This window comes from Nesoenas mayeri, assembly GCF_963082525.1.
Source record: "Nesoenas mayeri genome assembly, chromosome: 5".
Lineage (NCBI taxonomy): Eukaryota > Metazoa > Chordata > Aves > Columbiformes > Columbidae > Nesoenas > Nesoenas mayeri.
The window spans coordinates 23,864,211-23,935,592 of NC_137548.1; the positions used below are offsets into that span (position 1 = coordinate 23,864,211).

The 71,382-nt window shown below is 47.8% G+C and overlaps 2 protein-coding genes across 2 annotated transcripts; both read left to right on the forward strand.

The window, feature by feature from the left end:
• Positions 1-1,539: 1,539 nt before the first annotated feature.
• Positions 1,540-17,909, forward strand: SNW1 (SNW domain containing 1). The gene is made up of 14 exons (XM_080346205.1): positions 1,540-1,639; positions 2,692-2,845; positions 4,116-4,277; positions 9,159-9,254; positions 9,347-9,453; positions 10,294-10,398; positions 10,494-10,563; positions 11,239-11,304; positions 12,543-12,659; positions 13,012-13,153; positions 14,862-14,958; positions 15,784-15,901; positions 16,911-17,074; positions 17,150-17,909. The coding sequence occupies exons 1-14, from the start codon at positions 1,626-1,628 to the stop codon at positions 17,352-17,354; spliced, it is 1,617 nt and encodes a 538-aa protein (XP_080202331.1). The 5' UTR covers positions 1,540-1,625; the 3' UTR covers positions 17,355-17,909.
• Positions 17,910-22,350: 4,441 nt separating this feature from the next.
• On the forward strand, positions 22,351-37,391 carry ALKBH1 (alkB homolog 1, histone H2A dioxygenase; the record flags this gene model as incomplete). Its single annotated transcript, XM_080346206.1, is given in 7 exon segments — positions 22,351-22,410; positions 22,416-22,628; positions 25,384-25,492; positions 29,988-30,150; positions 33,631-33,721; positions 34,870-35,063; positions 35,620-37,391. Coding segments are annotated over 7 exon segments (1,254 nt in total). The 3' UTR covers positions 36,044-37,391.
• Between the last annotated feature and the right edge of the window lie 33,991 nt (positions 37,392-71,382).

Below are 71,382 nucleotides of genomic sequence, written 5' to 3' on the forward strand. Positions count from 1 at the left end.
TTCTACCCCTTTCTTCTCTGTCTAGCTTGTTTTGCTTCCAGATGAACCATACCTAATAAAATGGGACTCTTATCACTTTGACTCACTAGATGCTAACATAATGATAGCAGTTACTAATTAATAACTAAATTTCAGTGTTTATTATATGGTGACATATACTACCACTTCAATACAAATATTAATAGCAACCTACCCACGTGAATCTCCATCCAGCTCCCATCTACTACAACTCCTTGACAAATATTTTTCATTATTCCACCTTTTGATTATACTCTAAAGAGTGCATCTCTTGTTGTGATTTAATATGTAACATATGGATTCCCATTAAACACAGAGAGTACAACTCCTGGCATTTAATGTGGGAGCTTTTATTTTAAATCAGTATATTTTTACACTACTTTCAATCTCTCTTCTTTCTTTCTCTCTCATGTCCCAATTCAATATCTAAGTCTCAGATATCAGAGTAAGAAATTTTATTCCAATCTATTTGCTCTATATTTTCGGCTTTTTAACTGGACACCTACAGCTAGATGCACCATAAAGTTACTGAACTTGTTGTAAACTAACAGATGTCAGAAAAAGAAAGAGAGAAGGAAGGAGGGAAGGAGGGAAGGAGGGAAGGAAGGAAGGGAGGGAGGGAGGGAGGAAGGGAGGGAAGGAAGGGAGGAAGGGAGGAAGGGAGGGAAGGAGGGAGGGAGGGAAGGAGGAGGGAGGGAAGGAAGGGAGGAAGGGAGGGAGGGAGTGAAGGAGGGAGGGAGGGAGAGAGAAAGGAGGGAGGGAGGGAGGGAGGAAGAGAGGAAGGAAGGGAGGAAGGGAGGGAGGGAGGGAGGAAGAAAGAAAGAGAGAAGAGAGAGAGGAAGAGAGAGAGGAAGAGAGAGAGGAAGAAAGAAAGAGAGAAAAGAGAGAAAAGAGAGAAAGGGAGAAAGGGAGAAAGAAAGGGAGAAAGAAAGAGAGAGAGAGAGAAAGAGAGAGAGAGAAAGAGAGAAAGAAAGAGAGAAAGAAAGAAAGAGAGAAAGAAAGAGAGAGAAAGAGAGAAAGAAAGAGAGAAAGAAAGAAAGAGAGAAAGAGAGAAAGAAAGAGAGAAAGAGAGAAAGAGAGAAAGAGAGAAAGAGAGAGAAGAGAAAGAGAGAAAGAGAGAAAGAGAGAAAGAGAGAAAGAGAGAAAGAGAGAAAGAAAGAGAGAAAGAGAGAAAGAGAGAAAGAAAGAGAGAAAGAGAGAAAGAAAGAAAGAGAGAAAGAGAGAGAGAAAGAGAGAAAGAGAGAAAGAGAGAAAGAGAGAAAGAGAGAAAGAAAGAGAGAAAGAGAGAAAGAAGGAAAGAAGGAAAGAAGGAAAGAAGGAAAGAAGGAAAGAAGGAAAGAAAGAAAGAAAGAAAGAAAGAAAGAAAGAAAGAAAGAAAGAAAGAAAGAAAGAAAGAAAGAAAGAAAGAAAGAAAGTGTATTTGTCCCGTTTCTGTCGCAGCTGTGCCCAAGGGACCTTCACGGCTCCGGTCACCCAGACTACGGTTCCCATCACACACTGCGGGGGTGGCGCATGCGCAACTGCTGCCCCGCCCGCCCCCGCCTGCCCCCGCCTGCCCCTCCCCTGCCCCGCGGCCTGGCGCCGGGGAAGACGACGGAGGCGGCAAGATGGCGCTTACCAGGTGCGTTTGGCCAGCCTTAGCTAGTCTGGATGGGTGGCTGTGCTCCCTGGCTTGCCTGCGGCTTCCCAGCCGTCTTGCGAGGCTCCGGCCGACAAGAGAGGCCGCGCTAGGGAGCGCGCTGCGAGGCCGCGGCCTCTCCTGTGCGCTGGGCCCGCCGGCCGGGGAGGAGGCCAGGCCGCGGCCTGAGGGAGGGCGGCGAGGGCCGAGTCGGGGCTGGGCGGGCCGGACCACCTGGCTTGTGCTGCTTTGTCGTGCCCGGGCGTGAGGGGTGTTTGGCGCTGCCTGTGGGTCAGGGCTCTGCCTCCGTGGTGTGTGTTCTGCGGGCAGGAGGAGCTGCTGTGCCTCGGCGGGGTGGCCAGGGGTCTCCCCCGTGAGCGAGGGCGAAGGGTGTTTGTGGTGAGCCGCTGCATCTCTCGCACGCCCCGGGGGTGCAGCTTCGGCGGTCTGCCCTGCAAGGCCAGCTCTCTCGGAGGGGAACGCGGCCTTAGACAACACGGAGAAGGGCCCCGCAGTCTAGACGAGGTGGAAAATGGGAAGTCAAGAAATTATGTTTCGACTAATTGGTCTTGGCCAGGAGGTATCTGGAGTTACGGAAGGAGCTTGTTGACAGATCTTTTTTGTAGGCGTTTGCCTTGAGAGAAAGGAAGCGCAAGTCTTTGGGACTAAGGGCTTGTTTTCTTTTTCTGCTCCGTAGTGGTGGGGAGAATACACAGTGCTGTGTGACATTTTTGTCAAAGAATGGGCATTGTTACACACTTGCATTCCAACAAGATGTGAATGTGGTTTAATTTAACATCAGATTTTGTAGGGATCTTCTAGAATGTTGAGGAAGCACACATTGTTTTTCCCCCTGTAATCACAGGAGGTATTGCCCACTGGTTTATGAGAACAATACTCAAATTTCATAAATTGTTTCTTAATCTGCATGGAGTGATTGTAGAGAAAATAATAATTTAGTAGTAGACTGAAGCATAAGTGAGTGTCACTGCGTGAAATTATCAGAATTAACTTTTTATGTCTCTCTTTTTTTGGTGGTGACTGTGGGTGTGCAGTTTCTTACCTGCTCCAACCCAGCTGTCTCAAGACCAGCTTGAGCTAGAAGAAAGAGCAAGAGCTCAAAGATCCAGGCAGACTGCTCTAGTCTCATCACGAAGGGAACCTCCCCCATACGGTTACCGGAAAGGATGGATACCACGGGTGCTAGAGGTGGGTATTTAAATTCACATTGTAGTAGTAGTGTCTCTCCTCATGTGTGTGTGGGGGAAGTATATTTTCTGGAGTAGAAATAAAGCTGTTAGTGAGGGAGAAAATTGTTAGAGTTGGAAGGAAACTTAAAAATTTGTCAAAAATTCATTGTTTAAGTATGTTACTGGAAAAAAGGGTTCTGGACAATGATCTGTGTATTTAGCTGTAATCCTTGCCAGTTTAATGTAATTTCATCTGGAAGTGTCAAAAGGTAGAAGGGAAAACACAGATGGATAACTCTGATTACAAAATTGTTTTAGTATAGTTTCTCACTGAGCCACAAAAGATTTTGAAATGGTACTTGATAATAACATCTGAGACCTGCTCTGGTAAGTCAGAAGTCAGTGTTCTTAGGACAAGGCATGCTGTTGAGGTTTTGATACATTAATTCGTGTGTGATCCTGCATTGTCCCCAAATGCCATCCTTTCATGACCTGGTGACAGCCTTGCCTTCATTTATGCTTGAGTTCCATTTTTGTAAAGATGGACCCAACACTACCATGGTGATGCATTAGTGCAAGAGCAGGTGACTTCAGGTAGTAGTTCTGGCCATTCTCTAAAGTAAAACATTTTTATATAGGTTCAGCATTTAATAAAGTGTATGATGTTAAAAATTATACCTTCATTTTAGTTTGATCCCTACATGGTTTATTACTAAAGTTAATATTCTAGTGCTTTTACTTTTTAAGTGGTAGCAAAAGAACTTCTTAAGAAATCAGTTGAAGATTTTCAAGAAGCTTCCAGCATCTCTGGGCCACAAAGTGATATGCATGCCAAAAAGACTGTTAAGGGCTCCTTTCTGCCTCAGAAATAAATGCAGATTGTTGAAGAGCTATAAATGTTTCCAAAGTATAAACTTTGTCCAGTGATTCTGGAATACTATAATTGAAAAAACAAAATCTGTTCTTAATAGATCAAGAGTTATGCAAAAATATGAGGAATGACGTGTTTTGTTCTGCCTAATACTTGAACACTGATTCTGTTGAATGTGGGACATTGAGTGGAAGATTCTTTGCAGAGAATAGTTACTGCAAGATGTCTATGCACTTCAGTATCTTTTCTTTCAGTAAATTCTGTAGTCCCATGTCTCTCTTACCAGGTAAAATAATAAAGTTACTAGAGCATTCTGGCAATGTTTTGTTAAAATCAGTCCATTCTTTCATTCAATTTTCCATGTGTGCAAATGTTATACCATTATTTTTGTGTTTCATTCACTATTTCTTTTGTGTAGGATTTTGGAGATGGGGGTGCTTTCCCGGAAATTCATGTGGCCCAATATCCATTGGATATGGGCCGAAAGAAGAAAATGTCCAATGCTTTGGCTGTGCAGGTGGATGCAGAGGGAAAAATAAAATACGATGCAATTGCTCGACAAGGACAATCAAAGGACAAGGTAAGATTTCTTTAGTATGTAGGCTGACATGTATATTTGGAGAAGTGATATGTACGCATCACATATACTTAAACTCATTGATCTGGTATTAGATAAATGGATTGCCTCCTTGAGCTACAGTCCTGCTTTCTTAAAGTTAGACAGACATGGGCATCACTATGTGATATTCTCCCTTATGTAATGAAAAGGTAAGGCAAAAATGGTGAGAGCCTCTACTCGAAACTTACCTGATAGCTCAGTAGCTTTCATTGGAGAGCTTTCCAGTGAAGGCAAGAAACTAGAAACTGACCTGATCGCAGGCAGTCTCATTTCAGTGTGTAGAGATGGGGGACAAAAACAACAACAACAATCACCACACAAACAAGAAAACACAGTCCAGCTTTCAGAATACTACACCTTTTGTCTTGCTCATTTAGCATTTGAAGCTCATGGCTGTTTTCAGTATTGAGTGATCTCTCAATTTTTTTATTTTTTTTTTTTAATTGTAGCAGAAAGTATTGCCAGTGGTTATACTCCAAAATTGTTGTGTTAAGTTCATTGATGGCAAGATTCTCATCGAGTTCAATGGTAGCCAGCTTCAGTTTCCTGTATACAGTTGCCTTTTTGAAAATGAAAAGATGACACTTTATCTAGAAGTCCTAACTAGTACTGAGGAGACCAATTACTTGGGTCTCTGACATTGACTTTGAGGAGTATCTGCGTCTGTCTTTTTAAACGTAACAGTAGACTTCATTACAACTTGAATTCTTTTAAGCAGGAGTTGGAGACTAAAAAACTGCTAAGCCATGACCAAATGTTTGACCAGCTGCTTGTTACAGCAAGCATCTCCTGTAAAGAATAGGCTAAACCAAAGAAAATCTAAAAAGAGGGTTAACTTCAGAGGGTTTTTTAGTGGAAATATATGAATAGCTGTTTTCAAAATAATTTGACTTGTCCAGCTTTAATTTAGGATGCCTTGAAAAGTTTATTGGTGTGTAAAATGCCTCATGTGTTACTGTTCATAAGGAAGGGAAAAAAACTATCTAAACAGAAAAACAAAAGGTGAACTTTACCTCTCAAACAAAAAATAGGGTGAGAATTCTAAGAATATCAGAGAATCTATCTTTTTTTAACAGATCATTTTGTTGTTGTTTTAAATTGAGTGTCTTTATTTATCAAGAGGAAGGTACTAAAATATTAACTACTCTTACAGAATCTTGTAATGCAAAATATTTGATACTTGATACTAAATAGAAATTTGACTTATCCCAAAGCAGAAAAAGTAATTTGGAGTAGATAAGTAGAAAAGAATTAATAATTGTACTGATAAACACAACAAGAAAAACAAAACCAAAAAAATACCATCAGCACAGTGTAGCTAAACCCTAATTTGTACAACTTGTTAACTACATCCTTGCCTACCTGTAGGATGAGGTTTAACATTCATACAATCGAACTGCTCAGATAGGGATCTAAGTATGTTTGAAAAAGAACTGGTAATGATAGTATGCCTTAGGCAAAAAGTGACTGATCTTTCATTGTGCCTTCTTTGGTTCAGCATCAGGAATATACGTAGAAAGGTAAAGTTAACATTTGTCACATTCAATTAATGAAGATCTGTACCAGCATTCATTCATTCATTTCCATATGGCATCTATAAGGAAGCAGTAATATTCTCATTTTGTGGCTGTACTCACCAGGATGGAAGAAATGAGTGGTTTTTCCAAAAGCGGACTCTATAGAATTGGTATTGGGGTTTCCTAAGCCCAAGCTCTGCCTTCTGGAGCATCTTGGTTCTGATTGCATCCAGCTGGATGTAAATGCTAAGGATAAAAATTAAGTATTGTGGTTCAAGGGTCAGGGTAAAACTGAGGGAAAATGAGATATTTGAAACAATTTCACTACTATTGCTTGGTGTGTTTTGCAGGAGGGAGGAAGCATTAGCAGAGATCTCATAGGGAGCAGTTCTTCAATGATCTGTGTTGAATATTGTGGAATATTTTCTGTAGGAGAGAACTTCTGATAGTACATTGTCAGTAGGATTACATACAGAAGTTTCATTATCCTAAGAGCTGCAGTCATAATTCAAATAATTATTCAATCTTAATACTTAGAGCTAAGAGAAGTAGATACCCAGTAGCCTGCCAGAAATGAGATCGAGTTCCTGATCCTGTTCTATGAGCTACTTGTTTGGTCTGAGTTAAGAAGTAAATTTTGCTTTTGCTACAGCTTATGGATTTTTTTGAAGTTGAATTTAATATTCTGCCTTCCTGTAAAGGCAGCAGTTCCATCACCCAGCCCCTGTATCTTGGTGGCTTGTCAGCAGTTTCTGTTATTGCAGTGGTTCATCTCTCTTGCATCTGTTCCCTTACATATTTAAAAAATAGTTGCTTCAGAGAATTTTCCTTGAAAAATGCTGACATAATGAGATAGTTTGACAAGCCTCCTGTTTGAGGCTGGCAGAAAGTCTGCTAGACACAAAATGCTGGATAATGTTGATGAACCTGGACACATGACCTTATGGATCCGAGGATGGAGTGCCATCTGGTTGTCCAGAAGAAGGATTTCCAGCATTAGCTGTGTGGTTAGCTCTTGTACCTCTATAGATTCTTCCAATGCATTCTCTACTGATGTGACTAAAAGCCAGGCTAAAATAATGCATCAATAATGGATGTATTCTGGTGAGACTAATACCCTCTCGCCTTATTAGGAAAATAAGGACATATAATTGCTTCCTGTGTTTTTATTAAGACAGAAGAGAGAGTGAAATCAAGGAATGGAATTATTAGGTCCATTACTTTTTTCTGGCAAGGCTGATTTTTCTGTGCAGGAGTTGAATTTCTTCTTAGTGGCCCACGGCTGCAGCTTAGATGTTAAAGGAGAAAAAAAATCTTACCTACAGATTTTTCTCAAGATGGTGAACTCAACTGAAACATTCACAAGAGACTAGTTCCATTGTTGAAGGAACTCCTGTCACAGTGATAGAATGAGTTAAGAGAATATGAATATAACTAAAATAATCAAAAGTATGTAACTCATAATGTATTTACATTTGTGGTAGAGCTTGGTTTGAGAGCCTATTGCTATTTTTTTTTCTCTGGTGTGTGTGCCAGGCTTCCAACCAGGTAATTGTAATGGCTTCTAAAATATTATGTGCTTCATATGGAGAAACCGTTCTTTGACAAGGAAGGAATTCATTCTGGAATGCCTGCTGGTAGCTTCTCAATTTACATGTAGGATTGAGGAGTGCTGTACAGGACTGCTCTGGATATATATAATAAATTATGTTCAGGGGAGGGATTTATATATTACAAATGAAGACATTTCTGTCAAGACACTTGCCTCTATCAGGTGTCTGTGAAAGTCTGAGTGTGATTCATGTCTAAATCCTACCATGAGCTACCGTATTTTACACAACTAGTTAGGTAAGATTGTTCTGTTCCTGTTGACACAGGCATGCAGATTTCTAATTACTGCCTGTTAAAGCTCCCCCAGCCAGAGAAGGGATCGTCTAGCTGTACCAAAAATTGAGTGTTTTGTTTCTGCCTAGGAGATTCTGCTTTTCAGTAGCAATCAAAATGAAATATCTGAAACACAGGCTGATGCTTCCTTTTAAACTCCATAGATGAAAAATGGTAGTGAATGGGCATACTTTACATTGCTGTTAAAATAAGGTAAATATGTTGAAAAATAACACTGTGCAGCATATTTTTCTGCCTGCGTATAATGCTTCCAAAAAAGACTCAAATTAGAGCATTCAAGAGTATCAGGTTTTTGCTCAAGACAAAAATTAGGGTATTTTCAGGCTAGTTTAATCCATATTATGGATTTCTTCCACATTAATGCAGCTTGCCACTTGCATGCAATATTTTAGGGTTTAACTAGTTTGTGTAGCTCATTTGTCCCTCAGTGTACTGTGGTTTTAGAGCATCTCTTAGATTTTTTTTTTTTTTTTAGTTCTTTGTTTTCTGGAATACTCTGAGCTCTTTCAGCATACGTTGTTCTTCAGGCAGCAAGATATTTGGACTTAGAGTTAATTACTGTAGAGGAAAAGTGTTCTTCAGATGTTCTTCGTTCAGCATCTGAGAAGCCAGGATATTATTGGTACTAATTCGAAGGATTAAAATTTTAAGAGTGAAGGTTGAGAAGCAGTAAAAAGCTCTTGTATGACAAATTAACGCTGAGGCTAAAGGTCAGTCTCATAGCTGGATGTGTACTTTATGATTAACTTGAAATAATAGTTGTAATGACTTTTAGCCCTTTGAACTAAGACTTTTTAATGCTATTTTGCTGGACAAATGTGAAAAACGGATGTAACGCAATAATTTTTTCTTTGTAGCCATCTAATAATGTTATTTCCCCACATTGAAACATTGAAAATTGGGGTTTAAAGCTAGTCACAGCATGTTGTATGAAGACTGAAGTACCTATGTGAGGGAAAGTGTAAAGAAAATGTTTCTTAAGCATTTATTTTTTCAAGAACATAGCAAATGTAATGACATGAAAAAATCTAGATGCTAAAAACCAGTTTGTATCAAATTCTTAATTAATCATTGAAAACTGAAGTACAAATGTGGATTTTTCTGTCTGGGGAGCCTGAATAAGAAAAACAATAGGAAATGGAAGCAGGAAACTGGTGTCTAATCCGAGGTCTTAGAGTGATTTACGTTATTATATTTAATCAAATTGCTTCTTTTCTTCGATTATTCCATCTGTAAAATGCAGTCTAGAGTATATTCCTTTTCTGTGTGAGTCGTTGAAGGATATGTAATTATAATGCGTTTAGAGTTGTATGGAAGTTTTAATTAGTACCTAAGGTATAATCTAGGCCTGGGACATCTCCTTTGAAATGTGTACATTTATTCATATTTGCCAGCACTAATAAAATACACTGTCTTTCAGATTATTTACAGCAAATACACAGATCTTGTGCCAAAAGAGGTCATGAATGTGGATGATCCTGAACTGCAAAGACCAGATGAGGAGACAATTAGAGAGGTATTATATGCACTGATGTACATAGTTATCAGAGGTGTATTATGTGTCTTGCATTTGTGTTGAGATGCATTTTGTGGTACTTTTATCTTCAGATAACAGAGAAGACAAGAGCAGCCTTGGAGAAATCAGTTTCACAAAAAATTGCAGCAGCCATGCCAGTTCGAGCAGCTGACAAACTAGCTCCTGCACAGTACATTCGGTATGTAGTGCTGGTGGGTGTGCAGGGTGTTGCTACATGTAAAATTGATTAAAATTAGGATATTCCTTTAATTTCTGAGAACATAAATTCCTCTTGAGTTATGTTCTTCGGGAAATAATATGAAACTGGCTTAAGTATTTTGAATTAACCCGCTAACGATAACCTAGTTTGAAGTGTGTTGAAAAATGTCTTAACGTGTCATGAGTTGTGGCACGTTGTGGCGGGGTTATTATTAGAACAACAAAATGTAGCTTTGTCAGGGGGCACTATAAATGATGCTGTCCTGGAAACAGTTTTTACTGGGAGCTTCAACCCAGGACAAGGCATGTAACAAGGTTTTTCCCTTATATAAAATGAGCAACTGGAAAGACTTGTAATTCCCAGGAGGCTGATACTTATTTGTGATGATTTTCTACTGCCACCACAGAAAAATTCCATGGCAGGGTTAGACTTGGCCTGAGGTGAATTCTGCAAAAAAGTTTGTGAAGAGGTTCTTAATAACCGCTAAGTATTCACTAGGAATTCACAGACATAGGCAAAGAGTATTGTGACATGCTTTGTGTACTCTTTTAGTTTGTTTCTTCTGCTTTGGAATGTAGGTTGAAACAGGAGAATATAGCCCTGGGTGGATATATTCTGTCTGGTGTAGTTGATTCTGTGCGTTCTGTCCAGTGTATCCTCTGTGCAGTTACCTCCTCCTGGCATTCACAGTGGAAAAGTTTTAAACTGGTGTGGATAAAGTGAAAATGCAACTAGAGCAGTGAACTGGGTGGAAATGGAGGTGGGAAAGGAGTATCCAGCTGTGTGCAGAGAACTGAGTGCTTTGATTGTTTTATTCAGGTACACACCATCCCAGCAAGGCGTTGCCTTCAACTCTGGAGCAAAGCAGAGAGTTATTCGGATGGTGGAAATGCAGAAGGACCCTATGGAGCCTCCAAGATTCAAGTAACTATTCAAAATTTCTTCATGGCAAATAAAAGATTCTATAGTTTATTTCCATTTACAACATGCTGATTGTATTTGTTTTCTTAATTGTTCAGAATTAACAAGAAGATTCCACGTGGACCACCTTCTCCTCCAGCACCTGTAATGCACTCTCCTAGTAGAAAGGTATGAAATGCCATAGCTGTTCTCAGTTTTGAATTCTAGATAGATTCACAAATTCTACTTTGGTCTAGTTCATTTTTGTGCATCTTTATTGCTCTTTTGATGGGATGTCAAGTGATAAACTTGGTGCCTGGTGCGTCTTTGGGGTTTTTTTTAGGTAGTTCTGAAAGTTCTTTTCTATGTACCTTGTCGGATGTTTAGATTTTTCATATATTTCATGCAAGACTGCAGTGCTGGAGTTGTCCGTGGCATGGAACGAGTTGCTTGAGGCTTTAGCCTTGGTACACTCATACTGCTTTTAGACAATATTGTTAAGCTAATCCTTAGTAACACAAGTTCGTTTGTTACAAGCTTAGCTGCCTTCTGAGAGATGAGTGTGATGGTGGTTCACGTGTTTCTTACAACCTGAACTGCCGTTAGATGTGCATGTTAACAAGCTCCTTGTGAGTCAGTCTGTGTGATGAAAGTTTACAAGGATGGCTGAAAAGCTGTCATGACTTTATTCAGCGTTGGCAAAGGTACATTATTGCCGCTAAGAAGCCTTGTTTTTTTTGTAGCAGTGTGCTGAACTTTGCACTCTAATTTATTTCCATAGTTTCATAGCTGCCTTTGGGAAAGAAAACAGTATTTTCTTTTGCTATAAACCTAAAGATGACTTTGCTTCCTCTCTTAAATCAGATGACTGTGAAAGAGCAGCAAGAGTGGAAAATTCCTCCATGCATTTCAAACTGGAAAAATGCAAAGGTAATTAAGTTGTCACAAATTCACCTTTCTTATGTTGCACTCTGCTGGGAGACTGCTAGGAATGATTTAAGCCTGAATAATACTGGTTTTAAACTTCTAGATATAGGTAAAATGGCTGCTTCCATCATGGAGAACACACAATTGTACAGCTCAGTTTTTTTCTCTTCGGCCTATCTCGGTTGTCAAATTGATGGGAGTATAGAACGGAGAGATAGTATATTACTTCATGGTAGAGATTATGTATTTTGAGTGGAAAAAATAGCATTAGTTAAAATCCCCATAATAGTGGAGTATGTGGAGTCTGAAACCAAAGTCTCTGGAGCCCACAAAGTAAAGCCATTGAAACAAGAAGGGAAGGGTAATTCCCAGAGAACCAAGCATGTTTCTTTTTAGTACTGCGGTCAGAATTTCTGGGAAGTTCTTGTTGCATTATTTTACTAATTCATTTTCATCACTGGTTAGCTTAGCTATTCTTATTTCTGGTTTGAGTAGGTATGTTCTGTCCCTTTGATTTTTATCAGCCAATAACTTTATGTTCAGAGAGAAGGAAGAATCTATAATTTGCTGCAGGAACTGGTCTAATCATTCTCAAACTCACCAAGCTGTTGTTGTGAGGCAGCCTCTTCAAAGGGAGGAAGGAAAAGCTGCATGTTTGGATGTTGTTGTTTTTTTTTCTACCCCAACACAGCTGTATAATTGGGACTGACACTAATTAGTAGATCAAATTTTAGGTTACAGATGCTAAAACCAAAGCAAAAAATTTTGTAGAGCTCTCTAAAAAATCTTAAAATATCATCTATAAATACTTTTAGGTTTCAGCTTTTGAAGGCCAAATTGGCATTTAGTGTATCTTGCTTTTGCTGGCAGCCTTCCACCTTTTTCATTTGGAATCAGCTAACATCTTTAACAGTTTAGGGAAAACAATTTTTAAGCACAAATAGCTTAGGGGCTGGGAAACTTATTAAAAAGAGTGGACCTTATCAGTCAAAAACTGTCATTTGTACTAAGATGTAACTTGAAGGAAAACTGTCATTCAGATTTGGAGAGAGTGGCATTGGAGGGGAGCTTAGTGTTACCTGGTATGAATTTAAAGTATGTATAAAAGGTCCATTGAGGTGTATTAATGATGGGTTGTGAGTTTTGTGTGTGTTTTTGTTTTCTTACACAATAAATATAATAATGTTTTTTGTCACAAATAAGTTAGTGTCTGTGAGTAACTGCCTCTGTTTCCACTATAGGGTTACACCATTCCATTAGACAAGCGTCTGGCTGCAGATGGCAGAGGATTGCAGACTGTTCATATTAACGAAAATTTTGCCAAGCTTGCTGAGGCTCTCTACATAGCTGACAGAAAGGTCAGATGGTTGTTTAAACTGTTTTGTTCCATATGGTTTTATCTTCTTTGTATATTTATTTCCTTGGGAAAATCAACTGTGAATAGGCTATAGCTTTTTGATTTGTCCTGCTTCTTGGCCAAACATAAGACATGAGATTTTATCCACAGTATCTTTGAATCATTGGCTCAGCGTGAGTTAAACTATTGGTGGTCATGGGTCTTGTTTCTCAGCTCTAACTGCTGTGGGTGTTTGGCATTGAACTTCATCTTTGTGGCTTGATTCCTGCCCTGTTTACCAGATAACTCCATGACAAAAGATCTGTTTGCATCCCAGGTGCTAGCTTTCTCTCAACTATGTCTTATGTGTGCAGGCTCGTGAGGCTGTAGAGATGCGTGCCCAGGTGGAGAGGAAGATGGCTCAGAAGGAAAAAGAGAAACATGAAGAAAAGCTCAGAGAAATGGCTCAGAAAGCCAGGGAGAGAAGAGCAGGGATCAAAACCCATGTTGAAAAAGGTACATTCGTATGTTATTAAGATGCTATGTTGGGTTTTATTTTGTTTTGTTTTCCTAGCACAATCTAAAGTCTGGGTTTGGAGAAATAACCCAAGAACTTACAATACCTAAATATGAACTGTAATTTCTAAGCATGATGTCTGTTCTTCATGTCTTTACTCGATAAGCCAGTGAATTTGGTTAATTCACTGGTTTGATGGGATCTGAATTTGAACCTCACAGCAGTATGTCAGGGTATACAGGTTTAGAGCATTGTTGAGAATTTCAGAGTTGTTAACCAATCAGTACAAGTAATGGCTTCTACGGACTGTTCTAATTATTTTTTTATTTTGAAAAGCCCTGTTGCAGATGAAGAGTGATTTCGTTTACGAGAACTAAACCATCTTTAAGTTTTCAAAGATGCAATATTCTGTCTCTTGCATTGTTATAACTGGTCTTGCGGAACTGTAGTTCTTTTGGCCACTAGGCCCAAAAACTGATAATCTAAATCATAACCATTGTGATAATGATTGAAATGACATTTCAAAGATCAAGGTGCTGAACTTACAGAGCAGTTACAGTCTCCCGTTATTACTAAAAGGTGGAGGTTATGGTCATACAATGCCAAATCCTGCAGCTAGGATGGACAAACCTCTCCCACCAGGCTGGGGACTCACTGCCTAGAGAGTCACGTTGTTGAGAAGGACTCGGGAGCCCTAGCGGACCATGTGCTGAACGTAGGCCAGCAGTGTGTCCTGGTGGCAGTAGTGCTAAGGGCATACTAAGCTGCTTCTGCCGGAGTGTTACCAGTGAGTCAAGGGAAGTTATCACTTCCTTTTACTGGTGACCTGTTAGACTGCATCTAGAATACTGCGTCTAGTCATGGGTCCCCAGGTACAAGACAGACATTGATAAATGGGAACAAGTTCAGTGTAAGGCCACCAGAATGGTCAGGGGCTAGAGCATCTGCTCAGTGAGGAGATGCTGAGATAATGAAGCTTGTTCTGCCAGGAGAAGGTAGGCTTTGGGGGGACCTAATGGAAGCTTACCCATACTGACAAGGAGATCAGGGCTCTTCACTAAGCTGTACAGAGGAAGAATAACACCGTGGTCAAAAGTTGAAGAAGGAGGTTCCAGCTACATCCAAGGAGAAAAATTTTCACCATGAGGAAAATAAGCAGTGGGAAGAAGTTGCCCAGGGAGGGTGGCAGTCTCTGCCCGGGGAGGTTTTCCCCAGCCAAGTGTGCAAAGCCTAAGCAACTTGGTTTGAACTCATTCAGCATTGATGCTGCTTTCAGCAGGAGGCTGAGTTAGAGACTCCCTTCCAACCTGAGTGAATCTGTGACAGTGAGTCACAGAGCATTCTTCAAGGTGCTTTGATGCCTGCATGTTTGAACAATATTTTTACACTTAAAATGTGAAAGTATGATACGATGATCTGTAGGTGTTTTACGATATTAATTCCTAGATGAAAAAATATTCTAAGCTCTTGAAAGTTAGAACACGGTTGTTGGATATGCCTGCTTTAACTCTCTCATCAAGGACAGTTGTGGCATAAGAAAGCTGTGGCTTTCCATGTGTTCGGTTTGTTTAAAGTGTAACAGTTTAAGTGGTGCTAAGGGTCACTTCTGTAAAAGAATACTGAATTGAATCACTGTACCAGTGTCTGTGGCATAGTTATTCATTCTTCAAATATTTGTCTTTAATGAGCAATCTTGCGTTTGTTCAGAGGATGGCGAAGCTAGAGAAAGAGACGAAATCAGACACGACCGGCGCAAAGAGAGACAGCATGATAGAAATCTTTCCAGGGCAGCCCCTGACAAAAGGTGAGTCGCAGATGAAAGCTGCTTTATTCCTGCACTGGCACTGCCTTCCCCACTGGGAAAACTGTTACACTGGGTTTCTTCCTTTTGCTTGATGCAAGTGTCTGAATTTTACCTTGTGGAGATAGTGGTTTACATCGGAACCTGGTGTTCACGGTTCATTCATTGCATGAAATGGCATTACTGTGTTGACAGACTGCAGTACACTCTTCTAAATTTAGACTTTTCCAGATGAATGGAGGAATGGGGGGTTGTTGGTTTTGGGTGGGTTTTTCTTTAGCACAACTTCTGTATATTCAGATTTAATGAACATGCTGACAGCAGAGGTTGAAACCTTGATCCTCTAATCTCAGTGAGACCAGAATATTTAGTGGCTTTGTTTCTGGAAGCTGTTCATTTGAAGTAAGCTTGGATCTATAAGTGTAGGCTGAAATGTCTTGTTTGCCCAAGCCAGTGAGATTTCTGCGCACCAGTGGTTTCTGGAGACTGAAAATCTCTAATATCTTAAAACTAGATTGCTCAGCCTTCCTAGAATATAATTACGCTAGTTCTTGCAAAAAATAAATATGACATTTTAGACCAAGTCAGCTTGATGTAAATTTGAGATAGTAGAAAGCAAATTTAAATGTCATGCCCAGGTGAACATAACTTTCCCAAATGTTTCCTTTGCCAGGAGACAAATTTCAAATGTTACCTAGTGAGGAAGGGCAATAGTCAAAATCAGGTTCCTGAAGCAAATAGTTAGTAACTAGTACAGGATCAGGTTGCAGTTGAGTATGGCAGGAATATGGTTTATTGACCTAATAAAACTTAACACTTTTAATTCAGGTCAAAGCTGCAGAGAAATGAAAACAGAGATATCAGTGAAGTTATTGCCCTAGGGGTACCCAACCCCAGGCCATCCAATGAAGTCCAGTATGACCAGAGGCTGTTCAACCAGAGCAAGGTAAAAATACCTTTTCACAGCTGTGCAGCTTTCTGTGAGAACATGCTCATCCTTCTGCAGGGGTTATGGCTGGAATACTAAAGGGATCCTGTTCTCATGGACCGTGTAGATGCACTCTGAAAGGGGTCTCTACATAACTGGCAGGGAAACTATTGATCTCCTTTATCCATAGCTGGTGCAACAAAAAGGGAATATCCTGAATGTATAACTGGATTAAAGTGGTTTTCTTGCTTTTTTTCTCACTGGGGAGTGGGGAGAAAGCAGCTATTTTGCCTTCAAGCTGCAGTGACCTCATTTTCTTCTTTTGGACAAATGTACTGACTGAATAAGGAAAACCTGCTCTGAGAGAGAAGCAAGTAAAAACTTCCCATTACTGTTATTGCTCATGTTAAAAATCCTTCAGAAGATATAGTTAACAGCAACATTTATTTTCCCTGAACTTTATGCTATTCAGAGATTAAAATTAGATTAGGCTTCAGAAAGTCCCTGAATAGTTTGTCAATCATTCTTTTTCACATCTCCAGTGAAAGACTTGCAGGCAGAAGGGAAAGCTGATGAATCAAAAGTGAACAAGCAGGCACCACTTCTACTTTCACAGTTTACATAAGCCTCTGTGATTTGGATCAGTCAGCTTAAATAATGTTTTCCAGAAATTCTGAATAATATACATTTCTGTATGGCTGTACTTGGCTATTATAGACAGCTGGACTGAAATGATCCATTACTCTGAAAAATGAATGTCCTGTAATCCTTCCTGCTGCTTGCTGGAAGAGCAGAAGTGGACTTGACAGAGGCTTGTAATAATTGTCTGATGTTCTCTGGACTTAATGCCAGACCCAAAACCACTCATATCCTAATGAAATGCTTGAACTCATTTGAAATCAATGGTAAATCACACAATGCCATCTTTGTGTATGTGTGTGACACCATCAGTATATCTTGATGTTAAAATAAATTAGCTGATTTTTTCCATGCTCATTTGTATTACACTGCTGTTTGTTCTTCACAGGGTATGGACAGTGGCTTTGCTGGAGGAGAGGATGAAATTTATAATGTTTATGACCAACCTTGGAGAAGTGGTAAGGATATGGCCCAAAACATCTACAGGCCAAGTAAAAATGTGGATAAGGACATCTATGGTGATGATTTAGAGGCTCGAATAAAGACCAACAGGTAAGGAAATAAAGAGATATTCTTAATTGATACTCCAAAGTGACAGTCAACTGAGTATCACCTCTCCTCTTGCAGGTTTGTTCCTGACAAAGAGTTTTCTAACTCTGATCGTAACACCAGGGGGAGGGGCAGAGATGGACCAGTTCAATTTGAAGAGGATCCATTTGGTTTGGACAAGTTTCTGGAAGAAGCTAAGCAACACGGTGGTTCTAAACGGCCATCAGATAGCAGCCGCCCTAAAGAACACGAGCATGATTCGAAAAAGAGGAGGAAGGACTGAATGCCTCTGCTCCTTGAGTAGTGGAGAAATGGACTACAAGCTTGGACTTCATGCAAAAGGCATTTTTAATATCAGAGGTATATAGGGGGATGGCATAATACAGCAGTTCACAGCTCTCATGTCGTGTGGATATATGTACACACACTAATCCTACATAGGACAGCTACCCCTGGAGAGTGATGGAATGGAGACCACTTTGAGACATTTCACAAGGGAATTGTTCTTTAGCAAGTGCTCTGACTTTGCTGATTCTCTATTGGCCAGCATCTCAGGGTAAGAATGTAGCCCCTTCCTACAGCTTTAGGTTTTGTAGGTAGCTAAAGTTTTATTTCATCTGTTAAAAGCTTTTCTGCTGTATATAATTACTGTCTTACCCTGTAATGGATGCTAGAGAGTTTGACTCAGTCTTTCTTTAGTGTGGCTATACAACTTACTTGAACAAGGAGGGGAAACAGCTCGATTCTGTTTTAAAACAAATATTCATAGTTTCTCAGTAATCTTTATTTTAGTTTCTTTACATTTAGTGAAATAAAGCCTCCTTCCACCGCTCACTCACTTGGATTCTTTCTTTGACTGCGCCTTCGATAGGACTGCTGTCGGAGAGCGAGCTGAAAAAGAATGGAAATTAGTCAGTTAAGCAAGAAGGCTTGATATTTTTCATTTCTTGATCTTCTAAAACATTCATGTGGAAAGGAGCAGATGGGTTTATAACTGGTTCAGTTTCATGAGCTGCAACAACACTTGCAAAGTTCCTGATGGGAAAGTAGAACAGAATTTGCACAGCAACTGCTAGTTCTATCAGCAAAACCAGGGTGTTTCAAAAATATGGACCCAATTTCAAAGCAGTATAACTCATGATGGCAACATGTTACAATTACACAAAAATTTACAAATGGTTTGAGTTAAAGCTTTAATAAATCAATTTTGTAAAATTTTTAATAAATGCTGCTGTACGGACACCATCAAGAGGATAGTGGAATTTGACCCAAAAGCCTCTCAAAGTGTCTCTTCCACTGAGGTCACTGCTGCTGTGATTCTGTTTGAGGTCATCCACATCAGTTGCTAATGGTGGAAGAAAAGCACGGTTGTCGACATAGCCCCACAAGAAGTCACAGGGTCCATAAAACTGGGTCCATCTTTTTTGAAACACCCAGTACATCTTAAAAGCTTGTGTTTTCAAGTGGAACTAATAGAAGTTAACTGTCTAAACCTAGCCTAGAGCAAAGCAGGAGGAGTGTTCTTGTATTTTGCTTTTAGAGAAGCTTGTATTTTTGAAGAAATGAAGCAAGGTAACTACTGCCTGCCTTCTGCTTTTTATTTCGCTATAAAGAAGCCTCTTGCTATTGCACCTCTTGTTAATATCCTCCAAGTCCAGACAGTTTAGTGAACATGGCTATCTTGCAGCTTAAAGAATAAAAAGCAGCAAAATAACTTCCAAGAAATGGCCACTAAATGCTCATCTATGCTATTCTTAATACTTATTTTTATAATTGTATATAGATAACATCCTAGTTATTTCCAACCCAAATTATGAGGGATCAGCCAGTTCCCTGGCTTGTCAGAGTTTAAGACTGAAGTCATCAAACCACTCCATTTTTGTACCACAGTTGTAACTATCAGGTCAGCTCTTAGAAACATGGCCTGAAGTAACCACAACCAATGAAGACTTCTGTAGTAGTATGAACTGTGTCAAGCAAAATACTTTATCCAATCAACATGCTGCATCCCTGAAGTCTCTCGTCCCTTCATTTTACTGTTACCATCTCCTAGCATTGAAAGTCTCAAAACAAACTATTTGTCAGAATGACAATGAAGAATTATTCAAAGACATGAACTGATCATGTCCGTAAAACCAGCCTGGTTTTTGCTTATGGTTTCACTCTGTACTACTAGGTCTGAGTAGCTAGGTGAGTCAGAACACATGTAAGTAAGTCTACAAAAAAATGCCCTTAGTAATCTGCCCCTAATTAGTGAACATACTAGACGCAAGTCTCTGATGATTTTGACAGGAGACCCATTAATTTATTAACAGCTCTGGGCAGCCATGGGAGTCAATATCCTTTTTTCATTCTATCTGTCAACACCACTATAAAGTAAGTGTTTGGAAGGTGGTGGGCTGGCCATTTCTTTGCTGGCTGTAGTTGCTGCAGCAAAGCCATATGAGACAGTTGTTTGACCAGTCAATAGCAGACACCTTTGTATGGGTGCTATGGCAAAGGTTTTAAACTGATTGTGTACACTGTCTCTTGATATGATGTCCTCTGATGCCCTGAGATTGCCAAATAGTGTCACATTTTTCCCTTTACTAACATTTAAAATGTTAGTGATAGCAAGTAAAAAAAGCTACACTAAAGCTAAAGTTATGTTAAACAGATGAAAGCAGGCAGCTGATCTTTCCCACACGCAATGCCAGCTAACGATAAATGTTCAGTGAAGTCTGAAGCTTAGCTTTACATTCTTTGTCATCTTCCCCCTGCCACCCAGTATCCAAATTAAATACTGGAATCCTCCTGCAAAAACCTGTATTACAAATACTAACTAGTTGCATGGCAGCTCCTGAACAGTTTTAGCGCGTTCATATTCCTTTAGCTTAGCGCAGTAGAAGGTTTTGATCTCTGGTATGTGATCTCTGTGGTTTCTATGGATATGTGATATCAGAACCTAATGAGTCGAGAGAAGGGAATAAACAAAAGTGTTAATTATTTTAAAAACACTAAAAGCACGCTAAGTGGCAAAATGCTTAATCACACTTGGAACAAGTATGGCAATATTTTGATGTTACTGTATCCAACCAGAGGCAGAATAAAGCGCTCAACTCATTACATTACTTCATTAAAGGAATTAGCACATTACCTTGGCACCTTCAAGTATGTGGGAGTCCTTCTGAAGCACATTCTGAACATCTTGTGGAGTTGAGAATTTAATCCAGCAATAACGTCTGTGAAAGCCTGTATCTTTGTCCTAGTTACCAATTTAAAAAAGAATAAATACTGTAGGAAATGTTCACATAGGCTGTTAAAAACTTTCTATGGATATTCAATTTAAGGATTCAGAAATTGTCAGAGAAATCAGTACACTTGCTGTTTCAGAAGACTTTTTCACACTTTAAGACATTTACATTTAAGACACTGACAGTATGCGAGGGCCTAGCAGACACTGTTCTGCACCCCTTTCAATTTGAGCCCAGCAATCATAAAATTTAAGATTTTAAGTTATAGCTGAAGACTGGAATAATGCATAGCTAGTTGTTTCAAACTGCAGTAGTTATCTATGATTAAGCCAGTCACAACAGAACTGACATTTAAATGGCTGCCTGATTTGAAAATAAGCCTGCCCAAGAACTTGAAAAGCATTCAGCAAGACAAAGCTGCTGCTTAAGATACTAAGAAAGCAGGCTGCAAGTCAAGATGACAAGCACTAACTGCTCTGAAAATAAAGTTGCTTTCAATAATTATTTGCCAGTCAGAAAAGACAGTTGTCAATAAAAGAGGAGACACTGCAGAAGAGCCAAGTCTACCAAAGTGCCTTTTATCTCAAGCTTTACATCAGAGTTCACAACAGCTCTGCCACTGAATTCACTCATCATGACTGGCAGCATTTCCAAACGCTGGTGAAACTAATCCACAGGGTATTGTAGTCACACTGCCAGGCTTCGGTATCCCAGTGAGATCTTAATGTGGGTGTCTTACACTGCTGGCAGATTTCTGTACTCTGGCAGCATTAAGCATAGTGAACACTCCTAAAGTAATCAGCAAATCAAAACATACACACGTGCCTCAATTCAGCTTTAATGAGTGACAAAGGCAGCTTTACGGTAAGCTGCCAGCCTTCGCACAGAAGCAATGCATTCTGCTCCGGGCCTGAGGAGCAGAGCGTGGCAGGCAGACACCTAAGCTTCAGTGTTCAGAAACAGACTACTTCAAACTATTTTTCTCCATCTCCAAACTAGTCTGATAGCAAAACTATCAGTTCACTAAGTGAAGTTAACACTAAGCTTCATTTAACAGCCCATTACTCCACACGGAGAAACACAGGCAAGTAGGAGAGCCTCTGCTACTTCAGCAATGACCTGCAACTTATCCATAACTGAGCGGAAAAGGAACACGTTTTGACTGTTCAGCTCTTAAGAAACTGCACTAAATACTATTATCCCTGATCTACATGCTCAGAAGATAAATAATCTAAATGGCAGAGCCGTGAACAGCTGACAGCTTGGGAGCACCCTGAGGAGGCTGCGGTTCCTGTACCTGCCCCTCGCTCCGGATGGGGAATGAACCCACAGCAGGGAATACCTGAGCGTTCATACCCACACCTCCAGGTTTTTTAGGCCAGTGAGACCAGGCACGTAAACACTTTATTCTTTGTCAGAAGAAAGCTAACACCATGACAGAGAGCTCAAGGCACTTCTAGTTTAATCGTCCAAGAACAACAGTGTCAACGTGATCTGAGGGACACACTTTGTAAAGCTCTTTCAAGGCCAACAGGAACCACTAAGCTCCAGCGAGGCCTACGGCTCACAGACAAGCGGTGTGAGCTTGTGGAGAACACCGAAAATCTGAGTACAAGAAGCTTCTAGAAAACATCTCCGAGGGAGCGGGGGCGCAGGGTTCGGGCAGCTCTCAGCAGCACAGCGACCCGGCCGGGCCCGGCGGGCGCCAGCCGGCGGCTCCTCACCGCCTTACCGCGCTACTCCAAGAGCCTGCAGGTACTCACGAATGGCAGCTGGCACCTCTGCACTGCCCCGAACTGGGAGAAGTACTCCTTCAGCTCCTCTGCGGGGGAAACACACCGGTTACACGGGCCCAGCGCCCCCACGCAGCCACAACCGCCCTGGCCCGACCCCGCAGCCTGAACAGGCGCACGCGGCGGGGCCGGCGGGGCGGCCGCCGCCTCCCCTTGTGCCGCCCGGCCCAGGGCAATCCCCAGCGCCGGTGGGGATGAGGGGAACGGCATGGACTCACTGCTCGACACGGTCCAGGGAACCTCAGCCACGAAGATGTCGAAGGCCCGCCTGGAGCGACGCCCCAGCGCCCGCACTGCGCTGGTCGCCGCCATCTTGGAGCGGCGGCGGGAGGGGCGGCCCCGCCCCGGCAGCGCGCGCCGCAGCACCGCCCGCGCGACCTGCGCCGCCTGCCCGAGATGGCGGCCGGGGCGGCAGCGGCGCTGACCCGGGAGGGCGGGGAGGACGCATTCCGCCGGCTGTTCCGCTTGTACCGGCAGCGCGACGCGTCGGACTTGCGGGGTGTGGTGGACTTTTCCGTGCCGGGGAGCCAGGTAACGCTGGGCTCCTCCTGCCCTCGCCGCACGGCGCGCCGCGGGGTGCGAGCGCGGCGCTGCTGCAGCCTGGGCTCCTCACCTGCTGCAGCCTGGGCTCCTCACCTGCTGCTTCCCCCCTCCTGGGCGCCCAGTCTCTAGTCCTGTCCCCGTACCGGCTCGAAGACGCACCCTTCCGGCCGCGAGCCTCTTGGGGGTCACCGCTTAAAAGTGAGCTGCATGTCTGGAGCCGGGGAGTCGGGGGTGTGCGGCTCTGGAGGCCCGGAGCCCTGTCCGCGCTGCCGGGCTCCCCGCGGGCCGCTGCGTGTGCCGCGCCCGGAGCGCGGAACGGGCCCGCTGCGGGGCCGCCCCGGCCAGCGCGCTGCCTGTCTGCGGGCCTACACCTTTCTACTTACGTTTATTTGGTTCTGTAATGTTTAATTAGAGCTCTGTGCTGCAGTAAGGGATCTTCAAAACCACGCGTTACTTAAGGAAAGCAAAGGAACGTGCGGATGGAAGGAAAAAAACCAAACCAAAACAAAAAGACAAGTGTCACTGCTGGAGCTGACACTATTTCCTGGGCCTACTGATCCTTGTGTTGGCCCTGAAATACCTGGCTGAGCCAGAGAGGGAGCCAGCACCGGCTTCTCCCCCTGCTGTGCATGTGTTCTTGCTGTCTTTCCCCTTGGTGAAGTTTCTTCTCCTTTCTTACTCCTTAACGTATTATAAACATTTGGCTGAACCATCAGGACAAGTCCCACCATTGCAATGGATTAGGGCACACAGGGGCACATCAGAAAGTAGCATCCACCATGGTTAGACGTTTACCACGTTTGAGTGGTGGATAAGTGATCCCTTAAACATATCTTCCATTTAGTCACCTCACAAAAGGATAACGGATATGTGCTGAAGTATTGCTAACCAGGGATTTTCTATGTATGAGTCTATATGAAAAAAGGGAGTAAGGAATATAGTTAAAATTAAACTTTGCCTAATTTTTCATAGCTCAAATGCTTAGCCTTTTCTTTTGACTGTTCTATTAGAATATATATTTTTCTGTCTTTTCAGACTATAATTTTGGCATTGTTAACAGGACACAAAACCTGACCCATATGAAATTTTTCAAGGTGTTAGCATTAAACAAGGGAGCTGTTAACATTTCAGCCTTTCCCGAGCTTGCAGCAATCCTTTATCAAATAAAGGATTCCAGCATTACAGACCTTCTGGGAAATTCAAAGTACTTGAGAGCATCACAAGCATCTGTCCCCTCTCAATATCATTTTTCTTGTGCCTTTTACCTTCAAAGATCAGTTGATAGCTTAGGAGCAAAAGCATCTTTTATTTCTCTTTCCCCAAGGATAAAATGTGGCTTTTCACTTTAAGAAGAGCTACAGGCCTGGCAGATTTGCCCAGATACTATTGTTCCATTTCTCTCAGAAAACTGCTTCAAGTGATTGAGCTCTTCAGTGAAGTGAGACGTACCCCAGCTGCCGTGCTACCAGGCGTATTTAACTGAATCAGCAAATGCAATTCTTCAGCACAGAAACAGCTCCCGTTCTCCAGAAGCCCTGGCAGCAGCTGGTGTGGAAGCAGACTAAGAAGGTGGAAAGGGGCAGAGTCTTAAAAGAAGAGCCTTCCTGGGGACATTCTGCAGACTGGACTCCAAGCCAAGCTCTTCAAGGCTGACAGTCACAGAGCTGCTTTGGGCAGAGAGCTGAGAAGTTGGTAAAGCTGAGCATGTTGCAGGAGCTTCTGCCCAGCACTAGTTTAGAGTTTTCTCACAAATTTTATGTATGTAATTCTGAGCTGTTGCTCAGGACATGGTAACCAGAGCTGCCAGCCTACAGAGAGAATAATTTATGCATTCACTGCTGCAGACCCTGTGTGCTTGTACTTAGGCCTTGATTTCATGTACACTTTAAACTGGCATAAAGTAAGTCTTACCATCTTTGCTTGCTTATTTCCACTATGGCCAGCTCTTTCCTTTTCCACACCTGTACTCTTGCACAGCCACAGGGAGAACTGGACAGGGCAACCAAGCCAGAACAAAACCAACCTGCCTCTACCGTGTCCTTCCCAAGACAGTTTCCAGTCCAAAGGGATGAAAGGGTTGGGAACACAGCGAATGAGTTTGTTTCTTTCAGCGTGTGTTTGCTTATTACAGCTTAAATACATGTGTTACTAGGACCCAAGAGAGTACATTGAGGAATGTATCTTGCTAAGCCTTGAGCTGCTGACTCTGGTGTTGGAAACAGGAATGGCAATGTGGTATTCAGAATTTACAGGGTTTCTGCAGCCCTTCACATTAGACAACTTTGGCCATTTCATCACTGCGCTACTACTTCTCTAAGTTACAGATGAGAATAGTCATCTACCCTGTGGCATCATGAGCAATAACTTATATTTGGAACATGCTTTGAAGGTATAAAGTGCTATTGGTACTAAATATTGCCCTCTAATGGAGATTGATAATTACCAGAGTGTTTTATAACGATGAGGCTGTACTGTGGAAATAGACAAATAGTGCAGAATTTTTTCTCATTACTATAAATAGGGTGGTTTTTTATGAATGGAGGACATCTTGTGTTGAGTACATACCAACTCTTAGCAGTGTGCCGCCTTCTGGTCACATTTGCTTAGACAATAGTTCTGTGGTGCAATTGGCACTTTGATGCAACTTACCTTGCAATACGGTAGCATTCTTTCTCATCAGTGCCATGTTTGGATGAGTTTTGTTTTGTTTTGTTTTTTAACCAAATCTGTTTTCTTTTGCCAGGTGTTCAGATCACAGCTCAGTATTTCTTCAGTCAGCGATCAAGATGCCTCCAGAGCAGGATTACGACCAGTTAGCCAGTGGAAAGCCTATGGCCTCAAGGGGTATCCAGGTAGGTAGATTTCAAAAAAAAATTAAATATGTCCTTGTCGCTTTGAATTCAGGTGTCTTTCATCTTATCTTCCTTGCCCTGCCTGAAAAAGCTATTATGGTTTGCTTTAGTGTAATTTAATGTTTTTTTTAAGTGCAGGAGGACAAACGAGTCACCTAAAGGGTAGGATGTGGCAGTAGATGAAGGTCAGAACAGAAGGGCCCATTCTTTCATGGTCTCTGATCAGTCAGACCATCCCTCATGAGAATGGATCCCTGTTGCCTTTGATAAATAATTTATATTTCTGCGGCATCTGTTTTTCATCAATGTACATCACAAAAATTAGCTAAGTGGCTAAAATACAGCAATTTCAGGGATGAAGTGTGGCAGAACCTTGCTGGTGTAGAACAGTGAGTACAATAAGTGAATAAGAACCTCTTGTCCTATTCAAGATATAGAGAATTTCATTAGGCAGGTTATTTCAAAAACTGACATGGATCTTAAGTTTGCAGGCTACCTGGTACAGTTACTGGAAGAGGTTAGGTTGAAATGGACGTCCAGAGATCTAGTCCAGCTCCCTGCTTAAAGCAAGGTCAAGTTGAAAGTTACATCAGTTCTCTCAGAGCTTTGTATGGGTGAGTTTTGGGAATCTCCAAGGACAGAGATCACATAACCTCTCTGAGCACCCATTCCAGCGTTTGGCCACTCTTGTTGTGATCTTTTTCACCTTATATCTAATCAACATTTGCCTTTCTGTAGTGTGTGACTGTTGCCTCTCATCATCTTGCTGTGCACCTCTGAGAAGAATCTGGCTTCATCTTCTCTGTATTGCCCCTTTAGGTAGATGTTACTAATATGGGCCAATGTGCCATCAGCCTTCACCACCACAAGGGCGCACTGCTGACTCCTGCTCGGTTTGTCCTCCAAGACCCTGATCCTTTGATTTAGAGCTGCTCCCTAGTTAGTCAGTCTTCAGGCCATACTGTTGCATGGGCTTATTCTGTCCCAGGTGCAGGATTATTACTGTAGAATTTCCTGAGGTTCTTGTTGGCCCATTCCTTCAGCTTGTCAATGCCCCTTTCAGGGGCAGCAGTGGCCTCCAGCATATCCACTGCTGCCCCAATTTCATGTTGTCTGTAAGTGCAATGAGGATGAATGTCCAATTGTCCAGGTTGTTGATGTAGGTGCAGTTGTCAGTCTTGGTCCCTGTATCAATGTGAGGAATGCAACTCATAACAGCCACTAAACCATCAACTCACTACTCTTTAAGCCTGATGGCCCAGCCAGCTTTTGCTATCTAGTTTAGTTTACCCAGAAACTCCATGAGTGCCCAGTTTGGCCCCAGTGGTACTGGAGGAAACTGGAAAATGTTGCTAAGTTGAAGGTAAACTCTCCCTTTGTCTGGGCATCTCACTGTAGTGGGCAGTAATGTTGGTTGGACAAAATCTGCCTTCAGTAAATCTTTGCTGGCTGCCCCAGCCGCCTTGTGCCTGGAAGTGTCCATCGTGGAAGTTTGCTCCATAATCATACCAGGGATTTTGGTAAGGCTCATGAGTTTGTTGTTCCCCAGGTCCTCCTTATTTCAGGGATTTTTGTTCATTTGATTTTGTTTTTTCTCGTGTTTCTTCTGGTCATTATGACCGCAGTCATTGTCTGTGTGAGTTGCCATGAAGCCAGCCTACCATTTCTGAAACTGGGGCAGCCACACTAGCCATCCAGCGTGGTTAATTCACAGGGAATTGAATAAGTTCCAGAGAAAGGCTTCCACCTCTTCTTGCCTCTATAGATTTTTTTTTTTCCATTTAGCTGTCATATTATAGCTGCCCTTGCTTGGTCTCACTTGTCATTTTATGTCTGTCTAAATGTCTTTCCTAGCAATTACATGGGGAGGGGGAAGATCACAAGTGTTCCACTTAACTGCATCTTTTCTTCTGTTTTGACAAAGAAAACCTTTCACTAAAATGAAATGCAAATACATTAATAAATTCTTAGTCCTGTTTAGAATAAAGGAATTTGTGGACAAGAATAATATTTTATCCTTTTCCAAAAACTTTTATCTGGACATCCCAAAGCACTATAAGATATTTAACCAACTGCCTCAATAGCCATGTAAAATAAGTTAGAATTTCCTTAGTTTGTCTATGAGCAAATGGAGGGGAAGTCATTTGGTTTTGTCCCCACAGTGAGCAGTGAAATGTAAGACTAAGGAAGCTGGGTGAATTTCTGTTGAGGAGTCTGGAGTTGTGTGAGATGTGGGTGCTGCTGTCTTTGGCGCTTTGTAACTGACACAAATTGTTTTTGTGAGGTGGTGTTCTTGTTTCTAGACATCTGTGTGTCTTCTCCTTCGACTGAGGCTGGAGACCACTTCCACTAGGTGTAAATTAATACCTAGTGTGCTGCAAGATTTTGCTGCAGTAAGAGAATTGCATCTGCTTCCTGAGGGCAGATTCCTTTAGCACAAAGACCCCTGAAGAATTTAGCTTTTGCACATTCCACTCAGACCAACTGTTTCAATGCCAGGAGGTTCAAGTGTGTTGCCTTCAAAGCTTGCCTGTGGTGTTCTGTAGTCAGCTCAGGAGGAAAAGTATTTCTTCCTCTTCTGTCTTCAATGTGTGGCAAGTCACTGATTTCTAGAACTGTTAGCCCTCCCAGGAACTATTAAGCTTCAACATTAGTGTAGAATTTTATAGTAAAACTCTGCAGCTCTTACAAATTCAAAGTTTTCTGCCTTTCTTGATATCAGAAACATAGTGGTAACCCATTTAGTTGTTCTCTCTTTTAGAAATCCAGACTAATCTGGTTTCTTAGGAGTAAGCAACAATAGATTTGGAGAGACATGAGTACATGAGTACATTCTAAGCTTCCGATACAAGAGTCATAAAATGTAGATTCTTGTTCTCAGCTCTGTGAGGAACTAGCCCTCCAGTCTTCAATTCTTTCATTAGTACCTGGAGATAATATGTAGTACAGCATAATTTCATTGAAGTGTTTTGAGAACACCACTTCAAAAACTGTGGACAGAAAGGGCAATATTATTATTCTGTTCTATGCAGAGGCCAACAGAAAGTAAATTTAATGCTTCTGGCAAATAAATTTCTTGTAAGCAGACCTGTCAGAGGCTGCCATAGTCTGCAGGTGCAGGGATGGAGTGAAATGAATGACAGTATGTTATTAATAAACTGAAGGCTCTTTTTCTAACCAGTTAATTTAATCTTGTGAGGTCTGTGAGATATGTGGCAGGAAGCATTTTCTCCACTTTTATTATCACTTTCCTAAGGCCACAAGGCAAGTTTGTATCCTACTGAGATGCCTAGCCTTGCTTCTTCCCTTTTCATCTATTTTTATCTGTTTAACTTGATATGACTGACAAGTTCAAAAAGACACAGTAGGGCAAAACCTTGAAGCCTCCTTTTCCTCTGTTCCTCCTATACCCTTATCTCTCTTTGAACGGGAATTTTGTGTTGGTGAGTCTTACTGAATTGACAGTCTTTGAGAGAGTGCCTTGGTTCTCAGTGTAGGTACAATACAGATTAATAGCATCTTCCCATCAGACACTTACTTGTCAATACCGTTGACCCTGGCCTGGAATGAAGCACCCCTGGGGTGCTGGGGGAAAATTCCAGTGAAGAATCCTGTTAGCACTTCTGGTAGTGGCAGATCTTATGTCAAGGACTCTTCTCTGTTAAGATATAGACTAAATCAATCCATTACATCTCTGCTGACCCCCTTACCTGCACAGCTGCTTGAACTCTGCCTGAGGTGCCTAGCTAAATGAATGTGCAGACTAGCTACAAGTTTATTTTCTTTTGCTAATTAACAATAACTGCAAAGTATTTGCAGTCAGCAGCTGGTGGTTTGGGATGCAATTTGACTTTCATCCCCCTTGGGTATTGCCATATGAAAATACAAAGATGGATACAACCAGATTTAGTTGGAAATAAGCATGAAGCAAAGAAGAGGAGAGTTTGTTACTAGTGATTGCTCAGCCTGTGGACTGTTCTCTGCAGTTCATGATGCTGAAGTTGCAGTAAGAAGACAATCTGAACTCAGACACAACAACAAAGTGAGTTTGAAGTCTAGAAAAACTAGGCCAGAATTACTTTTAACTTCACAGGGTTCAAGACAAAAATCTTGCAGAATCATTTCAAAATCAAATTTACTCCACAGCAGCTGGCTTTTCAAGTTCTTATTCTTCTATCTACCTGCAATCAATATGCCTTACACAGATATGTCCTTTATTGTAATTTTTCACTCAGGCCAGCACTGGCTGCCCTCCCTGCCTTCTACCTTATGGCCACCATTTGTTTGTACTGAAAAAAAAACCACAATAGGTTTTAACTATTCAGAGCTGCTTTTGGATTTCATCAGCTTATATGCAGAGTCAGTGGTTATATGCCTAAGGTGTTTTTTTTAGTACCTTCAACCCCTGTCTTTTGCTCTAGTTTTTTTAGGAAAAAAACAGGGAAATGCTTAATCATACTTCCTCTTCACCCCCTCCCTTTTTCTCTGTGGTCAGGGTTTATTTTCATACCAAACCCTTTCCTCCCGGGCTGCCAGCGTCACTGGGTGAAACAGTGTCTCAAGCTATACCCCCAAAAACCCAATGTCTGCAACCTGGACCTGCACATGGCTCCTGAGAAGACCATTGACCTGTGGGGGCAGAGCAAGGAGCAGCTGAGGTGAGTCCAGAGTAACCTTTGGTGGTCAAAAGTAACAGCCAGAAGTGGTCTGCAATGAGAAGGTCTAAGAAAATGAGCAGGGAAGGGAAGCTGAAAAAGATTGTATACCTGCTGGCAGTATACACATGGTTCCAGACATGCCAAGTTGAAGATGGATTTTTGCATGGCTTGATGTGTATCCTTGTTAATTCTCTGCTTTCACACTCAAAATGGGATTTTCTAGTAGCAAATTATTCCAAAGCCATCAGCCAAATAGAAAATAGTGACCTTGGCTGATACCATGGTTCTCAGAAGCTTCCGAAGCACAGGTGCAAATGGAACTGGGAGGTCCCTCTTGGCCTCAGTTTTCCTGAGGCAACAAGGATCCTTTCCCAACCTGCTGCTCATGCCAGCTCTTCTTCCCGGTCAGCTGTCAGACCTAGTGTACTGTAGTTGAAAGGCTGTATGTGCACTTCTTTGATCTCATGTCAGCTAGTTTCTGCATTTCTATTTTCCAAAGTATTTCTTTGGCTTGGTGTTTATTTTCATACAATCTGAGATGGGGATTAAATGTACCTGTTTTAGTGGCAGTCGTGTTTACTCTGAAAGATTCCCACAGGTTCAGAGTTTTGTAGCTCAGCTGCATTTCCTCTACTTAATTTGGAGGTTAATGAAGAATATATCCAAGTTTTAAAGTCCAAGTTTTAAAGACCTTTTTCTTTTTTGATTAGAGTCACCTGTAAAATACATACAAGATAGATGCTGTTTACAGTACACAATTTTTTAGTTATTTGAGTATTTATGATTACCTTGTAGATTTCACTGCTTGTTTTAGGTAACAGTTGTTTCATGTGATGGAGTGACTGGAGTTCCCTACAACTCTCATCTTCAGTCTCAGTCTGTTAGTAAAATTGACATGCTGAGATTTTTTCTTCAAAGAGACTCTTAACATCTACAAGATATGAAAAGGCAAAAGCAAGCTTTGGACTTTTAAATATTTACGCCTAGGAGTGAAGTTCTGTCCCCACTTGAGTTTTCCAGGCTCAGTCAGAATTAGTTACAGAATGCAGGTGCCTTTTTTGTTTAAAATACTGACTTTCACATTTGTGTTCCATCAAGGATGAAAAATTGTTCTTTGAAAGTATTGTGCATTGTGCCCTACAGCTGAAAAAAATGTGGTACTGTTCCAGCTTGACAGACCTTTCCCAGCAGCTCCTCCTGCACACACAGAGAATGATCAGAACAGAGGTTAATTTGCAGCTGAATCCAGCTCAGTTGAAAACAGTGTTTAGAAGAGTGACGGCTGGCAGAAACACTGGCAGTTTTATTAAGCACTTGCCTGAGTCTTCAAGTGAGCAAACTGCTGTATTTGTGCTTTTATTGAGGAGACAGCAGATCAAAGTAGCCAACTTGTCTACTACTTAGAATAAGAGCTTTTCAGGGAGGAGAGAAACAGAGCACTTAACTAAAAAGAGGTTTGCTTCCAGAATTGGGTACAACTTTAATGCTTTATAAAGCCATCAGGAAGATGCATAAATGTGCTTGGGTCACAGCTTTTCTGCTCTTTTCAGGATGCAGAAGTCCCGAGGTAGGGAGTGTCCATACAGTTCCTAGAAATGTATGCTATGCTCTCTTCACAAAGTGGGGTTTGTGTGTTTTCTTTAGTGCCAGGGACAATTAAATCCATAAAAGAGGGTACAGCATCCCTACAAGATATAGACATATATTCCTATGTATAAGGAAACAGCTGGGGGAATTTTATAGATGAAAGCATTTACCAGTGAGTAAAGAAAAAAGGAGCTTCAGATCAAAGCACCCCTGCCAATTCAGTCTTGCTCTTTCTAACATAGTTATACCAGAATTTCTCTGTGCTTTCTTGTTAGGAGCACCTGCTGCTACAGCTCTAGGAACTTCTTGTTTCCAGATACGTAACATGAGGACTTTTCTCTCCTTAGCAATCACATATGAAATCACATGCAAAATACTAAGTTCTGGGAATAAGGACATACTGAGTGTATTAGAGTTCTTGCTGTTGTGCAAACACTCCAGTGCTGTAGTGAAACAAGGGCACTTTCAAAATGCAAGTGCTAAAAATGTTTAATTATGAATGTAAGTTTGTTGATTGAAAGATGTAGAGGAAGGAGTTGTGGGCTTTCCCTTTTCAAAATGTTGTGTCACCTGCTTGTAGGCCCCCTAAATTGTTTCAGGCAGGATGTATTTGACAGTTACTGTGTCGCTGCATTACGGTAATTGCAGTTGCTACTACCCTATAACAAAGATGGAAACTGGAAATCTGACTTACTTTCAATAATCAATAAGCTATGAAAAATTACTACAGATAAAGAAACTGGCCTTTTAATCCTGTTTCTGCTTTAGCTTAGGAGGTATCAATATGGTGTAGGTGAAGGGCAGAAGCAAGCTGTGTATCCAGGTAGAAATGCCCATTAAATGCGCATGGTTTGCTGAGACTTGAACATGGCAGCACAAATACGAATCCTGTTTTGTAAAAGAGAACATGTCTTACTGAACTAATGAGGCTATAAATGAGAGCCAACCATCTGGTGCTACTGTTTATCATGATATCCTGAGTACATTTCCCTTTTCTTTCTTTATTTACCATAACACATGACTTGGCTTGAGAAAAGAAGCTGAAATTGCTGGAATAAGTGGACTAGAAGCCACATACCTTCTTTTCATATTTGTCACTAGTATGTTTCTGTCTTACTATAGTAATATTCTTTTCTGTAGGCCATAGTAAAAGCCCAGCCCTGAGGTCTCTACCTGCCATCATGACCTTCTAGTAAGAATGGGAAATCGATATGTGGTTTCAGACCACTGGGTCCCTCTGCATGAGGGTTTTCCCTTGAGAAGAACAGGTTTTTGTCGTGCATAGCTGTCTGGATAGGAGACACCTGCAATCTGGACTTCTTGACATTACAAGATGTAAATGGTCATAGTTAGTGCTGTCTTACTGAACATTGAGTCAGTCTGCCCTAAGGATTTCTTGTATAAGTACCACATAGTAGAACTAAAGGCCCTTTGCAGTATGATACAGCTTGAAATGCTTCACTGTCAGGCAAAGCATTTTCCTTTTTTCCATTAACTGACTAGAATATCTTTTCCTTGTGTTTGCAGCTTTTGGATCTTCACAGATGCTGTTCTTCCAGGTGCTCAAATAGTATGTGCATAATTCTGACTTTTAAATCTGAACCAGTTCACTGTGTTTTCTCCATCTGATAATCTACTAGGTACCATGTGGAAAATACAAATTTTCAAATGGACAGCAGTTGGCAGTAGGCCCTACAGCTTGCACAAATTGCGTGAACTGAATGTTCAAGGTCTTTGGAGGAAAAAAATTAATGGCACTAAAAATACAAGTTTAGCATTGATGGTTTTAATATGCTGTCATATGGCTGAGTGAATCTTATTACTGTATGCTGCGCTACCAGCAGGCCCCTCAGAAATTAACACAACCTATTTCTTTCCATTTTGTCTTTGCAGAATGAAAGGTTCCAGTAAACGGGAGCCGAGAAGCTTATTGGAGAAGCTGCGCTGGGTGACCCTTGGTTACCATTATAATTGGGATACTAAGGTATTGAAATTAAATTCTTCTCCATTTTTCTTGGCAGTAAGCACTCAGAGTGGCAGACAGAGCAGGGTATCATGGAATAACATATAGTAAGATGCTTATGATCCTACCAGACAGTCTTGAGGAAAGGCTGTAACAAATCATGCTTGTAAGAACCTTTTAATCTGTATTAGGTTTCTGTGGAGGATTTAACAGTGAAAGTCCATTTCTGCATTCTTTCCTTTGAAAGGTGACATAAACAGCATATGCTCAGCTCTAGACCTGTGACTCCATTTCAGCATGAGTTTTTTTACCCTGCTGAAAGGGATGATCACAAAAGCGTCATTAAATACTTAGGGTAAGAATGACCTTGAATGCTTGAAGACAGCTACTTCTGAGAAATTACCCCTCCTTGGAGGGGTGAGAAAGAGCAGGAATAGACTGCTGTGGATGTGACTTTGAACTTAAGAGTCTGAATCAGTACAGCACAGTCTCACCAACTAACAGCTATTTTGGGGCTCCTTGAATATTGTAAAGACCAAAATAAACTTTTTCCTAAGACCGAGTCAGATGGAGACTAAGAAAGGATGGCAGAATGAATATGCAGTCTACCAGTACACTGCAGATACTTAACCAAATCTGCTTGCAGCCTTGTATTTACCAGGTCAGTGTATTATTGGGTGGCCATAACAAAAACTTAGTTATTCCCTTCCACTCCTCTCAGAATCACTCATAGGAGAGAGGAAAAAGTAGGTTTGCAATCGGTTCCTGTTTGTCTTATTCTTTGGAGAAGGAACAATGATGCTCTTTTTGGAGCTCTCTGTTGATGAGATGGAGAACTGATTCTCCATTGGCAGCTTTAAGTAGTGACCAGCTAGATCTTCGTGATGTTGGTACTAACCTTACTGACTTCAAATTTGCCATCCAGATAAAATGATTTATTCCATGATTAATTGAATCTCTGGCAGTCTCAGCATAGGCCCAGAATTAAATGATAAGAGGTAAGCCTGTGGTGGTTCTGCCTATGCTGTAGTCATTTTTCAGGCAAATATGATGTCCTTCACCATGACTATCAGCCAGACTTCTGAGTTCTCCTTCAGTGTTTGTTTCCAATTGTGTTTGCTGGTCAATTTGGGTATGGTTTGTTTTTAATTTTGTTCTCCTTCCTCCAGAAATACTCAGCAAATCACCACACTCCTTTTCCCTCAGACCTTGCATTCTTGTCGGAACAAGTGGCTGCAGCCTGTGGGTTCCAGGGTTTCCAAGCACAAGCAGGGATATTGAATTACTATCATTTTGACTCCTCACTGGGAATTCATGTGGATGAGTCTGAACTAGACCATTCTCGGCCCCTTTTATCATTCAGGTGAGTTAAGGAAAGTACTCGAGTGTTGTGGAAGTCTTGGTAGCATTTTTTTCCTGTGCATATGGTTATAGGAAGTCAGTATGATGTAGCTTGCTAATTTGGTATATAATGTTCACTCTGAAGATTTGAATAGTGGGAAACTAGCTCAAGGGCATAGACTTTTTTTTTGAAAGCTACTTGAACAGCATGGATATAGTACCTGGAGTGGAAGGGCTCTTTGCACAGAGCACAGTTCTGGTCTAAAGCAGCGAAGGGGCAACTGGGTACCAACAGGCAAGGATTAAATCCATCAGCAGAGCTTCAGACCTGGCAGGGCACCTGATCACACTATGCCTACCTTGAACCAGGCCTCGTAGTCTGTTTTCCACATCCTCATTGTAAAGTACTTCCTAGGAGTCCATCTGGGTTTTGTCTGTTTTTTTTTTTGAGGGAGGTGTTATTGTTGTTTGGGTGGTGGTTGGTTTTTAAGAAATTTAGTTGCTAATATTTTATTACAGTACATGTAATTGTTCTCTGCCTGAATTTGTTTTCTCTTCTCTCTCCATACCCCCTGTAGTTTTGGGCAATCCTCGATATTTTTGCTTGGAGGCCGGAAGCGGGAGGAAGCCCCAACAGCAATGTTCATGCATAGTGGAGATATCATGGTCATGTCTGGCTTCAGCCGTCTGCTGTACCATGCTGTCCCGCGGGTACTCCCCAACCCTGAAGGGACAACTTTGCCTCTGTGCCTGGACCAAGCACTTTCTTCAGACCTCCCTGTAGGCTCAGTCATCGAGCACAGCTCCGATGAGGATTGGCAGGTCTGTGCCAAGTACTTGCAGTCTTCCCGCATTAATATGACTATTCGGCAGGTGTTGGCTGAAGGTCAGAAATTTCCAGAGGAATCTGGGACAAACACAAAGGGCCAAGCACCCTCTGAAAACAGTCACCACCAGGAGAAGAGCAGCGCCAAGAGACATAAACCAAATACAGACAGCTGAGACCAGGAGATCATGCTGACATGGACTGGACAGGCAAGCTCCATGTAGAATTGGGAACTAATGTAATCATACTAGAAGTCAACTTGTCTGTACAGGTGTTAATAAACTTTTACAGAATAAGTGTAGTCCTTCTTGCTGTAAGAAATAGATTGGGGAAGAAAAAGAATTAAAGGAAAGGGATGAGTTCAGCACTGGGCCTTGGACGTTTGCTGCACTCAGTTCCATTTAAAATACCTGTATGAGAATTTTAAGCTTGGTTCAGTGATGCTCATGGAGTATTTTGAAATCCTTGGGCAGAAAGTGCTAGCAAAATATACATAATTGCTATGTGTTAAAGAATCCTATTGAGCTTGTAAAGCTCAGCTGAAGTACATAAACAAGTAGGAATGAGAATGAGCTGCTGTGGGTGTGAGACCTACCTTGGGCATTTCCAAGAGAATCCCCTCTACAGCAAAAATTGGTTCAGTGATCAGAAACTAGCAGCTCCCTGAAGCAACACCTGCTTGCTGTAGTCCTGTGCTCTCCTTTTGCCTGCTTGCTCCTCCTCAGCTGCAGGAGAAACTGATTGTAGGAGTGGAGCTGGAGCTTTCTGCATGCCTCAGATTTTAGAGGGAAATGACTGGGGTCAATATCTACTTAGAATACCTAGTACCTCCCAGTTGGGTCTTCTCCCAACAGTAAGTATGTGATTGAGCCCCACATTTCTAGTCTTTCAAAACTGTCCCCTCTCAAGTGCCTGCAGATTATGGTCCTGCAGTCTCAAGCTAACATCTTTAAGGGACAGAATGACTTGCAAGTAGAAGAAGTGGAGTTCTGAATTAAGTACCTAAAAAAAGAAATTAATCAGTGACTATCTCTGTCACCCAAAGATAAAGATATTGAAGCAAAGGAAAGCACTAGCTTATGTGCCCGTTCTCTTGAAGACTCAGACCTTCCTATCTGCATTTTAATGTAATTTTAATTGTTGGAGTACAATGTGCTATCCTTGGGGTATTTTGTTGCACTTTTCCAATGAATAAACTTACTTGGTTTTTAAATTAAAGATCTCTATCAGTTTTGAGCTGGCTTCTATTTTTTTTTTCTTTTCTTTTTCTCCCTGTTATTACAATGTATTGTTAATGCTGCCGCATGCCTTCTGCTCTTCCCTCCAGGCTTCTTTTGGATCTGCTGCCTCTGCCAGCTCTGGTGGAGGAGTCCTGCACATGTCTGCAGGGCTCCTTTCCTTGGGGGCAGTTCAGGGTTTGTCAGGAAGTTTCAGAGAGCTGTTGCCTGCAGTGTCAAAGTCCAATTGAATATGTATGTGGCAGCTCTCCCTCATGGAGAAAGTGTGTCTGGTCAGCTTATTTCATAGCAGATGAATGTATGTATGTGTACAATTAATTCCTTATACAATATTGCAATGAGCCCCAGTAATTTCATATTTAAAAAAATCAGATGTTGGTGTTAAGTTCTTATACTATGACAGAAACATGTTTTCCAGTCTCCTAGGCCTGGTGTATTTACAGCTAAGCCTTGGGAGATTGAATAGTATAATGGAATGAGGTTAACCTATGTCCAGAAGACCTTTTCAGCTGGTTAGCAGTGGCAAGACCAAGGGAATGCCTTCTTGAAGAGCACTGCAGAGCTCACCATCCTCATCCCATGCGCAGACAGGTTCAGGCTCTCCTACACGCAGCCACCTCACCTCAGGAAACATCCCCAGCTTTGGGACCTCTTGGCTCTTGCCTCCTCTCGTGCACTAACAGTGGACAAGGCACAGAGTGAAAAGGTGGCCATGACGGGGACTGCCCAACCTGCCGGCACAGAGACGGGTGGCATCGCACGCACACACGGGCCTGTTCTCATCAGCCTCGCTCCCCCACAAGTCACACTAAACCCAACGCAATCAAGCTTCACCTTTTTATTCAAGATGCCACCTGCAGTTCGCAGGAAAAGCAGCAAGATAGCAACGTTGTGTGCATTCGAAAACTCTCTGTGTCTGGCCAGGGCAGACTGTTTCTTAACTATCCATTAAGTAGCGGCTGCTTCCAGCAACAGCAAGCCCTCCAAAGCACGATGTAGAGAGAGCACCATGGTGCTTTACAAGCCCTATCATGCTTGTCAACAAAATGCGTCACTGGACTGCATGCGTGAAAAAGATTGCACTGTTACCTTCTCCCCATCACATACTGTCCAGAGCTGCACGAGAAGGGCCGATTTGCAAACTGGCCCAGAGCCAACACTTTGCCGTGGAAGCCACGGTCAGAGGGCACGGCTAGGAAGGTCCCAGTGTTAAACAGCCAAGGAGAGAAAACCCGCTGAGTCCCCAAACCCATCGGTGCCAAAACACCCACTGAGGCGGGAGCTGTCTACGGCAGAGAAAGTCAAAACAGAGCGAGACATCGCCCCAGGTGCCCGACAGAAGGCACCTTCGTGGAATCCAACGGGAGGTCGTCACGGGCAGTATCGCTACCGGAAGGAAGGCTGGGCCGGCAACAAACCCGCACGGTATTTTTGCCAGAAAGGGACACAATTAGGTTGATTAGTCCCCTATCTCGTAGGCACGGGGACTGATCCGGGGCCCCCCAGCACCCCAAAGGCTTCTTCCAAAGGGCGCTGGGCGCAGGGGCGGCGGGCGGGGCTGCACACGGGGGCTCTGTCACCCCCACGTCACAATGCCAGCACCCGGCAACGCTGAGCTCACAATGCCCCGCGCAGGATAAAAAGGAGCAGCCCCCCGTGTCCAGCGCCAGAGCTGGCCCGGCGGCAGCCCCAGCACATCCCAGACGAAGCACCTGGGGAGCTGGCTGGCGGAATCCCAGGGCAGCGGCTGAGGAAGGAAGACCCTGGATGAAGCTACGGGAGGTTCTCCACTGCAAGACCATCTCCTGGCAGGGCCACTTCCCAAACTCATCTGATGCATGGAAATCCTTTTCCACTGGCTACCCGTGGCAAGACCAAGGGAATTCCTTCTTGAGGAGCACTGCAGAGCTCACCATCATCATGCCCTGCAGAGCCAGGGGCAGTAGCTCTAAGAAGCGGGATGCCCAGATGTTGCAAGGGGGCCCAGGGCTCTCACCCGCATCAGAAGCTACGTGCCTCCTTGCCACAAGGTGACGGAGCAAGTGCCCAAGATGGGGCACGCTTCAGGTTATTCCATGCCTTTTGTTAGTGCAGGGATGGGAAGCAACGACATCCGAAATTTCCTCAGCGTCTGCTACTGCTAGGGAAAGGAGGAGGTAGGAACAGAAGGAGAGGAGAGAAGACTTCAGCTGGAAGGGACCTACAGTCACCATCTAGTCCAAATGCCTGACCACTTCGGGGCTGGCCAAAAGTTGAAACATGCTATTAAGGGCATCGGCCAAATGCCTCTTCAACACTGACAGGCATGGGGCATCGCCCACCTGGGCTCCGGGAGCCCTGTTCCAGGCTTTGACCACCCTCTTGGGAAAGAAAACTTTCCTCTTGTCAAGTCCAAAGCTCCCCTGATGGATGGATGGATGGATGGATGGATGGATGGATGCAGCTTTGAGCCTTCTGCTATCGGCTGCCGGGAAGAAGGGATCAGCAGCTCCCTCTCCACTTTCCCTCCACGGAAGCTGTAGAGAGCAACGAGGTCGCCTCTCAGCCTCCATCTCTCCAAACTAGACACATCCCAGGTCCTCAGCATCCATGAACCAGAAGAAGCTCTTCCCTCACAGTGGACTTCTACAGCCCCCACACTCCCTCTCAGCTGAAGCTCTGACACAGGAGAAATCCCCTCCATCAAGAAAGCCCGCCTGAAGATCTACAGCCTAGAAACAGGGAATACAGCGTCACGTGGAGCACCAGCAGTTTCCGGCACTGCTTGCACACAGCAGAGTAGGAAAAATGCTCCTGGAGGCACAAGTAGGTCACAGCCCGACTGTGAGCCACAAATGTGATACAGGCAAATGCATTCTGCTGTGTCAGACAAGGCATTGCCAGAGGAAAGGCAAGCCTGGTGCAGAGCCCCGCTGAGAACTCGCCTGGACGACTACGGACATTTCTCGTTCCTCGGCTTCAGGAAAGATCAAGTCCATCTGCGATGAAAGCAAACCAAGACTACGTAGCTGGTGAGGATCACGGAGGGCCTACAGAAGAAGACAACAGCTGCAAGGAGCAAGACCAAGCCTGAGAGGGCTGGCATGACCCTCAAGCAAGATAGCAAGGATGAAAGCCAAAGGAGGAAAAGAGCTATCGAGTGCAAGCAACGACAGGGTCAACAGCACAAAACCATTCGAGACTTCTTCCCAAGCAGACAACCTCACCATCAACGACAGCGTAGCATCACGTATCACTTGCTGCATTGGGAAGGAATGGCACAGGGACTGCCAGGGCCACCTTCCAAGCTTATCTGATGGCTGGCTGGCTGGCTGGCAAGCCTTTTCAGGTGCATAGCAGTGGCAAGACAAAAGGAATGCCTTCTTGAAGAGCACTGCAGAGCTCACCATCCTCATCCCATGCGCAGACAGGCTCAGGAGCCATCAGAAATAGGATACAGAGGGCTTGCAAGGGGTTGCAGTGCTTTGGAGCACCCACTGGTGTCCCACCAGGCACAGGAAGGATTCTCGCCCCCAAGGTCCATCAGGTCAGAGGCATTTGGGCACTCTGGGAAGTCCCCGAGATGGCTCCAGCTCAAGGGAGGATAGGGCTTGGGCAGCTCCTGGGAGGCGTCAGCAGCTTGTGGGACAAGGAGCCCGGTCTGGCTCACATGCTCAGGGAACAGCCGATCGCCAGCACTGGAGTCAGGAAGGAATTTTTTCTCCCGGGGCAGATTGGCACTGGTCCCCGGGGGTTTTTTGCCTTCCTCTGCAGCATTGAGCATGACCACTTTGCAGAGCTCCTCTGGGCCCTTTTGGCTCGCTTCCTACCTGCTGCTCAAGCACCAGGAAGATGGCCTCTCGTGCCCTGCAGCTGGGGGGAGGAAGGCTTTTTTTTCCCCCCATGCGGGACACCAAGTGTCTCGGGGGGTTTTTTGCCTTCCTCTGCAGCATTGAGCATGGCCCACTTGCCGCGGCTTCTTTGGGCCATTTTGGCTGGGTGCCTGCTGCTCCACGAGCTGGCCCTAAACTTAGCTAGAACAGCCTACCTAAACCAGCAGAGAACAACTAACCTCAGCCAACCTTAAACACCTGAAAACAAGCAACCTTCCAGAACCTAAACCAATCTCAATCTGCCTTCAAAAACTTCAAACTATCAGCCACCAACAACCTAAAAAGCACCTTAAACAATCTACAACAAATTACCTCAACCAACCTAAACCAAACCAAATAAAGCAACCTCAACACCCTCAAACAAATCTACCTAAAACAAATGACCTAAAATATCCTACCGAAAACAACCTAAAACTACAGAAACCAGCATTCCTCAAACAACCTTCAGCAACCCTGATCCAAACAAGCTGAAGACATCTAAACAGACCCACCTTAATCAACCTAAAACAACCCTTCAACAACCTCAAACAACTTCAAAACCACCTCATAAAGCGTAAAACCGCCTGAAACAACCAAGCTCAACTAACCACCTAGACTAAACAACTTCAACCAACCCCCAAAACAGGAAACCAAACAACAGAAGCAACCTGAACAAAATGACCTGAAGCAAGTCACCTAAGCCAAAATAGGACCACCTAAAACAACCAAGCTAAAAACCAGTCTCAACCACACAAAACTTCCACAAACAAGCTAAAACACCCCAAAAAACCTACATGACCAAAAACACCCAACCAACCCAAACCCCGCCCTACCCCATGCAGTGCCTCACTTGGATGTGTCTGCAGTCTTGGAAGCTGCGCTACCCCAGCCAGCTTCTCCTACAAATGCACCTTGAGCTTGTTTTGGAGCTTCTACAAGGGGACTGCAGCTACTGTATACTCTTGACCCACGAACGGTACCCCTCCAACTGGGAAGCTCATCCTCTTGGACTGACCGCCTAGCTTGGGGAAGGACACGCGTGGAGCAGGGAGGGAGGAGGCGGACACCTGCCTAGCCGGCCAGATCAGCCCAATCAACCCTGGCCGATCAATGGGGTGACACGGCTCGCAGACAGATTGCTCTCACATCCAAACCAACCAAATGCAACCTAAACCCAACCAAAACCACCCTCAACCAAACCTCAACCCACCAGCCTAAACAACCCAGCCTAAAGCAACCAGCCAACCTGCAACCGTCAGCCTACCTACCATCAAACAAAGATGAACAACAAAATAAAACTACATTAAAGAAACAAAACCCTGGTCCCACTTTTTTTCTTTGTGTTTTGCGTCCTTGAAAGTCTTCTTGGAGACAAAACCCCCCTGGCATTTCAGGGAAACAGTAGTCTCATCGGTGCTCGATTCATGGTGAGCAAAGAGAATAGAAAAGTTCTGCTCTCTTGGGAGCCTGGACTTCTGCAGGGCAAGCCCTGACCGAGCCCTGAGGGCTCCATCCAGGAGAGCAGCTCTCTGCAGGGCACAGACGGGCACACACACCTACACCACGGCTCAGGCAGGGACCCAAGGCCCCATGGTGAGCTGGGCCCTTGCCAGGAGACGGTGGCGGTGGGTGGGGGTCCCAGGGGAGGCCGGTCCCAGCCGCTGAGGCCTAGGAGCACCCCCAGGACCCTGGCAGAAGTAGACTTCCAAACACTTCCTTCCGTGCCTTCGAAATACGTGCTCGCTTAGGGATTGGCAACAGTACTTGTGGCTACATCCACGGCCCTGCTGTGCTTGCTCACCATACCAAGTGCAGGCTCCCTGGAGGAATGCTTGCTTTCTCCTCGTTGCACTGAGGAAAAGGAGATGTTCCAGGAGGCAGCAGACGTGCCCGCAGCAGCCGGGTCCCTGAGCGCTGGGAGAGGCGGCTGAGCTGCCGGGGACTCCGGCTTCTCCAAGGGTCCAGCCCAGCTGGCAGCTCTGCCAGGGCTCTCTCCTACACGCAGCCACCTCACCTCAGGAAACATCCCCAGCTTTGGGACCTCTTGGCTCTTGCCTCCTCTCGTGCACTAACAGTGGACAAGGCACAGAGTGAAAAGGTGGCCATGACGGGGACTGCCCAACCTGCCGGCACAGAGACGGGTGGCATCGCACGCACACACGGGCCTGTTCTCATCAGCCTCGCTCCCCCACAAGTCACACTAAACCCAACGCAATCAAGCTTCACCTTTTTATTCAAGATGCCACCTGCAATTCGCAGGAAAAGCAGCAAGATAGCAACGTTGTGTCCATTCGAAAACTCTCTGTGTCTGGCCAGGGCAGACTGTTTCTTAACTATCCATTAAGTAGCGGCTGCTTCCAGCAACAGCAAGCCCTCCAAAGCACGATGTAGAGAGAGCACCATGGTGCTTTACAAGCCCTATCATGCTTGTCAACAAAATGCGTCACTGGACTGCATGCGTGAAAAAGATTGCACTGTTACCTTCTCCCCATCACATACTGTCCAGAGCTGCACGAGAAGGGCCGATTTGCAAACTGGCCCAGAGCCAACACTTTGCCGTGGAAGCCACGGTCAGAGGGCACGGCTAGGAAGGTCCCGGTGTTAAACAGCCAAGGAGAGAAAACCCGCTGAGTCCCCAAACCCATCGGTGCCAAAACACCCACTGAGGCGGGAGCTGTCTACGGCAGAGAAAGTCAAAACAGAGCGAGACATCGCCCCAGGTGCCCGACAGAAGGCACCTTCGTGGAATCCAACGGGAGGTCGTCACGGGCAGTATCGCTACCGGAAGGAAGGCTGGGCCGGCAACAAACCCGCACGGTATTTTTGCCAGAAAGGGACACAATTAGGTTGATTAGTCCCCTATCTCGTAGGCACGGGGACTGATCCGGGGCCCCCCAGCACCCCAAAGGCTTCTTCCAAAGGGCGCTGGGCGCAGGGGCGGCGGGCGGGGCTGCACACGGGGGCTCTGTCACCCCCACGTCACAATGCCAGCACCCGGCAACGCTGAGCTCACAATGCCCCGCGCAGGATAAAAAGGAGCAGCCCCCCGTGTCCAGCGCCAGAGCTGGCCCGGCGGCAGCCCCAGCACATCCCAGACGAAGCACCTGGGGAGCTGGCTGGCGGAATCCCAGGGCAGCGGCTGAGGAAGGAAGACCCTGGATGAAGCTACGGGAGGTTCTCCACTGCAAGACCATCTCCTGGCAGGGCCACTTCCCAAACTCATCTGATGCATGGAAATCCTTTTCCACTGGCTACCCGTGGCAAGACCAAGGGAATTCCTTCTTGAGGAGCACTGCAGAGCTCACCATCATCATGCCCTGCAGAGCCAGGGGCAGTAGCTCTAAGAAGCGGGATGCCCAGATGTTGCAAGGGGGCCCAGGGCTCTCACCCGCATCAGAAGCTACGTGCCTCCTTGCCACAAGGTGACGGAGCAAGTGCCCAAGATGGGGCACGCTTCAGGTTATTCCATGCCTTTTGTTAGTGCAGGGATGGGAAGCAACGACATCCGAAATTTCCTCAGCGTCTGCTACTGCTAGGGAAAGGAGGAGGTAGGAACAGAAGGAGAGGAGAGAAGACTTCAGCTGGAAGGGACCTACAGTCACCATCTAGTCCAAATGCCTGACCACTTCGGGGCTGGCCAAAAGTTGAAACATGCTATTAAGGGCATCGGCCAAATGCCTCTTCAACACTGACAGGCATGGGGCATCGCCCACCTGGGCTCCGGGAGCCCTGTTCCAGGCTTTGACCACCCTCTTGGGAAAGAAAACTTTCCTCTTGTCAAGTCCAAAGCTCCCCTGATGGATGGATGGATGGATGGATGGATGGATGGATGCAGCTTTGAGCCTTCTGCTATCGGCTGCCGGGAAGAAGGGATCAGCAGCTCCCTCTCCACTTTCCCTCCACGGAAGCTGTAGAGAGCAACGAGGTCGCCTCTCAGCCTCCATCTCTCCAAACTAGACACATCCCAGGTCCTCAGCATCCATGAACCAGAAGAAGCTCTTCCCTCACAGTGGACTTCTACAGCCCCCACACTCCCTCCCAGCTGAAGCTCTGACACAGGAGAAATCCCCTCCATCAAGAAAGCCCGCCTGAAGATCTACAGCCTAGAAACAGGGAATACAGCGTCACGTGGAGCACCAGCAGTTTCCGGCACTGCTTGCACACAGCAGAGTAGGAAAAATGCTCCTGGAGGCACAAGTAGGTCACAGCCCGACTGTGAGCCACAAATGTGATACAGGCAAATGCATTCTGCTGTGTCAGACAAGGCATTGCCAGAGGAAAGGCAAGCCTGGTGCAGAGCCCCGCTGAGAACTCGCCTGGACGACTACGGACATTTCTCGTTCCTCGGCTTCAGGAAAGATCAAGTCCATCTGCGATGAAAGCAAACCAAGACTACGTAGCTGGTGAGGATCACGGAGGGCCTACAGAAGAAGACAACAGCTGCAAGGAGCAAGACCAAGCCTGAGAGGGCTGGCATGACCCTCAAGCAAGATAGCAAGGATGAAAGCCAAAGGAGGAAAAGAGCTATCGAGTGCAAGCAACGACAGGGTCAACAGCACAAAACCATTCGAGACTTCTTCCCAAGCAGACAACCTCACCATCAACGACAGCGTAGCATCACGTATCACTTGCTGCATTGGGAAGGAATGGCACAGGGACTGCCAGGGCCACCTTCCAAGCTTATCTGATGGCTGGCTGGCTGGCTGGCAAGCCTTTTCAGGTGCATAGCAGTGGCAAGACAAAAGGAATGCCTTCTTGAAGAGCACTGCAGAGCTCACCATCCTCATCCCATGCGCAGACAGGCTCAGGAGCCATCAGAAATAGGATACAGAGGGCTTGCAAGGGGTTGCAGTGCTTTGGAGCACCCACTGGTGTCCCACCAGGCACAGGAAGGATTCTCGCCCCCAAGGTCCATCAGGTCAGAGGCATTTGGGCACTCTGGGAAGTCCCCGAGATGGCTCCAGCTCAAGGGAGGATAGGGCTTGGGCAGCTCCTGGGAGGCGTCAGCAGCTTGTGGGACAAGGAGCCCGGTCTGGCTCACATGCTCAGGGAACAGCCGATCGCCAGCACTGGAGTCAGGAAGGAATTTTTTCTCCCGGGGCAGATTGGCACTGGTCCCCGGGGGTTTTTTGCCTTCCTCTGCAGCATTGAGCATGACCACTTTGCAGAGCTCCTCTGGGCCCTTTTGGCTCGCTTCCTACCTGCTGCTCAAGCACCAGGAAGATGGCCTCTCGTGCCCTGCAGCTGGGGGGAGGAAGGCTTTTTTTTCCCCCCATGTGGGACACCAAGTGTCTCGGGGGGTTTTTTGCCTTCCTCTGCAGCATTGAGCATGGCCCACTTGCCGCGGCTTCTTTGGGCCATTTTGGCTGGGTGCCTGCTGCTCCACGAGCTGGCCCTAAACTTAGCTAGAACAGCCTACCTAAACCAGCAGAGAACAACTAACCTCAGCCAACCTTAAACACCTGAAAACAAGCAACCTTCCAGAACCTAAACCAATCTCAATCTGCCTTCAAAAACTTCAAACTATCAGCCACCAACAACCTAAAAAGCACCTTAAACAATCTACAACAAATTACCTCAACCAACCTAAACCAAACCAAATAAAGCAACCTCAACACCCTCAAACAAATCTACCTAAAACAAATGACCTAAAATATCCTACCGAAAACAACCTAAAACTACAGAAACCAGCATTCCTCAAACAACATTCAGCAACCCTGATCCAAACAAGCTGAAGACATCTAAACAGACCCACCTTAATCAACCTAAAACAACCCTTCAACAACCTCAAACAACTTCAAAACCACCTCATAAAGCGTAAAACCGCCTGAAACAACCAAGCTCAACTAACCACCTAGACTAAACAACTTCAACCAACCCCCAAAACAGGAAACCAAACAACAGAAGCAACCTGAACAAAATGACCTGAAGCAAGTCACCTAAGCCAAAATAGGACCACCTAAAACAACCAAGCTAAAAACCAGTCTCAACCACACAAAACTTCCACAAACAAGCTAAAACACCCCAAAAAACCTACATGACCAAAAACACCCAACCAACCCAAACCCCGCCCTACCCCATGCAGTGCCTCACTTGGATGTGTCTGCAGTCTTGGAAGCTGCGCTACCCCAGCCAGCTTCTCCTACAAATGCACCTTGAGCTTGTTTTGGAGCTTCTACAAGGGGACTGCAGCTACTGTATACTCTTGACCCACGAACGGTACCCCTCCAACTGGGAAGCTCATCCTCTTGGACTGACCGCCTAGCTTGGGGAAGGACACGCGTGGAGCAGGGAGGGAGGAGGCGGACACCTGCCTAGCCGGCCAGATCAGCCCAATCAACCCTGGCCGATCAATGGGGTGACACGGCTCGCAGACAGATTGCTCTCACATCCAAACCAACCAAATGCAACCTAAACCCAACCAAAACCACCCTCAACCAAACCTCAACCCACCAGCCTAAACAACCCAGCCTAAAGCAACCAGCCAACCTGCAACCGTCAGCCTACCTACCATCAAACAAAGATGAACAACAAAATAAAACTACATTAAAGAAACAAAACCCTGGTCCCACTTTTTTTCTTTGTGTTTTGCGTCCTTGAAAGTCTTCTTGGAGACAAAACCCCCCTGGCATTTCAGGGAAACAGTAGTCTCATCGGTGCTCGATTCATGGTGAGCAAAGAGAATAGAAAAGTTCTGCTCTCTTGGGAGCCTGGACTTCTGCAGGGCAAGCCCTGACCGAGCCCTGAGGGCTCCATCCAGGAGAGCAGCTCTCTGCAGGGCACAGACGGGCACACACACCTACACCACGGCTCAGGCAGGGACCCAAGGCCCCATGGTGAGCTGGGCCCTTGCCAGGAGACGGTGGCGGTGGGTGGGGGTCCCAGGGGAGGCCGGTCCCAGCCGCTGAGGCCTAGGAGCACCCCCAGGACCCTGGCAGAAGTAGACTTCCAAACACTTCCTTCCGTGCCTTCGAAATACGTGCTCGCTTAGGGATTGGCAACAGTACTTGTGGCTACATCCACGGCCCTGCTGTGCTTGCTCACCATACCAAGTGCAGGCTCCCTGGAGGAATGCTTGCTTTCTCCTCGTTGCACTGAGGAAAAGGAGATGTTCCAGGAGGCAGCAGACGTGCCCGCAGCAGCCGGGTCCCTGAGCGCTGGGAGAGGCGGCTGAGCTGCCGGGGACTCCGGCTTCTCCAAGGGTCCAGCCCAGCTGGCAGCTCTGCCAGGGCTCTCTCCTACACGCAGCCACCTCACCTCAGGAAACATCCCCAGCTTTGGGACCTCTTGGCTCTTGCCTCCTCTCGTGCACTAACAGTGGACAAGGCACAGAGTGAAAAGGTGGCCATGACGGGGACTGCCCAACCTGCCGGCACAGAGACGGGTGGCATCGCACGCACACACGGGCCTGTTCTCATCAGCCTCGCTCCCCCACAAGTCACACTAAACCCAACGCAATCAAGCTTCACCTTTTTATTCAAGATGCCACCTGCAATTCGCAGGAAAAGCAGCAAGATAGCAACGTTGTGTGCATTCGAAAACTCTCTGTGTCTGGCCAGGGCAGACTGTTTCTTAACTATCCATTAAGTAGCGGCTGCTTCCAGCAACAGCAAGCCCTCCAAAGCACGATGTAGAGAGAGCACCATGGTGCTTTACAAGCCCTATCATGCTTGTCAACAAAATGCGTCACTGGACTGCATGCGTGAAAAAGATTGCACTGTTACCTTCTCCCCATCACATACTGTCCAGAGCTGCACGAGAAGGGCCGATTTGCAAACTGGCCCAGAGCCAACACTTTGCCGTGGAAGCCACGGTCAGAGGGCACGGCTAGGAAGGTCCCGGTGTTAAACAGCCAAGGAGAGAAAACCCGCTGAGTCCCCAAACCCATCGGTGCCAAAACACCCACTGAGGCGGGAGCTGTCTACGGCAGAGAAAGTCAAAACAGAGCGAGACATCGCCCCAGGTGCCCGACAGAAGGCACCTTCGTGGAATCCAACGGGAGGTCGTCACGGGCAGTATCGCTACCGGAAGGAAGGCTGGGCCGGCAACAAACCCGCACGGTATTTTTGCCAGAAAGGGACACAATTAGGTTGATTAGTCCCCTATCTCGTAGGCACGGGGACTGATCCGGGGCCCCCCAGCACCCCAAAGGCTTCTTCCAAAGGGCGCTGGGCGCAGGGGCGGCGGGCGGGGCTGCACACGGGGGCTCTGTCACCCCCACGTCACAATGCCAGCACCCGGCAACGCTGAGCTCACAATGCCCCGCGCAGGATAAAAAGGAGCAGCCCCCCGTGTCCAGCGCCAGAGCTGGCCCGGCGGCAGCCCCAGCACATCCCAGACGAAGCACCTGGGGAGCTGGCTGGCGGAATCCCAGGGCAGCGGCTGAGGAAGGAAGACCCTGGATGAAGCTACGGGAGGTTCTCCACTGCAAGACCATCTCCTGGCAGGGCCACTTCCCAAACTCATCTGATGCATGGAAATCCTTTTCCACTGGCTACCCGTGGCAAGACCAAGGGAATTCCTTCTTGAGGAGCACTGCAGAGCTCACCATCATCATGCCCTGCAGAGCCAGGGGCAGTAGCTCTAAGAAGCGGGATGCCCAGATGTTGCAAGGGGGCCCAGGGCTCTCACCCGCATCAGAAGCTACGTGCCTCCTTGCCACAAGGTGACGGAGCAAGTGCCCAAGATGGGGCACGCTTCAGGTTATTCCATGCCTTTTGTTAGTGCAGGGATGGGAAGCAACGACATCCGAAATTTCCTCAGCGTCTGCTACTGCTAGGGAAAGGAGGAGGTAGGAACAGAAGGAGAGGAGAGAAGACTTCAGCTGGAAGGGACCTACAGTCACCATCTAGTCCAAATGCCTGACCACTTCGGGGCTGGCCAAAAGTTGAAACATGCTATTAAGGGCATCGGCCAAATGCCTCTTCAACACTGACAGGCATGGGGCATCGCCCACCTGGGCTCCGGGAGCCCTGTTCCAGGCTTTGACCACCCTCTTGGGAAAGAAAACTTTCCTCTTGTCAAGTCCAAAGCTCCCCTGATGGATGGATGGATGGATGGATGGATGGATGGATGCAGCTTTGAGCCTTCTGCTATCGGCTGCCGGGAAGAAGGGATCAGCAGCTCCCTCTCCACTTTCCCTCCACGGAAGCTGTAGAGAGCAACGAGGTCGCCTCTCAGCCTCCATCTCTCCAAACTAGACACATCCCAGGTCCTCAGCATCCATGAACCAGAAGAAGCTCTTCCCTCACAGTGGACTTCTACAGCCCCCACACTCCCTCCCAGCTGAAGCTCTGACACAGGAGAAATCCCCTCCATCAAGAAAGCCCGCCTGAAGATCTACAGCCTAGAAACAGGGAATACAGCGTCACGTGGAGCACCAGCAGTTTCCGGCACTGCTTGCACACAGCAGAGTAGGAAAAATGCTCCTGGAGGCACAAGTAGGTCACAGCCCGACTGTGAGCCACAAATGTGATACAGGCAAATGCATTCTGCTGTGTCAGACAAGGCATTGCCAGAGGAAAGGCAAGCCTGGTGCAGAGCCCCGCTGAGAACTCGCCTGGACGACTACGGACATTTCTCGTTCCTCGGCTTCAGGAAAGATCAAGTCCATCTGCGATGAAAGCAAACCAAGACTACGTAGCTGGTGAGGATCACGGAGGGCCTACAGAAGAAGACAACAGCTGCAAGGAGCAAGACCAAGCCTGAGAGGGCTGGCATGACCCTCAAGCAAGATAGCAAGGATGAAAGCCAAAGGAGGAAAAGAGCTATCGAGTGCAAGCAACGACAGGGTCAACAGCACAAAACCATTCGAGACTTCTTCCCAAGCAGACAACCTCACCATCAACGACAGCGTAGCATCACGTATCACTTGCTGCATTGGGAAGGAATGGCACAGGGACTGCCAGGGCCACCTTCCAAGCTTATCTGATGGCTGGCTGGCTGGCTGGCAAGCCTTTTCAGGTGCATAGCAGTGGCAAGACAAAAGGAATGCCTTCTTGAAGAGCACTGCAGAGCTCACCATCCTCATCCCATGCGCAGACAGGCTCAGGAGCCATCAGAAATAGGATACAGAGGGCTTGCAAGGGGTTGCAGTGCTTTGGAGCACCCACTGGTGTCCCACCAGGCACAGGAAGGATTCTCGCCCCCAAGGTCCATCAGGTCAGAGGCATTTGGGCACTCTGGGAAGTCCCCGAGATGGCTCCAGCTCAAGGGAGGATAGGGCTTGGGCAGCTCCTGGGAGGCGTCAGCAGCTTGTGGGACAAGGAGCCCGGTCTGGCTCACATGCTCAGGGAACAGCCGATCGCCAGCACTGGAGTCAGGAAGGAATTTTTTCTCCCGGGGCAGATTGGCACTGGTCCCCGGGGGTTTTTTGCCTTCCTCTGCAGCATTGAGCATGACCACTTTGCAGAGCTCCTCTGGGCCCTTTTGGCTCGCTTCCTACCTGCTGCTCAAGCACCAGGAAGATGGCCTCTCGTGCCCTGCAGCTGGGGGGAGGAAGGCTTTTTTTTCCCCCCATGTGGGACACCAAGTGTCTCGGGGGGTTTTTTGCCTTCCTCTGCAGCATTGAGCATGGCCCACTTGCCGCGGCTTCTTTGGGCCATTTTGGCTGGGTGCCTGCTGCTCCACGAGCTGGCCCTAAACTTAGCTAGAACAGCCTACCTAAACCAGCAGACAACAACTAACCTCAGCCAACCTTAAACACCTGAAAACAAGCAACCTTCCAGAACCTAAACCAATCTCAATCTGCCTTCAAAAACTTCAAACTATCAGCCACCAACAACCTAAAAAGCACCTTAAACAATCTACAACAAATTACCTCAACCAACCTAAACCAAACCAAATAAAGCAACCTCAACACCCTCAAACAAATCTACCTAAAACAAATGACCTAAAATATCCTACCGAAAACAACCTAAAACTACAGAAACCAGCATTCCTCAAACAACCTTCAGCAACCCTGATCCAAACAAGCTGAAGACATCTAAACAGACCCACCTTAATCAACCTAAAACAACCCTTCAACAACCTCAAACAACTTCAAAACCACCTCATAAAGCGTAAAACCGCCTGAAACAACCAAGCTCAACTAACCACCTAGACTAAACAACTTCAACCAACCCCCAAAACAGGAAACCAAACAACAGAAGCAACCTGAACAAAATGACCTGAAGCAAGTCACCTAAGCCAAAATAGGACCACCTAAAACAACCAAGCTAAAAACCAGTCTCAACCACACAAAACTTCCACAAACAAGCTAAAACACCCCAAAAAACCTACATGACCAAAAACACCCAACCAACCCAAACCCCGCCCTACCCCATGCAGTGCCTCACTTGGATGTGTCTGCAGTCTTGGAAGCTGCGCTACCCCAGCCAGCTTCTCCTACAAATGCACCTTGAGCTTGTTTTGGAGCTTCTACAAGGGGACTGCAGCTACTGTATACTCTTGACCCACGAACGGTACCCCTCCAACTGGGAAGCTCATCCTCTTGGACTGACCGCCTAGCTTGGGGAAGGACACGCGTGGAGCAGGGAGGGAGGAGGCGGACACCTGCCTAGCCGGCCAGATCAGCCCAATCAACCCTGGCCGATCAATGGGGTGACACGGCTCGCAGACAGATTGCTCTCACATCCAAACCAACCAAATGCAACCTAAACCCAACCAAAACCACCCTCAACCAAACCTCAACCCACCAGCCTAAACAACCCAGCCTAAAGCAACCAGCCAACCTGCAACCGTCAGCCTACCTACCATCAAACAAAGATGAACAACAAAATAAAACTACATTAAAGAAACAAAACCCTGGTCCCACTTTTTTTCTTTGTGTTTTGCGTCCTTGAAAGTCTTCTTGGAGACAAAACCCCCCTGGCATTTCAGGGAAACAGTAGTCTCATCGGTGCTCGATTCATGGTGAGCAAAGAGAATAGAAAAGTTCTGCTCTCTTGGGAGCCTGGACTTCTGCAGGGCAAGCCCTGACCGAGCCCTGAGGGCTCCATCCAGGAGAGCAGCTCTCTGCAGGGCACAGACGGGCACACACACCTACACCACGGCTCAGGCAGGGACCCAAGGCCCCATGGTGAGCTGGGCCCTTGCCAGGAGACGGTGGCGGTGGGTGGGGGTCCCAGGGGAGGCCGGTCCCAGCCGCTGAGGCCTAGGAGCACCCCCAGGACCCTGGCAGAAGTAGACTTCCAAACACTTCCTTCCGTGCCTTCGAAATACGTGCTCGCTTAGGGATTGGCAACAGTACTTGTGGCTACATCCACGGCCCTGCTGTGCTTGCTCACCATACCAAGTGCAGGCTCCCTGGAGGAATGCTTGCTTTCTCCTCGTTGCACTGAGGAAAAGGAGATGTTCCAGGAGGCAGCAGACGTGCCCGCAGCAGCCGGGTCCCTGAGCGCTGGGAGAGGCGGCTGAGCTGCCGGGGACTCCGGCTTCTCCAAGGGTCCAGCCCAGCTGGCAGCTCTGCCAGGGCTCTCTCCTACACGCAGCCACCTCACCTCAGGAAACATCCCCAGCTTTGGGACCTCTTGGCTCTTGCCTCCTCTCGTGCACTAACAGTGGACAAGGCACAGAGTGAAAAGGTGGCCATGACGGGGACTGCCCAACCTGCCGGCACAGAGACGGGTGGCATCGCACGCACACACGGGCCTGTTCTCATCAGCCTCGCTCCCCCACAAGTCACACTAAACCCAACGCAATCAAGCTTCACCTTTTTATTCAAGATGCCACCTGCAATTCGCAGGAAAAGCAGCAAGATAGCAACGTTGTGTCCATTCGAAAACTCTCTGTGTCTGGCCAGGGCAGACTGTTTCTTAACTATCCATTAAGTAGCGGCTGCTTCCAGCAACAGCAAGCCCTCCAAAGCACGATGTAGAGAGAGCACCATGGTGCTTTACAAGCCCTATCATGCTTGTCAACAAAATGCGTCACTGGACTGCATGCGTGAAAAAGATTGCACTGTTACCTTCTCCCCATCACATACTGTCCAGAGCTGCACGAGAAGGGCCGATTTGCAAACTGGCCCAGAGCCAACACTTTGCCGTGGAAGCCACGGTCAGAGGGCACGGCTAGGAAGGTCCCGGTGTTAAACAGCCAAGGAGAGAAAACCCGCTGAGTCCCCAAACCCATCGGTGCCAAAACACCCACTGAGGCGGGAGCTGTCTACGGCAGAGAAAGTCAAAACAGAGCGAGACATCGCCCCAGGTGCCCGACAGAAGGCACCTTCGTGGAATCCAACGGGAGGTCGTCACGGGCAGTATCGCTACCGGAAGGAAGGCTGGGCCGGCAACAAACCCGCACGGTATTTTTGCCAGAAAGGGACACAATTAGGTTGATTAGTCCCCTATCTCGTAGGCACGGGGACTGATCCGGGGCCCCCCAGCACCCCAAAGGCTTCTTCCAAAGGGCGCTGGGCGCAGGGGCGGCGGGCGGGGCTGCACACGGGGGCTCTGTCACCCCCACGTCACAATGCCAGCACCCGGCAACGCTGAGCTCACAATGCCCCGCGCAGGATAAAAAGGAGCAGCCCCCCGTGTCCAGCGCCAGAGCTGGCCCGGCGGCAGCCCCAGCACATCCCAGACGAAGCACCTGGGGAGCTGGCTGGCGGAATCCCAGGGCAGCGGCTGAGGAAGGAAGACCCTGGATGAAGCTACGGGAGGTTCTCCACTGCAAGACCATCTCCTGGCAGGGCCACTTCCCAAACTCATCTGATGCATGGAAATCCTTTTCCACTGGCTACCCGTGGCAAGACCAAGGGAATTCCTTCTTGAGGAGCACTGCAGAGCTCACCATCATCATGCCCTGCAGAGCCAGGGGCAGTAGCTCTAAGAAGCGGGATGCCCAGATGTTGCAAGGGGGCCCAGGGCTCTCACCCGCATCAGAAGCTACGTGCCTCCTTGCCACAAGGTGACGGAGCAAGTGCCCAAGATGGGGCACGCTTCAGGTTATTCCATGCCTTTTGTTAGTGCAGGGATGGGAAGCAACGACATCCGAAATTTCCTCAGCGTCTGCTACTGCTAGGGAAAGGAGGAGGTAGGAACAGAAGGAGAGGAGAGAAGACTTCAGCTGGAAGGGACCTACAGTCACCATCTAGTCCAAATGCCTGACCACTTCGGGGCTGGCCAAAAGTTGAAACATGCTATTAAGGGCATCGGCCAAATGCCTCTTCAACACTGACAGGCATGGGGCATCGCCCACCTGGGCTCCGGGAGCCCTGTTCCAGGCTTTGACCACCCTCTTGGGAAAGAAAACTTTCCTCTTGTCAAGTCCAAAGCTCCCCTGATGGATGGATGGATGGATGGATGGATGGATGGATGCAGCTTTGAGCCTTCTGCTATCGGCTGCCGGGAAGAAGGGATCAGCAGCTCCCTCTCCACTTTCCCTCCACGGAAGCTGTAGAGAGCAACGAGGTCGCCTCTCAGCCTCCATCTCTCCAAACTAGACACATCCCAGGTCCTCAGCATCCATGAACCAGAAGAAGCTCTTCCCTCACAGTGGACTTCTACAGCCCCCACACTCCCTCCCAGCTGAAGCTCTGACACAGGAGAAATCCCCTCCATCAAGAAAGCCCGCCTGAAGATCTACAGCCTAGAAACAGGGAATACAGCGTCACGTGGAGCACCAGCAGTTTCCGGCACTGCTTGCACACAGCAGAGTAGGAAAAATGCTCCTGGAGGCACAAGTAGGTCACAGCCCGACTGTGAGCCACAAATGTGATACAGGCAAATGCATTCTGCTGTGTCAGACAAGGCATTGCCAGAGGAAAGGCAAGCCTGGTGCAGAGCCCCGCTGAGAACTCGCCTGGACGACTACGGACATTTCTCGTTCCTCGGCTTCAGGAAAGATCAAGTCCATCTGCGATGAAAGCAAACCAAGACTACGTAGCTGGTGAGGATCACGGAGGGCCTACAGAAGAAGACAACAGCTGCAAGGAGCAAGACCAAGCCTGAGAGGGCTGGCATGACCCTCAAGCAAGATAGCAAGGATGAAAGCCAAAGGAGGAAAAGAGCTATCGAGTGCAAGCAACGACAGGGTCAACAGCACAAAACCATTCGAGACTTCTTCCCAAGCAGACAACCTCACCATCAACGACAGCGTAGCATCACGTATCACTTGCTGCATTGGGAAGGAATGGCACAGGGACTGCCAGGGCCACCTTCCAAGCTTATCTGATGGCTGGCTGGCTGGCTGGCAAGCCTTTTCAGGTGCATAGCAGTGGCAAGACAAAAGGAATGCCTTCTTGAAGAGCACTGCAGAGCTCACCATCCTCATCCCATGCGCAGACAGGCTCAGGAGCCATCAGAAATAGGATACAGAGGGCTTGCAAGGGGTTGCAGTGCTTTGGAGCACCCACTGGTGTCCCACCAGGCACAGGAAGGATTCTCGCCCCCAAGGTTCCATCAGGTCAGAGGCATTTGGGCACTCTGGGAAGTCCCCGAGATGGCTCCAGCTCAAGGGAGGATAGGGCTTGGGCAGCTCCTGGGAGGCGTCAGCAGCTTGTGGGACAAGGAGCCCGGTCTGGCTCACATGCTCAGGGAACAGCCGATCGCCAGCACTGGGGTCAGGAAGGAATTTTTTCTCCCGGGGCAGATTGGCACTGGTCCCCGGGGGTTTTTTGCCTTCCTCTGCAGCATTGAGCATGACCACTTTGCAGAGCTCCTCTGGGCCCTTTTGGCTCGCTTCCTACCTGCTGCTCAAGCACCAGGAAGATGGCCTCTCGTGCCCTGCAGCTGGGGGGAGGAAGGCTTTTTTTTCCCCCCATGTGGGACACCAAGTGTCTCGGGGGGTTTTTTGCCTTCCTCTGCAGCATTGAGCATGGCCCACTTGCCGCGGCTTCTTTGGGCCATTTTGGCTGGGTGCCTGCTGCTCCACGAGCTGGCCCTAAACTTAGCTAGAACAGCCTACCTAAACCAGCAGAGAACAACTAACCTCAGCCAACCTTAAACACCTGAAAACAAGCAACCTTCCAGAACCTAAACCAATCTCAATCTGCCTTCAAAAACTTCAAACTATCAGCCACCAACAACCTAAAAAGCACCTTAAACAATCTACAACAAATTACCTCAACCAACCTAAACCAAACCAAATAAAGCAACCTCAACACCCTCAAACAAATCTACCTAAAACAAATGACCTAAAATATCCTACTGAAAACAACCTAAAACTACAGAAACCAGCATTCCTCAAACAACCTTCAGCAACCCTGATCCAAACAAGCTGAAGACATCTAAACAGACCCACCTTAATCAACCTAAAACAACCCTTCAACAACCTCAAACAACTTCAAAACCACCTCATAAAGCGTAAAACCGCCTGAAACAACCAAGCTCAACTAACCACCTAGACTAAACAACTTCAACCAACCCCCAAAACAGGAAACCAAACAACAGAAGCAACCTGAACAAAATGACCTGAAGCAAGTCACCTAAGCCAAAATAGGACCACCTAAAACAACCAAGCTAAAAACCAGTCTCAACCACACAAAACTTCCACAAACAAGCTAAAACACCCCAAAAAACCTACATGACCAAAAACACCCAACCAACCCAAACCCCGCCCTACCCCATGCAGTGCCTCACTTGGATGTGTCTGCAGTCTTGGAAGCTGCGCTACCCCAGCCAGCTTCTCCTACAAATGCACCTTGAGCTTGTTTTGGAGCTTCTACAAGGGGACTGCAGCTACTGTATACTCTTGACCCACGAACGGTACCCCTCCAACTGGGAAGCTCATCCTCTTGGACTGACCGCCTAGCTTGGGGAAGGACACGCGTGGAGCAGGGAGGGAGGAGGCGGACACCTGCCTAGCCGGCCAGATCAGCCCAATCAACCCTGGCCGATCAATGGGGTGACACGGCTCGCAGACAGATTGCTCTCACATCCAAACCAACCAAATGCAACCTAAACCCAACCAAAACCACCCTCAACCAAACCTCAACCCACCAGCCTAAACAACCCAGCCTAAAGCAACCAGCCAACCTGCAACCGTCAGCCTACCTACCATCAAACAAAGATGAACAACAAAATAAAACTACATTAAAGAAACAAAACCCTGGTCCCACTTTTTTTCTTTGTGTTTTGCGTCCTTGAAAGTCTTCTTGGAGACAAAACCCCCCTGGCATTTCAGGGAAACAGTAGTCTCATCGGTGCTCGATTCATGGTGAGCAAAGAGAATAGAAAAGTTCTGCTCTCTTGGGAGCCTGGACTTCTGCAGGGCAAGCCCTGACCGAGCCCTGAGGGCTCCATCCAGGAGAGCAGCTCTCTGCAGGGCACAGACGGGCACACACACCTACACCACGGCTCAGGCAGGGACCCAAGGCCCCATGGTGAGCTGGGCCCTTGCCAGGAGACGGTGGCGGTGGGTGGGGGTCCCAGGGGAGGCCGGTCCCAGCCGCTGAGGCCTAGGAGCACCCCCAGGACCCTGGCAGAAGTAGACTTCCAAACACTTCCTTCCGTGCCTTCGAAATACGTGCTCGCTTAGGGATTGGCAACAGTACTTGTGGCTACATCCACGGCCCTGCTGTGCTTGCTCACCATACCAAGTGCAGGCTCCCTGGAGGAATGCTTGCTTTCTCCTCGTTGCACTGAGGAAAAGGAGATGTTCCAGGAGGCAGCAGACGTGCCCGCAGCAGCCGGGTCCCTGAGCGCTGGGAGAGGCGGCTGAGCTGCCGGGGACTCCGGCTTCTCCAAGGGTCCAGCCCAGCTGGCAGCTCTGCCAGGGCTCTCTCCTACACGCAGCCACCTCACCTCAGGAAACATCCCCAGCTTTGGGACCTCTTGGCTCTTGCCTCCTCTCGTGCACTAACAGTGGACAAGGCACAGAGTGAAAAGGTGGCCATGACGGGGACTGCCCAACCTGCCGGCACAGAGACGGGTGGCATCGCACGCACACACGGGCCTGTTCTCATCAGCCTCGCTCCCCCACAAGTCACACTAAACCCAACGCAATCAAGCTTCACCTTTTTATTCAAGATGCCACCTGCAATTCGCAGGAAAAGCAGCAAGATAGCAACGTTGTGTCCATTCGAAAACTCTCTGTGTCTGGCCAGGGCAGACTGTTTCTTAACTATCCATTAAGTAGCGGCTGCTTCCAGCAACAGCAAGCCCTCCAAAGCACGATGTAGAGAGAGCACCATGGTGCTTTACAAGCCCTATCATGCTTGTCAACAAAATGCGTCACTGGACTGCATGCGTGAAAAAGATTGCACTGTTACCTTCTCCCCATCACATACTGTCCAGAGCTGCACGAGAAGGGCCGATTTGCAAACTGGCCCAGAGCCAACACTTTGCCGTGGAAGCCACGGTCAGAGGGCACGGCTAGGAAGGTCCCGGTGTTAAACAGCCAAGGAGAGAAAACCCGCTGAGTCCCCAAACCCATCGGTGCCAAAACACCCACTGAGGCGGGAGCTGTCTACGGCAGAGAAAGTCAAAACAGAGCGAGACATCGCCCCAGGTGCCCGACAGAAGGCACCTTCGTGGAATCCAACGGGAGGTCGTCACGGGCAGTATCGCTACCGGAAGGAAGGCTGGGCCGGCAACAAACCCGCACGGTATTTTTGCCAGAAAGGGACACAATTAGGTTGATTAGTCCCCTATCTCGTAGGCACGGGGACTGATCCGGGGCCCCCCAGCACCCCAAAGGCTTCTTCCAAAGGGCGCTGGGCGCAGGGGCGGCGGGCGGGGCTGCACACGGGGGCTCTGTCACCCCCACGTCACAATGCCAGCACCCGGCAACGCTGAGCTCACAATGCCCCGCGCAGGATAAAAAGGAGCAGCCCCCCGTGTCCAGCGCCAGAGCTGGCCCGGCGGCAGCCCCAGCACATCCCAGACGAAGCACCTGGGGAGCTGGCTGGCGGAATCCCAGGGCAGCGGCTGAGGAAGGAAGACCCTGGATGAAGCTACGGGAGGTTCTCCACTGCAAGACCATCTCCTGGCAGGGCCACTTCCCAAACTCATCTGATGCATGGAAATCCTTTTCCACTGGCTACCCGTGGCAAGACCAAGGGAATTCCTTCTTGAGGAGCACTGCAGAGCTCACCATCATCATGCCCTGCAGAGCCAGGGGCAGTAGCTCTAAGAAGCGGGATGCCCAGATGTTGCAAGGGGGCCCAGGGCTCTCACCCGCATCAGAAGCTACGTGCCTCCTTGCCACAAGGTGACGGAGCAAGTGCCCAAGATGGGGCACGCTTCAGGTTATTCCATGCCTTTTGTTAGTGCAGGGATGGGAAGCAACGACATCCGAAATTTCCTCAGCGTCTGCTACTGCTAGGGAAAGGAGGAGGTAGGAACAGAAGGAGAGGAGAGAAGACTTCAGCTGGAAGGGACCTACAGTCACCATCTAGTCCAAATGCCTGACCACTTCGGGGCTGGCCAAAAGTTGAAACATGCTATTAAGGGCATCGGCCAAATGCCTCTTCAACACTGACAGGCATGGGGCATCGCCCACCTGGGCTCCGGGAGCCCTGTTCCAGGCTTTGACCACCCTCTTGGGAAAGAAAACTTTCCTCTTGTCAAGTCCAAAGCTCCCCTGATGGATGGATGGATGGATGGATGGATGGATGGATGCAGCTTTGAGCCTTCTGCTATCGGCTGCCGGGAAGAAGGGATCAGCAGCTCCCTCTCCACTTTCCCTCCACGGAAGCTGTAGAGAGCAACGAGGTCGCCTCTCAGCCTCCATCTCTCCAAACTAGACACATCCCAGGTCCTCAGCATCCATGAACCAGAAGAAGCTCTTCCCTCACAGTGGACTTCTACAGCCCCCACACTCCCTCCCAGCTGAAGCTCTGACACAGGAGAAATCCCCTCCATCAAGAAAGCCCGCCTGAAGATCTACAGCCTAGAAACAGGGAATACAGCGTCACGTGGAGCACCAGCAGTTTCCGGCACTGCTTGCACACAGCAGAGTAGGAAAAATGCTCCTGGAGGCACAAGTAGGTCACAGCCCGACTGTGAGCCACAAATGTGATACAGGCAAATGCATTCTGCTGTGTCAGACAAGGCATTGCCAGAGGAAAGGCAAGCCTGGTGCAGAGCCCCGCTGAGAACTCGCCTGGACGACTACGGACATTTCTCGTTCCTCGGCTTCAGGAAAGATCAAGTCCATCTGCGATGAAAGCAAACCAAGACTACGTAGCTGGTGAGGATCACGGAGGGCCTACAGAAGAAGACAACAGCTGCAAGGAGCAAGACCAAGCCTGAGAGGGCTGGCATGACCCTCAAGCAAGATAGCAAGGATGAAAGCCAAAGGAGGAAAAGAGCTATCGAGTGCAAGCAACGACAGGGTCAACAGCACAAAACCATTCGAGACTTCTTCCCAAGCAGACAACCTCACCATCAACGACAGCGTAGCATCACGTATCACTTGCTGCATTGGGAAGGAATGGCACAGGGACTGCCAGGGCCACCTTCCAAGCTTATCTGATGGCTGGCTGGCTGGCTGGCAAGCCTTTTCAGGTGCATAGCAGTGGCAAGACAAAAGGAATGCCTTCTTGAAGAGCACTGCAGAGCTCACCATCCTCATCCCATGCGCAGACAGGCTCAGGAGCCATCAGAAATAGGATACAGAGGGCTTGCAAGGGGTTGCAGTGCTTTGGAGCACCCACTGGTGTCCCACCAGGCACAGGAAGGATTCTCGCCCCCAAGGTCCATCAGGTCAGAGGCATTTGGGCACTCTGGGAAGTCCCCGAGATGGCTCCAGCTCAAGGGAGGATAGGGCTTGGGCAGCTCCTGGGAGGCGTCAGCAGCTTGTGGGACAAGGAGCCCGGTCTGGCTCACATGCTCAGGGAACAGCCGATCGCCAGCACTGGGGTCAGGAAGGAATTTTTTCTCCCGGGGCAGATTGGCACTGGTCCCCGGGGGTTTTTTGCCTTCCTCTGCAGCATTGAGCATGACCACTTTGCAGAGCTCCTCTGGGCCCTTTTGGCTCGCTTCCTACCTGCTGCTCAAGCACCAGGAAGATGGCCTCTCGTGCCCTGCAGCTGGGGGGAGGAAGGCTTTTTTTTCCCCCCATGTGGGACACCAAGTGTCTCGGGGGGTTTTTTGCCTTCCTCTGCAGCATTGAGCATGGCCCACTTGCCGCGGCTTCTTTGGGCCATTTTGGCTGGGTGCCTGCTGCTCCACGAGCTGGCCCTAAACTTAGCTAGAACAGCCTACCTAAACCAGCAGACAACAACTAACCTCAGCCAACCTTAAACACCTGAAAACAAGCAACCTTCCAGAACCTAAACCAATCTCAATCTGCCTTCAAAAACTTCAAACTATCAGCCACCAACAACCTAAAAAGCACCTTAAACAATCTACAACAAATTACCTCAACCAACCTAAACCAAACCAAATAAAGCAACCTCAACACCCTCAAACAAATCTACCTAAAACAAATGACCTAAAATATCCTACCGAAAACAACCTAAAACTACAGAAACCAGCATTCCTCAAACAACCTTCAGCAACCCTGATCCAAACAAGCTGAAGACATCTAAACAGACCCACCTTAATCAACCTAAAACAACCCTTCAACAACCTCAAACAACTTCAAAACCACCTCATAAAGCGTAAAACCGCCTGAAACAACCAAGCTCAACTAACCACCTAGACTAAACAACTTCAACCAACCCCCAAAACAGGAAACCAAACAACAGAAGCAACCTGAACAAAATGACCTGAAGCAAGTCACCTAAGCCAAAATAGGACCACCTAAAACAACCAAGCTAAAAACCAGTCTCAACCACACAAAACTTCCACAAACAAGCTAAAACACCCCAAAAAACCTACATGACCAAAAACACCCAACCAACCCAAACCCCGCCCTACCCCATGCAGTGCCTCACTTGGATGTGTCTGCAGTCTTGGAAGCTGCGCTACCCCAGCCAGCTTCTCCTACAAATGCACCTTGAGCTTGTTTTGGAGCTTCTACAAGGGGACTGCAGCTACTGTATACTCTTGACCCACGAACGGTACCCCTCCAACTGGGAAGCTCATCCTCTTGGACTGACCGCCTAGCTTGGGGAAGGACACGCGTGGAGCAGGGAGGGAGGAGGCGGACACCTGCCTAGCCGGCCAGATCAGCCCAATCAACCCTGGCCGATCAATGGGGTGACACGGCTCGCAGACAGATTGCTCTCACATCCAAACCAACCAAATGCAACCTAAACCCAACCAAAACCACCCTCAACCAAACCTCAACCCACCAGCCTAAACAACCCAGCCTAAAGCAACCAGCCAACCTGCAACCGTCAGCCTACCTACCATCAAACAAAGATGAACAACAAAATAAAACTACATTAAAGAAACAAAACCCTGGTCCCACTTTTTTTCTTTGTGTTTTGCGTCCTTGAAAGTCTTCTTGGAGACAAAACCCCCCTGGCATTTCAGGGAAACAGTAGTCTCATCGGTGCTCGATTCATGGTGAGCAAAGAGAATAGAAAAGTTCTGCTCTCTTGGGAGCCTGGACTTCTGCAGGGCAAGCCCTGACCGAGCCCTGAGGGCTCCATCCAGGAGAGCAGCTCTCTGCAGGGCACAGACGGGCACACACACCTACACCACGGCTCAGGCAGGGACCCAAGGCCCCATGGTGAGCTGGGCCCTTGCCAGGAGACGGTGGCGGTGGGTGGGGGTCCCAGGGGAGGCCGGTCCCAGCCGCTGAGGCCTAGGAGCACCCCCAGGACCCTGGCAGAAGTAGACTTCCAAACACTTCCTTCCGTGCCTTCGAAATACGTGCTCGCTTAGGGATTGGCAACAGTACTTGTGGCTACATCCACGGCCCTGCTGTGCTTGCTCACCATACCAAGTGCAGGCTCCCTGGAGGAATGCTTGCTTTCTCCTCGTTGCACTGAGGAAAAGGAGATGTTCCAGGAGGCAGCAGACGTGCCCGCAGCAGCCGGGTCCCTGAGCGCTGGGAGAGGCGGCTGAGCTGCCGGGGACTCCGGCTTCTCCAAGGGTCCAGCCCAGCTGGCAGCTCTGCCAGGGCTCTCTCCTACACGCAGCCACCTCACCTCAGGAAACATCCCCAGCTTTGGGACCTCTTGGCTCTTGCCTCCTCTCGTGCACTAACAGTGGACAAGGCACAGAGTGAAAAGGTGGCCATGACGGGGACTGCCCAACCTGCCGGCACAGAGACGGGTGGCATCGCACGCACACACGGGCCTGTTCTCATCAGCCTCGCTCCCCCACAAGTCACACTAAACCCAACGCAATCAAGCTTCACCTTTTTATTCAAGATGCCACCTGCAATTCGCAGGAAAAGCAGCAAGATAGCAACGTTGTGTCCATTCGAAAACTCTCTGTGTCTGGCCAGGGCAGACTGTTTCTTAACTATCCATTAAGTAGCGGCTGCTTCCAGCAACAGCAAGCCCTCCAAAGCACGATGTAGAGAGAGCACCATGGTGCTTTACAAGCCCTATCATGCTTGTCAACAAAATGCGTCACTGGACTGCATGCGTGAAAAAGATTGCACTGTTACCTTCTCCCCATCACATACTGTCCAGAGCTGCACGAGAAGGGCCGATTTGCAAACTGGCCCAGAGCCAACACTTTGCCGTGGAAGCCACGGTCAGAGGGCACGGCTAGGAAGGTCCCGGTGTTAAACAGCCAAGGAGAGAAAACCCGCTGAGTCCCCAAACCCATCGGTGCCAAAACACCCACTGAGGCGGGAGCTGTCTACGGCAGAGAAAGTCAAAACAGAGCGAGACATCGCCCCAGGTGCCCGACAGAAGGCACCTTCGTGGAATCCAACGGGAGGTCGTCACGGGCAGTATCGCTACCGGAAGGAAGGCTGGGCCGGCAACAAACCCGCACGGTATTTTTGCCAGAAAGGGACACAATTAGGTTGATTAGTCCCCTATCTCGTAGGCACGGGGACTGATCCGGGGCCCCCCAGCACCCCAAAGGCTTCTTCCAAAGGGCGCTGGGCGCAGGGGCGGCGGGCGGGGCTGCACACGGGGGCTCTGTCACCCCCACGTCACAATGCCAGCACCCGGCAACGCTGAGCTCACAATGCCCCGCGCAGGATAAAAAGGAGCAGCCCCCCGTGTCCAGCGCCAGAGCTGGCCCGGCGGCAGCCCCAGCACATCCCAGACGAAGCACCTGGGGAGCTGGCTGGCGGAATCCCAGGGCAGCGGCTGAGGAAGGAAGACCCTGGATGAAGCTACGGGAGGTTCTCCACTGCAAGACCATCTCCTGGCAGGGCCACTTCCCAAACTCATCTGATGCATGGAAATCCTTTTCCACTGGCTACCCGTGGCAAGACCAAGGGAATTCCTTCTTGAGGAGCACTGCAGAGCTCACCATCATCATGCCCTGCAGAGCCAGGGGCAGTAGCTCTAAGAAGCGGGATGCCCAGATGTTGCAAGGGGGCCCAGGGCTCTCACCCGCATCAGAAGCTACGTGCCTCCTTGCCACAAGGTGACGGAGCAAGTGCCCAAGATGGGGCACGCTTCAGGTTATTCCATGCCTTTTGTTAGTGCAGGGATGGGAAGCAACGACATCCGAAATTTCCTCAGCGTCTGCTACTGCTAGGGAAAGGAGGAGGTAGGAACAGAAGGAGAGGAGAGAAGACTTCAGCTGGAAGGGACCTACAGTCACCATCTAGTCCAAATGCCTGACCACTTCGGGGCTGGCCAAAAGTTGAAACATGCTATTAAGGGCATCGGCCAAATGCCTCTTCAACACTGACAGGCATGGGGCATCGCCCACCTGGGCTCCGGGAGCCCTGTTCCAGGCTTTGACCACCCTCTTGGGAAAGAAAACTTTCCTCTTGTCAAGTCCAAAGCTCCCCTGATGGATGGATGGATGGATGGATGGATGGATGGATGCAGCTTTGAGCCTTCTGCTATCGGCTGCCGGGAAGAAGGGATCAGCAGCTCCCTCTCCACTTTCCCTCCACGGAAGCTGTAGAGAGCAACGAGGTCGCCTCTCAGCCTCCATCTCTCCAAACTAGACACATCCCAGGTCCTCAGCATCCATGAACCAGAAGAAGCTCTTCCCTCACAGTGGACTTCTACAGCCCCCACACTCCCTCTCAGCTGAAGCTCTGACACAGGAGAAATCCCCTCCATCAAGAAAGCCCGCCTGAAGATCTACAGCCTAGAAACAGGGAATACAGCGTCACGTGGAGCACCAGCAGTTTCCGGCACTGCTTGCACACAGCAGAGTAGGAAAAATGCTCCTGGAGGCACAAGTAGGTCACAGCCCGACTGTGAGCCACAAATGTGATACAGGCAAATGCATTCTGCTGTGTCAGACAAGGCATTGCCAGAGGAAAGGCAAGCCTGGTGCAGAGCCCCGCTGAGAACTCGCCTGGACGACTACGGACATTTCTCGTTCCTCGGCTTCAGGAAAGATCAAGTCCATCTGCGATGAAAGCAAACCAAGACTACGTAGCTGGTGAGGATCACGGAGGGCCTACAGAAGAAGACAACAGCTGCAAGGAGCAAGACCAAGCCTGAGAGGGCTGGCATGACCCTCAAGCAAGATAGCAAGGATGAAAGCCAAAGGAGGAAAAGAGCTATCGAGTGCAAGCAACGACAGGGTCAACAGCACAAAACCATTCGAGACTTCTTCCCAAGCAGACAACCTCACCATCAACGACAGCGTAGCATCACGTATCACTTGCTGCATTGGGAAGGAATGGCACAGGGACTGCCAGGGCCACCTTCCAAGCTTATCTGATGGCTGGCTGGCTGGCTGGCAAGCCTTTTCAGGTGCATAGCAGTGGCAAGACAAAAGGAATGCCTTCTTGAAGAGCACTGCAGAGCTCACCATCCTCATCCCATGCGCAGACAGGCTCAGGAGCCATCAGAAATAGGATACAGAGGGCTTGCAAGGGGTTGCAGTGCTTTGGAGCACCCACTGGTGTCCCACCAGGCACAGGAAGGATTCTCGCCCCCAAGGTCCATCAGGTCAGAGGCATTTGGGCACTCTGGGAAGTCCCCGAGACGGCTCCAGCTCAAGGGAGGATAGGGCTAGGGCAGCTCCTGGGAGGCGTCAGCAGCTTGTGGGACAAGGAGCCCGGTCTGGCTCACATGCTCAGGGAACAGCCGATCGCCAGCACTGGGGTCAGGAAGGAATTTTTTCTCCCGGGGCAGATTGGCACTGGTCCCCGGGGGTTTTTTGCCTTCCTCTGCAGCATTGAGCATGACCACTTTGCAGAGCTCCTCTGGGCCCTTTTGGCTCGCTTCCTACCTGCTGCTCAAGCACCAGGAAGATGGCCTCTCGTGCCCTGCAGCTGGGGGGAGGAAGGCTTTTTTTTCCACCCATGCGGGACACCAAGTGTCTCGGGGGGTTTTTTGCCTTCCTCTGCAGCATTGAGCATGGCCCACTTGCCGCGGCTTCTTTGGGCCATTTTGGCTGGGTGCCTGCTGCTCCACGAGCTGGCCCTAAACTTAGCTAGAACAGCCTACCTAAACCAGCAGACAACAACTAACCTCAGCCAACCTTAAACACCTGAAAACAAGCAACCTTCCAGAACCTAAACCAATCTCAATCTGCCTTCAAAAACTTCAAACTATCAGCCACCAACAACCTAAAAAGCACCTTAAACAATCTACAACAAATTACCTCAACCAACCTAAACCAAACCAAATAAAGCAACCTCAACACCCTCAAACAAATCTACCTAAAACAAATGACCTAAAATATCCTACCGAAAACAACCTAAAACTACAGAAACCAGCATTCCTCAAACAACCTTCAGCAACCCTGATCCAAACAAGCTGAAGACATCTAAACAGACCCACCTTAATCAACCTAAAACAACCCTTCAACAACCTCAAACAACTTCAAAACCACCTCATAAAGCGTAAAACCGCCTGAAACAACCAAGCTCAACTAACCACCTAGACTAAACAACTTCAACCAACCCCCAAAACAGGAAACCAAACAACAGAAGCAACCTGAACAAAATGACCTGAAGCAAGTCACCTAAGCCAAAATAGGACCACCTAAAACAACCAAGCTAAAAACCAGTCTCAACCACACAAAACTTCCACAAACAAGCTAAAACACCCCAAAAAACCTACATGACCAAAAACACCCAACCAACCCAAACCCCGCCCTACCCCATGCAGTGCCTCACTTGGATGTGTCTGCAGTCTTGGAAGCTGCGCTACCCCAGCCAGCTTCTCCTACAAATGCACCTTGAGCTTGTTTTGGAGCTTCTACAAGGGGACTGCAGCTACTGTATACTCTTGACCCACGAACGGTACCCCTCCAACTGGGAAGCTCATCCTCTTGGACTGACCGCCTAGCTTGGGGAAGGACACGCGTGGAGCAGGGAGGGAGGAGGCGGACACCTGCCTAGCCGGCCAGATCAGCCCAATCAACCCTGGCCGATCAATGGGGTGACACGGCTCGCAGACAGATTGCTCTCACATCCAAACCAACCAAATGCAACCTAAACCCAACCAAAACCACCCTCAACCAAACCTCAACCCACCAGCCTAAACAACCCAGCCTAAAGCAACCAGCCAACCTGCAACCGTCAGCCTACCTACCATCAAACAAAGATGAACAACAAAATAAAACTACATTAAAGAAACAAAACCCTGGTCCCACTTTTTTTCTTTGTGTTTTGCGTCCTTGAAAGTCTTCTTGGAGACAAAACCCCCCTGGCATTTCAGGGAAACAGTAGTCTCATCGGTGCTCGATTCATGGTGAGCAAAGAGAATAGAAAAGTTCTGCTCTCTTGGGAGCCTGGACTTCTGCAGGGCAAGCCCTGACCGAGCCCTGAGGGCTCCATCCAGGAGAGCAGCTCTCTGCAGGGCACAGACGGGCACACACACCTACACCACGGCTCAGGCAGGGACCCAAGGCCCCATGGTGAGCTGGGCCCTTGCCAGGAGACGGTGGCGGTGGGTGGGGGTCCCAGGGGAGGCCGGTCCCAGCCGCTGAGGCCTAGGAGCACCCCCAGGACCCTGGCAGAAGTAGACTTCCAAACACTTCCTTCCGTGCCTTCGAAATACGTGCTCGCTTAGGGATTGGCAACAGTACTTGTGGCTACATCCACGGCCCTGCTGTGCTTGCTCACCATACCAAGTGCAGGCTCCCTGGAGGAATGCTTGCTTTCTCCTCGTTGCACTGAGGAAAAGGAGATGTTCCAGGAGGCAGCAGACGTGCCCGCAGCAGCCGGGTCCCTGAGCGCTGGGAGAGGCGGCTGAGCTGCCGGGGACTCCGGCTTCTCCAAGGGTCCAGCCCAGCTGGCAGCTCTGCCAGGGCTCTCTCCTACACGCAGCCACCTCACCTCAGGAAACATCCCCAGCTTTGGGACCTCTTGGCTCTTGCCTCCTCTCGTGCACTAACAGTGGACAAGGCACAGAGTGAAAAGGTGGCCATGACGGGGACTGCCCAACCTGCCGGCACAGAGACGGGTGGCATCGCACGCACACACGGGCCTGTTCTCATCAGCCTCGCTCCCCCACAAGTCACACTAAACCCAACGCAATCAAGCTTCACCTTTTTATTCAAGATGCCACCTGCAATTCGCAGGAAAAGCAGCAAGATAGCAACGTTGTGTCCATTCGAAAACTCTCTGTGTCTGGCCAGGGCAGACTGTTTCTTAACTATCCATTAAGTAGCGGCTGCTTCCAGCAACAGCAAGCCCTCCAAAGCACGATGTAGAGAGAGCACCATGGTGCTTTACAAGCCCTATCATGCTTGTCAACAAAATGCGTCACTGGACTGCATGCGTGAAAAAGATTGCACTGTTACCTTCTCCCCATCACATACTGTCCAGAGCTGCACGAGAAGGGCCGATTTGCAAACTGGCCCAGAGCCAACACTTTGCCGTGGAAGCCACGGTCAGAGGGCACGGCTAGGAAGGTCCCGGTGTTAAACAGCCAAGGAGAGAAAACCCGCTGAGTCCCCAAACCCATCGGTGCCAAAACACCCACTGAGGCGGGAGCTGTCTACGGCAGAGAAAGTCAAAACAGAGCGAGACATCGCCCCAGGTGCCCGACAGAAGGCACCTTCGTGGAATCCAACGGGAGGTCGTCACGGGCAGTATCGCTACCGGAAGGAAGGCTGGGCCGGCAACAAACCCGCACGGTATTTTTGCCAGAAAGGGACACAATTAGGTTGATTAGTCCCCTATCTCGTAGGCACGGGGACTGATCCGGGGCCCCCCAGCACCCCAAAGGCTTCTTCCAAAGGGCGCTGGGCGCAGGGGCGGCGGGCGGGGCTGCACACGGGGGCTCTGTCACCCCCACGTCACAATGCCAGCACCCGGCAACGCTGAGCTCACAATGCCCCGCGCAGGATAAAAAGGAGCAGCCCCCCGTGTCCAGCGCCAGAGCTGGCCCGGCGGCAGCCCCAGCACATCCCAGACGAAGCACCTGGGGAGCTGGCTGGCGGAATCCCAGGGCAGCGGCTGAGGAAGGAAGACCCTGGATGAAGCTACGGGAGGTTCTCCACTGCAAGACCATCTCCTGGCAGGGCCACTTCCCAAACTCATCTGATGCATGGAAATCCTTTTCCACTGGCTACCCGTGGCAAGACCAAGGGAATTCCTTCTTGAGGAGCACTGCAGAGCTCACCATCATCATGCCCTGCAGAGCCAGGGGCAGTAGCTCTAAGAAGCGGGATGCCCAGATGTTGCAAGGGGGCCCAGGGCTCTCACCCGCATCAGAAGCTACGTGCCTCCTTGCCACAAGGTGACGGAGCAAGTGCCCAAGATGGGGCACGCTTCAGGTTATTCCATGCCTTTTGTTAGTGCAGGGATGGGAAGCAACGACATCCGAAATTTCCTCAGCGTCTGCTACTGCTAGGGAAAGGAGGAGGTAGGAACAGAAGGAGAGGAGAGAAGACTTCAGCTGGAAGGGACCTACAGTCACCATCTAGTCCAAATGCCTGACCACTTCGGGGCTGGCCAAAAGTTGAAACATGCTATTAAGGGCATCGGCCAAATGCCTCTTCAACACTGACAGGCATGGGGCATCGCCCACCTGGGCTCCGGGAGCCCTGTTCCAGGCTTTGACCACCCTCTTGGGAAAGAAAACTTTCCTCTTGTCAAGTCCAAAGCTCCCCTGATGGATGGATGGATGGATGGATGGATGGATGGATGCAGCTTTGAGCCTTCTGCTATCGGCTGCCGGGAAGAAGGGATCAGCAGCTCCCTCTCCACTTTCCCTCCACGGAAGCTGTAGAGAGCAACGAGGTCGCCTCTCAGCCTCCATCTCTCCAAACTAGACACATCCCAGGTCCTCAGCATCCATGAACCAGAAGAAGCTCTTCCCTCACAGTGGACTTCTACAGCCCCCACACTCCCTCTCAGCTGAAGCTCTGACACAGGAGAAATCCCCTCCATCAAGAAAGCCCGCCTGAAGATCTACAGCCTAGAAACAGGGAATACAGCGTCACGTGGAGCACCAGCAGTTTCCGGCACTGCTTGCACACAGCAGAGTAGGAAAAATGCTCCTGGAGGCACAAGTAGGTCACAGCC

What these genes read in the sequence shown, in the direction of transcription:
- SNW1 (XM_080346205.1), top strand. An exon ending in TCTACATAGCTGACAGAAAG is followed by an intron (nt 12,660 to 13,011) that starts GTCAGATGGTTG and finishes TTATGTGTGCAG; the next exon opens with GCTCGTGAGGCTGTAGAGAT. An exon ending in GCTCGAATAAAGACCAACAG is followed by an intron (nt 17,075 to 17,149) that starts GTAAGGAAATAA and finishes CTCCTCTTGCAG; the next exon opens with GTTTGTTCCTGACAAAGAGT.